The 54,749-nt window shown below is 36.8% G+C and overlaps 2 protein-coding genes across 4 annotated transcripts; one reads left to right on the top strand and one right to left on the bottom strand.

The window, feature by feature from the left end:
- The first annotated feature begins 22,434 nt into the window (after window positions 1–22,434).
- On the top strand, window positions 22,435–31,604 carry bcl6ab (BCL6A transcription repressor b). Of its 3 annotated transcripts, none has more exons than XM_073848998.1 (9): window positions 22,435–22,507; window positions 24,453–24,620; window positions 24,710–24,931; window positions 27,026–27,718; window positions 27,804–27,895; window positions 29,326–29,484; window positions 29,567–29,697; window positions 30,692–30,829; window positions 30,924–31,604. In XM_073848998.1, exons 2-9 carry the CDS (start codon window positions 24,460–24,462, stop codon window positions 31,065–31,067), a joined length of 1,740 nt encoding a protein of 579 aa, XP_073705099.1. In that variant the 5' UTR covers window positions 22,435–22,507; window positions 24,453–24,459; the 3' UTR covers window positions 31,068–31,604. The 3 variants fall into 3 exon arrangements, with proteins under 3 accessions (XP_073705099.1, XP_073705102.1, XP_073705100.1); XM_073849001.1 differs by having other exon boundaries at window positions 24,710–24,916; XM_073848999.1 differs by lacking the exon at window positions 22,435–22,507 and adding an exon at window positions 22,599–24,312.
- A 12,210-nt stretch (window positions 31,605–43,814) lies between these two features.
- On the bottom strand, window positions 43,815–51,543 carry cmpk (cytidylate kinase). The gene is made up of 6 exons (XM_073849279.1): window positions 51,289–51,543; window positions 48,822–48,968; window positions 48,342–48,494; window positions 46,549–46,625; window positions 46,258–46,354; window positions 43,815–44,725 (listed from the first exon to the last, which is right to left on the bottom strand). Exons 1-6 carry the CDS (start codon window positions 51,430–51,432, stop codon window positions 44,684–44,686), a joined length of 660 nt encoding a protein of 219 aa, XP_073705380.1. The 5' UTR covers window positions 51,433–51,543; the 3' UTR covers window positions 43,815–44,683.
- Between the last annotated feature and the right edge of the window lie 3,206 nt (window positions 51,544–54,749).

Raw genomic sequence — 54,749 nt, forward strand, 5'->3', positions numbered from 1 at the left:
GTATTGGACCTTTACCTCATATTATTATTTAAAGGAAATAATGAGAAATAATTAGACTGTAAACTTTGAATAACCTCAAAAAGGTGATCTGCTTAAGCTTATACTGGTGTTTTTCTGCAAGAGGAAGTAGTGATATATGGTGTAACAGACTGGCCAATGATAAGCTGTTTACTCTAAGTATGGAAGTGTCAGAGCTAAAGATAGCTGAAGTGGACACTCGCAGAAGCAACAAGTGCTGAGCGTATCACTTCTGAGACTTACGTTCAATGCTGAAGGGCTGTAGATGTCTTACGTTGATATCACTTTTATGAATGATACTATTAGCACATAATGATAACATCGCCACACCTTATTTTTGCTGCAAGAGCATTTGTAAAGTTTATAAGTCTAGCTTATGGTCACATCTGCATCCAGTTATTTTTAGTTGTGCAAAACAGTTAATTTTGCTGCTTGATATTGCAGTTGGGTGTGTCTTAGCAAATTATTTTAATGTGTTATCATTATTATGAACACACTGGTTTATGCAAACAGTTTTACCGTTACTGCACGTTGTTGTTCTTCTCGTTATTGCTCTATAGCAGCTAATAAACCAGAGGTCTCGCCCATAGGCTTACTTCTGCATTGAATAATAAGGTGGATACTTAATGCAGAGTCACATTGTTATAAATGTCAAATAACTGTCATTCAATTATTATTTATGTTTTTACATGCAAGTCATTCAATAATGTTTCTTAGTGACTTTGTAATTAAATTATTAGGTAACACTTTACAATAGGGTCCTATTAGTTGACGCTGGGTGCATTTGTTTGTAAATTATATTAAAATATATATATGGGAACAGATTTGGATAAAATTGGCATTACATTAAAAAAAGACAGCTGCATGTTTGTAAGGAACAAATCTATATAATGATGCTTTCTCTAATGAAAAAGTTGTCTCGTCTGAATCAGGAGAGAAATATGCACAGATGAATCAGCAAAACTGACTTTATAACTCACAATTGTTAATATATGAGAAAACAAAAGTCAGAATTGCGAGATACAAACTTGTATTTACAAATCTTGTAATTCTGACTTTATTTTTCACAATTTTTAAGTTTATATCATGCAATTCTGAGAAAAAAATCTAAATTGTGAGTTTAAATCTCGCAATTCTGACTTTATAACTTGCAATTATGAGTTGATGTCTCATAGTTCTGAGAAAAAGTCACAATTGCATGTTTGTATCATGCCATTCTGAGAAAAAAATCGAAACTGCAAGTTTATATCTCACAATTCTGACTTTATAACTCACAATTGTGAGTTTATATCTCACAATTCAAAGACAAAATGTCAGAATTGTGACTGTATTATGCATTTCTGAGAGAAAAAAAGTCAGAATTGCAAGATATAAACTCGTATTTGCGAAGATTATATCATGCAAGTCTGAGAAAAAAATCTATATTGTGAGTTTGTGTCTCGCAATTCTGACTTTATAACTCGCAATTGCAAGTTTTCTTTTTACAAGAAAAAAAGTCATAATTGGGAGATAAAAACTTTTTGCAATTCTGACTATTTCTCACAATTGCAAGTTTGCAGAATAGCAAGTTTGTATTACGCAATTCTGAGAACAAAGTCAGAATTGCGAGACAAACTCGTATTTGTGAACCTTGCAATTCTGACATTATTTCTCACAATTGTAAGTTTATATCATGCAATTCTGAGAAAAAAATCTAAATTGCGAGTTTTTATCTTACAATTCTGACTTTATAACTCTCAATTTCAAGTTTATATCTCACAATTTGGAGAAAAAGTCACAATTGCAAGTTTATATCAATTCTGAGAAAAAAATCCAAATTGCCAGTTTTCATTTTACAATTCTGACTTTATAACTTTATATCTCACAATTCAGAGAAAAAAAAGTCAGAATTGCCAGATACAAACTCATATTTGCAAATCTTGCAATTCTGATATTTCTCACAACTGCAAGTTTATATCAAGCAATTTTGACTTCGCAATTGCATGTTTATATGTCACAATTCAGAGAAAAAAAAGTCAGAATTGCAATTCTGAGAAAAAAAACTTAATTGAGAGTCTATATCTCACAATTCTGACATTATAACTCACAATTCGAGGAAAAAGTCAGAATTGCTAGTTTGTATTACGGAGTTCTGAGAAAAAAGTTAGAATTATGAGATACAAAGTTGTATTTGCGAATCTTGCAATTCTGACTTTACTACTCGCAATTGCAAGTATATATCTTACAATTGAAAAAAAAAAAGTCAGACCTGCACATTTATATCATATAATTCTGAGAAAAAAATCTAAATTGTTATTTCTAAAGAAGACAAAAAGTCAGAATTGTGAGTTTGTATGACGCAATTCAGAGAAAAAAGTCAGAATTGCGAGATACAAACTCGTATTTCCGAACCTTGCCATTTTGAATGTTTCTCACAAATGCAAGATTATATCATGCATTTCTGAGAAAAAAAATCTAAATTGCGAGTTTGTATTACGCAAATCTGAGAAAACAGTTAGAATTGTGAGATACAAACTTGTATTTGTGAATCTTGCAATTCTGACTTTATTTCTTAAGAATGCAAGTTTATATCATGTAATTCTGAGAATGAAAATCTAAATTGCAAGTTTGTATTACGAAATTCAGAGAAAAAAGTCTGAATTGCAAGATACAAACTCAAATTTCCGAATCTTGCAATTTTGACTGTTTCTCACAATTGCAAGTTTATATCATGCAATTCTGAGAAAAAAAAAGCAAGTTTATATCTAACAATTCTGACTTTATAACTCACAATTGCAAGTTTATCTCGTAAGTCTGAGAAAAAAAAGTCAGAATTGTGAGATAAAATCTAGCAATTACTTTTTTTTCTACTTTTTTAACATGACAACTTTTTCCTTAGAGAAAGCCGTATTATGGATGTAGGAATCTTTTGAAATTAAAAGCATCGTTATGATGGATTTGTTTCTTACAAACACAGATCGGTCACTGTTTACAAGCGATAAATAGTTCAAAACAGTTCTAAAAATTTTGGATTTTGATATGAGAGGACAACAGTGGATGGACTTTGTCACTGGAGAAAGTATTATTACGAATTATGGACTCTGGCCAGAAGCAATAGAATAAAGATTAAAGATCGACTGGAGTGGTGTGGATTATGATGATGTTTCTATCAGCTGTTTGACGGCACCCATTCACTGCAGAGGATCCATTGGTGAGCAAGTGACGTAATTGTCATGATCGGGGCTGTGGGGTTTCCCTCAGCCTCCTGAGGTCGCTATTCACACTGCACTTCTAATAGCATTCACCTGTCCTTGTCGTTAACACTGATTCACTCACAGCTGTTCACCATTTGGACTTTTGTATAAGAACTCTCATTTCTCACTCCTGCTTCATGTCTGCATTGTCTTCTGTCTCGTGTGTTATTTTGTGTTCCTGATATTCCTGACCGTGTTCTTGATTTTGTTATTTTGTGTTTCAGTTTATGTTCAGTTTGTGCCGTGTTGGCCTTTTGGTTTATGTTTATTTTGTTTGTTTAATTAAAAACCCTCTTCCTGCACTTGGACCCAGATTTCCTCTATCTCAACGTGACAGAATGCAGACATCCATGATGGGTCCAGCGGGGAGAATTTTTTTTGAGGGGGCAGCAACCACCTGCTCGGTTCCGGACACTGAGGGGATGTCCTTTGAGGCGGCGTCGGCAGCTCGGTTCGAGTTCATCTACGCCTGCCTGGCGGCGATGGACACCCGCAGTGCCGAGACGGCGTGGAAGCGCCCCTGCTTTGGAGAGGAGGTGGCGACAACCGCCATCTCTGTTTCTGGCGCTGGGACGGCCGCGCGCTCTGTTCCGGACGCGGCGGTGGCCGCTCTCGCTGTTCCAGACGCGGCGGTGACCGCTCTCGCTGTGCCTGACGCGGCGGTGACCGCTCTCGCTGTGCCTGACGCGGCGGTGACCGCTCTCGCTGTGCCTGACGCGGCGGTGACCGCTCTCGCTGTTCCGGACGCGGCGGTGACCGCTCTCGCTGTTCCTGACGCGGCGGTGACCGCTCTCGCTGTGCCTGACGCGGCGGTGACCGCTCTCGCTGTGCCTGACGCGGCGGTGACCGCTCTCGCTGTGCCTGACGCGGCGGTGACCGCTCTCGCTGTTCCGGACGCGGCGGTGACCGCTCTCGCTGTTCCTGACGCGGCGGTGACCGCTCTCGCTGTGCCTGACGCGGCGGTGACCGCTCTCGCTGTGCCTGACGCGGCGGTGACCGCTCTCGCTGTGCCTGACGCGGCGGTGACCGCTCTCGCTGTGCCTGACGCGGCGGTGACCGCTCTCGCTGTGCCTGACGCGGCGGTGACCGCTCTCGCTGTGCCTGACGCGGCGGTGACCGCTCTCGCTGTTCCGGACGCGGCGGTGACCGCTCTCGCTGTTCCGGACGCGGCGGTGACCGCTCTCGCTGTTCCTGACGCGGCGGTGACCGCTCTCGCTGTTCCGGACGCGGCGGTGACCGCTCTCGCTGTGCCTGACGCGGCGGTGACCGCTCTCGCTGTGCCTGACGCGGCGGTGACCGCTCTCGCTGTTCCTGACGCGGCGGCGTCCGCTGAGGCTCCGCTGGTGACAAGGCCTGCTCGCGTGACTCCGCTGCACGGCCCTGGCCCGCCATCCCTCCCCCTGACTTGCCTTCCTCCGTACCTCCTCCCTCCAGACTTTGGGAACGTCTGGAAGCCGTTCCGTAGGGAGGGGGTACTGTCATGATCGGGGCTGTGGGGTTTCCCTCAGCCTCCTGAGGTCGCTATTCACACTGCACTTCTAATAGCATTCACCTGTCCTTGTCGTTAACACTGATTCACTCACAGCTGTTCACCATTTGGACTTTTGTATAAGAACTCTCATTTCTCACTCCTGCTTCATGTCTGCATTGTCTTCTGTCTCGTGTGTTATTTTGTGTTCCTGATATTCCTGACCGTGTTCTTGATTTTGTTATTTTGTGTTTCAGTTTATGTTCAGTTTGTGCCGTGTTGGCCTTTTGGTTTATGTTTATTTTGTTTGTTTAATTAAAAACCCTCTTCCTGCACTTGGACCCAGATTTCCTCTATCTCAACGTGACAGTAATGCTTTCTCCGAAATCTGTTCTGATTTTGAATGACCTGAGAGTGAATTTTAAGCAAATTTTCATTTTTGAGTGAACTATTTCTTTAACTAAAATTAATAATTGCTTTCGAAGTATTTTTCATTGTTATCTAATGCTAACAAATGTAATCGCTATATTAAATAGTAATAGTGGTGTTGTGTTTAGAATGCATGTATACAGGGAAACATATTCTATTGTGTGTGATAACAGTATATTTAGGCTGGTCTAAAGTTTAGGACGTGCTTGAGGTGTTTTCCATGCGTTTAACCTGGGAGTGTATATCATATCATCTTTGCATCAGCCATGTCGAGGTCAGGGTCTGTGAAACGGTTCAAGCGCAAACAAACTGATATGTGGCCATCAGCTCTATCATTAATGTATGTAAACAGACAATAAGACGGTAAAAAAGCGATTAGATTTTATGTAATCACAGTATATGGAACATTTTGTGACTTTACATAAAAACACAGTATTCACCCCAGATGTTGTCCCGACAGAACAGAGCTGTCTGAACAAACAGTTCCCTATTGAACAATGCGGCTGGTTTGTTTACAAGCTCCCAGCGTGCATTGCAGCATGAATCAATTATGCCATTACACTTAGAAGATCAATGTTTTGATGTTTTCTGGCTTTATTAATGCTGTTGTTGTTGTTGACAATGTTAGTCGTTTGTTATAAAATGACTTCTAGAGCAGCAAATCAGCACATTAGAATGATTTCTGATCATGTGACAATGAAGACTGGAGTAATGATGCTGAAAATTCAGCTTTGAATCACAGGAATAAATTACATTTTAATATATATTTAAACTAAAAAAATTGTAATGACATTTTTTGTGTTTTTACTGTATTTCTGATCAAATGTGCAGCCTTGGTAAACATGAGACTTTTTTAAAAAACAATAAAATTAACTAGATAAAAAAAGTTAGTCAAGAGTTTAAATTGTAGAAATTGTGTGGTTTTCAGTCAAAAAATAATTGACGTTTAAAGTAGTTTTAGAGCTTAAAGCTTGAATGTTTTAAAGGCAATACAGTCAGAGTGATGGATAAATGGATAGATAGCATGTTTTAGCATGTTGTTAGCATGTTTCTAACTTATTTAACATTTAGCTAGCATGATTAGCAAGTTACTATCATGTTACTAGCATGTTTCTAGCATGATTAGCATGTTGTTAGCATGTTTCTAGCATTTTTGTAACAATGTAAATAGAGTGTTGCTAGCATGTTTCTAACATAATTAGCAAGGCACTAACATGTAGCTAGCATGATTAGAATGTTGCTAGCATGATGTTAGCATTACTAGCATGATTAGCAGGTTACTAGCATAATTAACATGTTGTTGACATGTTTCTAGCATGATTAGCCTGTTAGTAGCATATTGCTAGCATTATTAGAATGTCGCTAACATGATGTTTCCGTAACTAACCTGTTGTTAGCATGATTAGCAAGTTGCTAGCCTGTTTCTAACATGATGAGCATGTAGCTAGCATACTTAGAATGTCGCTAGCATAAGGTTAGCATTACTAGCATGATTAGCAAGTTACTAACATGATTAACATGTTAACAATTCTATCATGATTAGCATGTTACTAGCATGTTGCTAGCATAATTATAATGTCGTTAGCATGATGTTTCCATTAGCCTGTTTCTAGCATGATTAGCATGTTGTTAGCATGCTTTTAGCATAATTAGCATTTTATTAGCATGGAATTAGCATGATTAGAATGTCACTAGCATAAGGTTAGCATTACAAGCATGATTAGCAAGTTAGTAGCATGATTAACATGTTAATATTTCTAGCCTGATTAGCATGTTGTTAGCATGTTTCTAGCATGATTAGCCTGTTACTAGCATGTTTCTAACATAATTATAATGTCGCTAGCATGATGTTTCCATTAGCCTGTTTCTAGCATGATTAACATGTTGTTAGCATGTTAGCATGTTTCTAGCCTAATTAACATGTTGTTAGCATGTTTCTAACATGATTAGCATGTTACTAGCATGTAGCTAGCATTCGAATGTTTCTAGCATGTTGTTAGCATTACTGGCATGATGAGCAAGTTACTAGCATGATTAACATGTTGTTAGCATGTTGCTAGCATGATTAGCATGTTACTAGCATGTAGCTAGCATGTGAATGTTGCTAGCATGATATTAGCATTACTGGCATGATGAGCAAGTTACTAGCATGATTAACAAGTTGTTAGCATGTTTTTAACATGATTAGCATTTTACTAGCATGTAGCTAGCATTCGAATTTTGCTCGCATGATGTTAGCATTACTGTCACGATAGAGATGAGGTCAGGGTCCAAAATGCAGGGAAGGTAATTTTAATTAAACAATAAACAAACAAACAAAAGGCCAACACGGCACAACACGACTTGAAAATACAAAGTAAACAGAACTAAAACATGAGCAAGGAAAACAGAGATCAGGAGCGTGAGAAACAGACATACGAAGACAATGCAGACACAATGATGAGTGGGAAATGAGAGTTTCTTATAGTCTGAGTAATTGTGAACAGGTGTGAGATAATGAGCTGCTAATGACACGACAGGAGTGAACGATCAGGGAAGTGCAGTGCAAGGGAAGGGAACAGCGCTCTCAGGTGGCTGAGGGGAACCCCACAGCCTAGATCATGACAGTACCCCCTCCCCACGGAACGGCTCCCAGAAGTTCCACAAGTCTGGAGGGAGGAGGAACGGGGGAAGGCGAATCAGGGGGAGGGATGGCGGGCCAGGCCCGTGCAGCGGAGTCACGTGAACTGGCCTCGCCGCCAGAGGAATGTGAGCCAGCCTCGCCGCCAGGGGAACGTCAGCGGACGCCGCCGCTCCGGGAACAGAGATAGCGGTCGCCGCCGCATCGGGACCAGAGACAGCGGTCACCGCCGCACCAGGAACAGAGATAGCGGTCTCCGCCGCATCAGGAACGGAGATGGCGTTCACTGCCGCGTCAGGAACAGAGATTGCGGTCACTTGCGCGTCAGGAACGGAGATAGCGGACGCCGCCGCCTCAGGAACAGAGATAGCGGTCTCCGCCGCATCAGGAACGGAGATGGCGTTCACTGTCGCGTCAGGAACAGAGATTGCGGTCACTTGCGCGTCAGGAACGGAGATAGCGGACGCCGCCGCCTCAGGAACAGAGATAGCGGTCTCCGCCGCATCAGGAACGGAGATGGCGTTCACTGTCGCTTCAGGAACAGAGATTGCGGTCACTTGCGCGTCAGGAACAGAGATAGCGTTTACCGCCGTGTCAGGAACAGAGATAGCGGTCACGGTCGCGTCAGGAACAGAGATAGCGGTCTCCGCCGCATCAGGAACGGAGATGGCGTTCACTGTCGCGTCAGGAACAGAGATTGCGGTCACTTGCGCGTCAGGAACGGAGATAGCGGACGCCGCCGCCTCAGGAACAGAGATAGCGGTCTCCGCCGCATCAGGAACGGAGATGGCGTTCACTGTCGCGTCAGGAACAGAGATTGCGGTCACTTGCGCGTCAGGAACAGAGATAGCGTTTACCGCCGTGTCAGGATCAGAGATAGCGGTCACCGCCGCGTCCGGAACAGAGAGCGCGGTCACGGCCGCCCCGGGAACCGCCGCCAGACGAGCGTCCTCCGCTGCCCAACGAGCGTAGATGGCCGCCATCCACTCGGGCACAGCCGCCTCAACGACCGCCGCGTCCGGAACAGAGATAGCGGTCACCGCTGTGTCCGGAACAGAGAGCGCGTTCACGGCCGCGTCAGGAACAGAGATAGCGGTCACCGCCGCGTCCGGAACAGAGAGAGCGGTCACGGCCGCCCCGGGAACCACCGCCAGACGAGCGTCCTCCGCTGCCCAACGAGCGTAGATGGCCGCCATCCACTCGGGCACAGCCGCCTCAACGACCGCCGCGTCCGGAACAGAGAGCGTGGTCACGGCCGCGTCAGAAACAGAGATAGCGGTCACCGCCACGTCCGGAACAGAGAGCGCGGTCACGGCCGCATCAGGAACAGAGATAGTGGTCACCGCCGCGTCCGGAACAGAGAGCACGGTCACGGCCGCGTCAGGAACAGAGATAGCGGTCACCGCCGCGTCCGGAACAGAGAGCGCGGTCACGGCCACGTCAGGAACAGAGATAGCGGTCACCGCCGCGTCCAGAACAGAGAGCGCGGTCACGGCCGCGTCAGGAAAAGAGATAGCGGTCACGGCCGCGTCAGGAACAGAGATAGCGGTCACAGCCGCGTCCGGAACAGAGAGCGCGGTCACGGCCGCGTCAGGAACAGAGATAGCGGTCACGGCCGCGTCCGGAACAGAGAGCGCGGTCACGGCCGCGTCAGGAACAGAGATAGCGGTCATGGCCGCGTCAGAAACAGAGATAGCGGTCACCGCCACGTCCGGAACAGAGAGCGCGGTCACGGCCGCATCAGGAACAGAGATAGCGGTCACCGCTGCGTCCGGAACAGAGAGCGCGGTCACGGGCGCGTCAGGAACAGAGATAGCGGTCACCGCCGCGTCCGGAACAGAGAGCGCGGTCACGGCCGCGTCAGGAACAGAGATAGCGGTCACCGCCGCGTCCAGAACAGAGAGCGCGGTCACGGCCGCGTCAGGAACAGAGATAGCGTTTACCGCCGTGTCAGGATCAGAGATAGCGGTCACCGCCGCGTCCGGAACAGAGAGCGCGGTCACGGCCGCCCCGGGAACCGCCGCCAGACGAGCGTCCTCCGCTGCCCAACGAGCGTAGATGGCCGCCATCCACTCGGGCACAGCCGCCTCAACGACCGCCGCGTCCGGAACAGAGATAGCGGTCACCGCTGTGTCCGGAACAGAGAGCGCGTTCACGGCCGCGTCAGGAACAGAGATAGCGGTCACCGCCGCGTCCGGAACAGAGAGAGCGGTCACGGCCGCCCCGGGAACCACCGCCAGACGAGCGTCCTCCGCTGCCCAACGAGCGTAGATGGCCGCCATCCACTCGGGCACAGCCGCCTCAACGACCGCCGCGTCCGGAACAGAGAGCGTGGTCACGGCCGCGTCAGAAACAGAGATAGCGGTCACCGCCACGTCCGGAACAGAGAGCGCGGTCACGGCCGCATCAGGAACAGAGATAGTGGTCACCGCCGCGTCCGGAACAGAGAGCACGGTCATGGCCGCGTCAGGAACAGAGATAGCGGTCACCGCCGCGTCCGGAACAGAGAGCGCGGTCACGGCCGCGTCAGGAACAGAGATAGCGGTCACCGCCGCGTCCAGAACAGAGAGCGCGGTCACGGCCGCGTCAGGAAAAGAGATAGCGGTCACGGCCGCGTCAGGAACAGAGATAGCGGTCACAGCCGCGTCCGGAACAGAGAGCGCGGTCACGGCCGCGTCAGGAACAGAGATAGCGGTCACGGCCGCGTCCGGAACAGAGAGCGCGGTCACGGCCGCGTCAGGAACAGAGATAGCGGTCATGGCCGCGCCAGGAACAGAGATAGCGGTCACGGCCGCGTCCGGAACAGAGATAGCGGTCACGGCCGCGTCCGGAACAGAGATAGCGGTCACGGCCGCGTCAGGAACAGAGATAGCGGTCACGGCCGCGTCCGGAACAGAGAGCGCGGTCACGGCCGCGTCAGGAACAGAGATAGTGGTCACGGCCGCGTCAGGAACAGAGATAGTGGTCACGGCCGCGTCAGGAACAGAGATAGTGGTCACGGCCGTGTCAGGAACAGAGATATCGGTCACGGCCGCGTCAGGAACAGAGATAGTGGTCACGGCCGCGTCAGGAACAGAGATAGTGGTCACGGCCGCGTCAGGAACAGAGATAGCGGTCACGGCCGCGTCTGGAACAGAGAGCGCGGTCACGGCCGCGTCAGGAACAGAGATAGTGGTCGCCGCTGCACGGGGGTCCTCCGCTGCCCAACGAGCGTAGATGGCCGCCATCCACTCGGGCACAGCCGCCTCAAGCACAGAGCGGGCGGGCGCCGCCCCCAAGCGGGCGTACGCCGCCGCCAATCGAGGGGATGCCGCCTCCTCGAAAAAATTCTTCTCTGCTGGACCCATCCTTGGTGTCTGCATTCTGTCACGATAGAGATGAGGTCAGGGTCCAAAATGCAAGGAAGGTAATTTTAATTAAACAATAAACAAACAAACAAAAGGCCAACACGGCACAACACGACTTGAAAATACAAAGTAAACAGAACTAAAACATGAGCAAGGAAAACAGAGATCAGGAGCGTGAGAAACAGACATACGAAGACAATGCAGACACAATGATGAGTGAGAAATGAGAGTTTCTAGTCTGAGTAATTGTGAACAGGTGTGAGATAATGAGCTGCTAATGACACGACAGGAGTGAACGATCAGGGAAGTGCAGTGCAAGGGAAGGGAACAGCGCTCTCAGGTGGCTGAGGGGAACCCCACAGCCCAGATCATGACAATTACTAGCATGATTAACATGTTGTTAACATGTTTCTAGACTAATTAGCATGTTGTTAGCATGTTTCTAGTCTAATTAGCATGTTGTTAGCATGTTTCTAGCATGCTAGTAACATGATTATCATGTTTCTAGCATAATTAGCATTTTAGCATGTTTCTAGCCTAATTAGCATGTTGTTAACATGTTTCTAGACTAATTAGCATGTTGTTAACATGTTTAACATGATTAGCATGTTAGCATGTTTCTAGTCTAATTAGCATGTTGTTAACATGTTTCTAGCATGCTAGTAACATGATTATCATGTTTCTAGCATAATTAGCATTTTAGCATGTTTCTAGCCTAATTAGCATGTTGTTAACATGTTTCTAGACTAATTAGCATGTTGTTAACATGTTTAACATGATTAGCATGTTAGCATGTTTCTAGTCTAATTAGCATGTTGTTAGCATGTTTCTAGCATGCTAGTAACATGTTTATCATGTTTCTAGCATAATTAGCATTTTAGCATGTTTCTAGCCTAATTAGCATGTTGTTAACATGTTTCTAGACTAATTAGCATGTTGTTAACATGTTTAACATGATTAGCATGTTAGCATGTTTCTAGTCTAATTAGCATGTTGTTAGCATGTTTCTAGCATGCTAGTAACATGATTATCATGTTACTAGCCTGTAGCTAGCATGATTAGAATTTCACTAGCATTATGTTAGCATTACTAGCATGATTAACAAGTTACTGGCATTATTAACATGTTGTTAACATTTTCTAGCATGATTAGCATTTTATTAGCATGTAGTTAGCATGATTAGAATGTCACTAGCATGATGTTAGCCTTACTAACATGATTAGCAAGTTACTAGCTAGTTACTAGCATGATTAGATTGTCGCTAGCATTATGTTAGCATTAGTAGCCTGTTGTTAGTATGATTAGCAAGTTACTAGCATGTTGTAACATGTTTCTAGCTTGATTAGCATCTCACTAACATGATTCTAGTTGCTAGGCTTGGTTAGATAATAACTGTAAGTTTAAATAGCATTTCAGTAAATTGGCTTTCAAAAGCCAAGTTAATTAAACCAACCCAAGTTTTGAAAGGTAACTATTTTTACTATTTCAAACTAGTAAAAAAAGATTCAGAGAATCTTCATGTGGACAGTTTGCAAATACACCTCTCATGCTTTCACATACTGTGCTTTGAAACCCACAGCCTCACACAATACGACCTGACCCCATTTTAACAAGGGTAACTAACCGATTTAGCTGACTGTTACAAGTTGTTGCAAATCTTTGCTAAGCTGCATTGGACCTGCATCATTAAACTGTTTAGGCCTTCAGTGGAGAAACGTCACACCAGTGTAAGGTGAGGTAACTGGATAAGGCAGCGCTGGATGGAAGAGAAAGTTAAGTAATCAGATCAGATGTTGAAACAAGAGAATCACAGAAAGGGGGAAGGATGAGGGATAAAACTAGAAATCAGTGAAATCTATTTTGACGTATGATTTGGCCTATGATTCATCAAAAAAAAAAAAAATCAGGATGATTTATATGCCAAAGTTTAATACTTAGGGATTTGGGGAAAATCCCTGTAAGAATGAGCAATAGCGGCGCTTCAGACTAATAGCTAAAGACTAATAATAATGAGGTAACACAGTACTTTTTGTCCAAAAATATTTATGAATCCCCTTTGTGTCAAAAACATGACATGTTTTGAAAAACCTGTCAAGGGACATTCCCTCAAAAATGAAAACTCATATCGCTGTTAGACTTTCAGTCATCCTTGAAAACAATGATTAATTAAATTCTAAAAGATTTCTGACAGTCAGTTGAAAGTAAAATTCACCAAAATGATGACGCTTCAGAAAGTTCAAGATATTGTAAAAAATAATCCAAATGAATTGAGCCGTTTCTAAAGAGTCTTCCAAGTCTTCTGAAGAGACACAATCACTTCTGTTGACCATATTTGATGTTCACAATGTACATTTGAAGACAAAATGATTAGCCCTCTACACTCTTAAAAATAAAGGTTCTTTAAAAGGTTGCCATAGAAGAACCATTTTTGGATCCACAAAGAACCATTCGGTCAAAGGTTCTTTGAAGAACCATTTCTTTTTTACCTTTTTATAATCTGAAGAACCTTCTTTCCCCACAAAGATCCTTTTGTGAAATAGAAAGGTTCTCCAGATGTTTTAGGTTCTTTATAAAACCATTTACACACAAAAAAAGGTTCTTCTATGGCATTGTGAAGCACCTTTGTTTTTAAGAGTGTATAAATTTCAATTCTTTTTCAGATATTTCCCAAGTGATGTTTAACAGAGCAAGGAAATTTTAACACAGTATTATATTTTTCATATGGAGGAAGCCTTATTTATTTCAATTTGCCTGGAATAAAATAATTATTTAAAAACATAAAAAACTGCTAAGGTCAATATTATTAGCCCCCTTATAAACTGATCTGTTTGATTGGCTATGGGACAAACCTAAACTAGCCTAACTCGCCTAATTAAACAAATTAACCCTTTAAGCCTTAAATTGCACTGTAAGCTGAGGATTATTATCTTGCAAACAACTAGTGAAATAATATGCACTGTCATCATGGCAAAGACAAAACAATTAATTTAGACTTGAGCAAAAGGATTGTTAATGCTCACTATATACACATTTAACTAAGATTTTTCGAGTGTCAAGGATTGGTGTGAGAAGTATTATCAAGAAGTTTGAAGAGACCCACAGAGTGAAGAACTGAGGCAGAAAGCGCTAGATTGAAAGAAGACCAAAGAACAACTGCTAAGACACTAGTGAATGCTTTAGCTAAGTCTGGGATAAAGACGGTCACTAGAGGCCCGCACACAAATGGACTCTTTGTCCGTGACTCTTTGTTCTTGGTCCGACGTTGTCGACCATGAAAAACTCCACTTCTGAAGAAGAGACACCTTCAAGCTAGACTGTCGATTAAAGGGGTCATCGGATGCCCATTTTCCACAAATTCATATGATTCTTTAGGGTCTTAATGAAAAGTCTGTAATATACTTCTCAATAGTAAATAAAATTCTCAATAGTAGTGTAATAAAACACCCTTTCACCTTGTCAAAATCAGCTCTGCAAAAAATCAACTCATTATAAATACAAATGAGCTCTGCTCACCCCGCCCCTCTCTGCTGTTTAATTTGGTTTAGTCTGTGTATTTTTTTTTTTTACTCTCAAAGATTTGGTGCCCATTGACTGCCATTATATGACTAACGGACTGCAGTGGTTTGAGTTAAAAATCTTCGTTTGTGTTCTACTGAAGAAACAATGCCACCCTGGGGATAAGCAGATAAACATTCCATGTTCATTTTTGGGTAAACTATCCCTTTAAGAGATTTGTTAAGGAGGAACTCCTGAAACATGTCTGAAATGTGTTGAGAACTACAACAAACGAAAAAGCCTGTTATCAAGCAAAAGGGATACAGCATTAACTATTAACTTCAGAGGGCTAATAATTTTATTCTTAAGGTGAGACACTGCAAGTGAATAGGGTAAAAAAAACAATAGTTAACACTTTACTTCGTTGATTGATTACATTGATAACTGCAAACATTTTTTGTATTACACATTTTTGCAAATGAGGCATTATTATTTAGTTACTTCATAATTTAGAAAATACTTAGAACAGGCAGACAATTATATAAAAAACACAAAATGTTGTATAAAATTAAAGGAAAATAAAAAGGAAATCAAATGTGACCCTGGACCACAAAACCAGTCATAAGGTTAAATTTTACAAAACTGAGATATATACATCATATGAAAGCTCAATAAATAAGCTTTCTATTGATGTATAGTTTGTTAGGATAGGACAATATTTGGCCGAGATACATCTATTTGAAAATCTGGAATCTAAGGGTGCAAAAAAATCAAAATACTGAGAAAATCACCTTTAAAGTTGTACACATTAAGCTCTTAACAATGCATATTACTAATCAAAAATTACATTTTGATAGGTTTACAGTAGGAATTTTACAAAAAATCTTAATGTAACATGATCTTTACTTAATTTCCTAATGATTTTTGACATAAAAGAAAAATCAATAATTTTGACCCATACAATGTATTTTTGGCTATTGCTACAAATATACCCCAGCGACTTAAGACTGGTTTTGTGGTCCAGGGTCACAAATATGAACAAATCCATTTGTAAAAACCTTCATGATATAGACAGGAATAAAAATGTAAATTTTGGTGTGTGTGTAAGTGCCACTGAAATAGAGATTTATTGTTCAGCCGTTTGAGAAAACGGCTTTTAAAAATATATATTGTAATTGAGATCTATTGACATAAATTGAAAAAATAGTGTCTTTTGGGTGTTTTCTTTGCACTAATCTGAAAAAACATTTTATGAAACACCAAAAAGCCCAAAATCTCAAACTTGACAGGTGCATGAAAAAATAGTGTCTGTGTCTCCCCGAAAATTTTGTTTCTATTTGTATTACAAACACTCCAATCTTCCTGAATAAACTATTATGTGAAGAAATGCAGTGTTGAAAAAAAATCGTATCTCTGTTAAACAACACTTTGGAATTATTTGAAAAACAATGAAATATTTCATAGGAGGCTAATAATTTTGTCCTCAACTGTATGTGTGTTGATTGATGAACCCTTTTACCACTATAAAGAACCTTTTGTGCAATGAAAGTTTCCATTAATGTTAAATGTTCTATATGGATCCATCAATGCCAATAATAACCTTTATTTTTAAAGGGAGACGTTTACTTCTAGAATAAACATTTCATGATAATTAACTCACCCCTATGTCATCAAAGATGTTCATGTCTTTCTTTCTTCATTAAAAAATGAAGTAAGTTTTTTGAGGAAAACATTCCAGGATTTTTCTCCATATAGTGGACTTCAATGGGGATCAGCGGGTTGAAGGTCCAAATTGCAGTTTTAATACATCTTCAAAGGCCTCTACAAAAAAAAAAGAAAGAAATTCTATATTTTTAACCACAAATGTAATGGACATGAGTTGGACAGACAGAAATCTCAGAATTTTCATTTTTGAATCAACTATTATTAATCAACTATTAAATTTAGCCTCATATCGACTGTGACTTCAATGATCAGTGGTTTAAGTTTCTCATGCATACATTCTGTACTGTTGGACTGAGGCTAAGGTCACCACACTCAATGGAAGATCAATGGACTTCTGGATCTGTTTGGTTAAGTAGTTTTCCACAGCAAAGCGAGACTTATGTTTCCAGTGCGAGGTCATGTGTGCTGAATCGATCCTGACCTGAGAAAACCGACACATGTGTTTTGAAAGTACAGGCAGGTACAAAGTGCAATGAATGTCTGCACTGGATCCAAGACTTACAGCTTTGAGACCCAGTGAAAGCATGTGTCCTGCATGCTAATATGTTCAAACATCTTTCTATTGAAACAGGAACATATTGAAGGGTTTATCGTAAGTAGGCTTTAGGTATGGATTTGCTACGTGTTTGTTGGTTACAGATGGTAAACAAATTCTCGCTCCGGAAAGTATCTGTTTAGTTCTTTATTTTCTCCTCAGAAGAGAAAGGTTGTCATTTTTTAAATAAATTATGTCTAATTAGTGTCAGCATTTAGCACATAACCTCAAAGCACAGTTATAAAATGACTTTTAGAACTGTCGTGACTTTGATTTCATGGCAAATTTAATGGATGTTTTGTGTGCAGGAATGATCCCATGCTGAGGTACATGTCATGCACTATTTTACAGAACAGTGAAAAGTTCAAATGAGGCCAGTCTGATGTTGCTAATGATAAATATGGCCACTAATACAACCTATTAAAACAAGCTTGATCATTTTTTATAGAAAATACTTTTCAGCTGGAGGTACGTTTACCCATTAAATCACTGGATGAAAGATTCCATCAAAAAATGTATATCCTGTCATAATTTTCTCATCCTCATATTGTTCCAAACCTCAATGACTTTCCTTTTTTCTGTGGAACACAAAAGAAGATATTTTGAAGAATGCTGATAACCAAGCAGTTTTGGTTCCCATTTACTTCCACTGTATGGACAAAACAATGAAGGAATGTGATGGGAACCAAAACCATTTCCAAATGTTAATTTCTATTCCAAAGAAGGAAAGTCATATAGGTTTGAAACAACATGAGGGTGAGTAAAAATGACAGGATTTTCATTTTTGGGAATATACAGTTTAGTGATAGTTGTTCATGAGTCCCTTGTTTGTCCTAAACAGCTAAACTGTTTAGGGCAAACAAATTCTTTGGCTTTTCAGGATTTTTGTGTATTTGAATCCTTTCCAACAATGACTGTATGATTTTGAGATCCATATTTTCACACTGAGGACAACTGAGAGACTCATATGCAACTATTACAGAAGGTTCAAACGCTCACTGATGCTTCAGAAAAAAAAAACGATGCATCAAGAGCCAGGGGGTGAAAACTTTTGAACAGACTGAAGATGTGTACATTTTTCTTATTTTGCCTAAATATCAGATGTTTTTCATTTAGTATTGCCCTTGAGAGCCTACTTACATTTCCCAGAAGACAACATTTATTTTAAAAGTTTATTAACCCTGATCTACAAATTCAAAAAGTTTTTACCCCCGGTGCTCAATGCGTCATTTTTCCTTCTGAAGCATCAGTGAGCATTTGAACCTTATGTAATAGTTGCATATGAGTCCCTCAGTTGTCCTCAGTGTGAACAGATCGATCGCAAATCACACAGTCGTTGCTGGAAAGTGTTCAAATACACAAAAATGCTGGAAAACCAAAGAAATTGTGGGACCTGAAGGATTTTTCTGAAGAACAGCAGGCAGTTTAACTGTTCAAAACAAACAAGGAACTCTAAACAAAACTAAACAAAAACAAAAACAAAACACAGCTGTGGATCATTCAGGTAACAACACAGTAATAAGAATCAAGTGTATGTAAACTTTTGCACAGGGTTATTTTTATAAATTCAACTAATATTTTCTTTTGTGGACTATATGTAAACATCTTTCATGTGAAATATCTTATTCAGGTCCGTACTAAATAAAAAATAGCATGCATTTTGTATGATCCATTCTATTTTAGTAAAATAATTAACATTTTGCAGATTCTGCAAGGTGTATGTAAAGTTTTGACCACAACTGTATATTGTCATTAATGTCTAGGAGTACACTAGCATATATGCTAAGCTAATAGCAAACCACACAGTTTGACACAACTGGCAACTCTCAAAAATGAACGTCAAAAAAGGCAAAGAAACACTTTCACACATACTTCAAAACTTTTTTTCTAAAACTAGAGAGGCGAGGGTCTGTGTGTTTGTAAATTAATGGTGTCTTCATTACAACTTTTGTACACCTCTGTAGATGCAACCTTGCAGATCACTACAAAACCGTGATAACCACACTAGATGACAGCCGCTGAGTCATCTATGGCCTGTATACGAATGCTTTTCTTGGAACAGCCTCTAAACTTTCTGAACTATGTCTTTGATGTGTGATTGTTATGAGTGAAAATGATCCAGCATTGTTGCCATTGACAAGTATATCGATACGTGTGACTGATATGTGTTTGTGAAATGCATTCATGAATTCATCTTAATTTAGCATTCAAACGAGTGTTACAAAACAGTCTTTTTAAAGAAATTTGATAAACAGACTTCACTCCAGCTCAAAGGTGGGCCAAAGATTTTTCAAGGCGAGTCGTACAAACATTATATCACCTTGGGTGGGGTGAGCTAGGCCTGCCAATAAATCTGTAATAAATAATGTTTCTGAAGAAAAGGATGGCCTTCACTTTCAACGTGACCAGTACAGAAATCCTATTAAATTTCTCCAGAAAAAGTCATCGTCAATCTCAGAGTGAAAGATCTGTGACGGCGTTTTATTTCCAACAGGGCACTTTCCTCTTCTGAAGAAAGAGGAAGCGTGTACTTGGATGTGTGAGAGGTGGGGGCAGTTTCACAATGAGGTTTAAGAGATATGACATGTTGCCAACCTTTCACAATGAAAGAACTTCAAAAATGATTTCCCATACAGGACCAATACAGAACTTCACTTAACTGTCAGGAAGATGCGGAATATAAAAGCTCTACACTGTTATGATTGTCTCAGCATTGCAGACATTTCTAGGCCAGTCGTTCAGTAGTTCATTTACTTTTTTAACTACTCTCTAAAATGTTGTAATTTCTCCTCATGCACATTCAATAGCAGTTTAATGCCTACAAATTATAGGCCTATATATACATACAGTTGAGGTCAAAAGTTTACATACACCTTGCAGAATCTGCCGAATGTTAATTATTTAATCCAAATAAGATGAATCATACAAAATGCAGGCTATTTTTATTTACTACTGACCTGAATATTTAATATAAAAGATGTTTACATATAGTTCACAAAAGAAAATAATAGTTCAGAAGCTTACATCCTCTTGATTCTTAATACCGTGTTGTTACATGAATGATCCACAGCTGGGTTCTGCATTTTTGTGTATTTGAACCTTTTCCAACAATGATTGTATGATTTTGAGATCCATCTTTTCACACTGAGGACAACTGAGGGACTCATATGCAACTATTACAGAAGGTTCAAACACAGGAGAAAACACACATTAAGAGCAGAGGGGTGAATTAAAACTTTTAATTCAAGAATTAGGGTAGATGTAACTTATTTTGTCTTCTGGGAAACATGTAAGTATCTTATACAGCTTCTGAAGGGCAGTACTAAATGAAAAAATACGATATTTTGGCAAAATAAGAAAATCTTTGTTCCGTTCAAAAGTTTTCACCCCTCTCTCGTGAACTATATGTAAACATCTTTTATGTGAAATATCTTATTCAGGTCAGTACTACATATAAAATAACATGCATTTTGTATGATTCCTATTATTTTGCTAAAATAATTAACATTTTGCAGATTCCGCAAGGTGTATGTAAACTTTTGACCTCGACTGTATATATTGTTTTGACGTTATTATAATTTTTTTTTTTTATGTAATTTGACATCTCACCTCTAATATTTTTAAAAAGGGATAGTTCATCCACAAATGAAAATTAATTACTCACCCTCATATCGTTTCAATCCTGTAACACAAATGAATATAAAATTCTGGAATTGTTGAATAAAGTTTTCTTTGCTCACAAAAAGTATTCTTAAAGCCACGGATGTCACATGGACTATTTTAACAATGTCCTTACTACATTTCTAGGCCTAAAACATGGTAGTTGCATTGCTGTCTATGCAGGGTCAGAAAGCTCTCTGATTTCATCAAAAATATCTTAATTTGTGTTCCGAATATGAACGAAGGTCTTATAAGTTTGGAATAACATGAGGCTGAGCAATTATTGACAGAATTTTCATTTTTGGGTGAACTGGCCCTTTAAGAAAATCCACGATCGTCTGTTTTGTTAATTTTATGGTTCGTTCTTGGAGTACCTGAACCACAATGTGTTAGACGAGAGTTTTCTCTGCACAACCAAATGTGCATGTTTCCAGTACCTCTATGGGAATGATATATAAATAGTGTTGAGAGCTGTGTGCACTGCGTTATGGTCCTGAATAGCTGCTTTGTTGAGTGTTAAGTTACAGTACACTGCTGAAGCAGTCATGAGTCTGTGTGTGTGTGTGTGTGTGTGTATGTGTGTCAGAGACCTTATTTGCCTCAGATGCCATCTTAATTCTATGCTGTAATCAATCTGTGACCTCCCGGATCTTGTGATGTTACTTTAGAGAGCATGTAATTAGAAGAGGGGAATGTTAAAGGGGAAAATGCTGTCAAAACTGAAAATTCCGACAGTAAGAAATAACACCTGCTTAAATTATCAAAAAACATTGTTTGCCATATTACACAATGTTTTGTCTTTAAACTTGTATAGGCCTTTTATACTGCCACATATGCTGACTCATTAAATGTATGTGAATACAGATAACATTTTTCTTGTTTGTGTTTCATTTTTATTCATTTAGCAGATGTGCAAATAAGCAAACGAAAGTGGTTTGAGCTTTTTATCTAGTAAAAACTGAGCAAAACCACAGTCAGTACAAACGTATTAATTTGGAGGAAATATCTCAAGCCTTTATGGAATAGATAACTCGCAAAATGTTAAATAATAATAATTACAACAGTGTAATAATAATATATGACCCTGGACCAATCAAAAGTTGAATAAATAAGCTTTCCATTGATGAAAAATATTTGGCTGAGATACAGTTATCTGGAATCTGAAATCTAAATATTGAGAAAATCGCCTTTAAAGTTCTCAGCAATGCATATTACTAATCAAAAAAATATTTTTTGATATATTTACAGTAGGAAATGTACTAAATATCTTCATGGTACATGATCTTTACTTAACTTCCTAATGATCATTTTGACCCTTATTGCCAAAAATGCTACCCTACTTAAGAATGGTTTTGTGGTCCAGGGCCACATCTAATAATATTGTGCTATTATAGTAAACCTAAGTCATCACTATTACATATTTGACATTAAAAAAAGACTTGTCAACATACATCCATGTGATTAACTTTGTAAATCAAAGTGATTTATCTTCATAAGACCTGAATGTAGTTTATGACGACAATGGCTGTGAATAGGAGTTGATTCAACATGACATAGGCTACTATACATATTATAATGGAGGGGTCACATCGGGAGGAACCATTTCTCTATGATCTGTACAGTAGTGAAAGGGTGGGAGGAGGAGTGACGTAGATTATGACCGCGTCTCTGGTGCAAACCAAAACATACAGAGACGCGGAGTGTGATTACCCCAACAGTGTTAATAAATAAGTTGCTAAAAGCAATAACCTCAAGCTTAAATGTTAAGTTTACAGACTTTAGAATAACCAATGTGATATTTCTGTTAAGCGACAATTTAGAACTATAGAACCGTGAGGACTGAAAGTCCGGATGTCCCCTCTTGTGTGTCAATGGTACGGTCCCCTGGTAAAATTCCGAGAATTGCGAACTGCGTCTTCTCAGAAGAGTTCTTCCAAGAACTGTCTTCGGTGGACACTTCCAAGAAAAATATACCAGGTGATTTTCTTCTATCTAGCAAAAAGTCTAGACTAAACACGAGCCGCTCTAATAGAAACGAGATATTTCTATAGATAATTTTGTTTTTGTTTTAAACCGAACTACTTTGTTGTATTGAGAGCTGTGTGGTGTTAATTACGCAACTCGACTTTTGTTGGCCTAATTACGCGAATTACTAATCTTATTCGTCTCATATGTCAGTTTCACTCCGTAAGGAGTTGCTTTTGATTCAGTGAGGTTAAGATGATTTAGGAAGTTCAGGATTGTATAATAAAGACAGATTTATGCAACTTTTTATGTGTGGGGAAACTAAGTTTATTGCGTTACCTGTAATAGACACCCTGCGTGGTCATAAACCAAGTATAGGTCGTATGCATTTAACATTTTAAATGTTAAAATTGCTGTATTTTTAGTTTGTCATGTAGCCATGCGTATGTATTAGCCTATACGCTCGCGAACTTGATCAATTTTATTGAAAATGTAATACATGGTTAATAAATTATTCATACAAACATATTTCATGTCCTTTTACGAATGCGTCAGCATTAAAGCTTATTTAATGTCGTGAGATTATTTTTATGCGCACCGTAGTCTCTATTTCACTACCGTTTTCGAATCGAAACACCTGTAATAGAGTCTCTCATGTGACTTTTATTCATAAACCTCTCGTTAATATAACACAAGGGTTGATATATCAACATAAAGCTTCGCTGTTCAACAAGTGGCATTCACAGGAAAGACTTAACGCTTGCATCACAAGTGTCTTAAATCATTTAACGTTAGCCTACTACTCCCTAGTGGTCTTTGTCTAAATGCAAAGAAATGCATTTTTTGTTTTGTTTTTAGAGCAAAGTTGATGCAGTTTCTGAAAATAATACCAAAAGTGTAACACGTCGTAATGGAGATCTGATTCATTTATGACCCTGAACCACAAAACCAGTCATAAGGGTCATTTTATGTTTATTTGAAATGGAGATTTATACATTAAGCCTACCTGAAAGTTGAAATAAATAAGCTTTCCATTGATGTATGCTTTACAGCTATTTGAAAAGGGTGCAAAAAATCTAAATATTGAGAATTTTGAAGTTGTCGAAATTAAGTTTTTAGCAATGCATATCACTGATCAAAAATTAAGTTTTGATATATTTATTATAGAAAATGTGCAAGATATCTTTATAGAACATGATCTTAACTTTATCCTAATGATTTTTCATTTTGATCATTTTGACCTGTGCAGTGTATTTTTGGCTATTGCTACAAATATACCTGTGCTACTTAAGACTGGTTTTGTGGTCTAGGGTCACATTTGATGACTCAGTGTCTGAAACCTAGTGCACTGCCTACTTAGACGGCATTTTTGTGGTGTCACATCTCTGATATAAAAGCTTAAATAATGCAATTTAAAATTGGTTGCACTTGTGATGGCCAAAAATGTTGTCTAGGTAGACAGCTCTCTGTGTTTGTCGACACAAATGCAATTAGTAAATATGAAAATTGTTTTAATATAGCAGGTATGGTGGATTTTAAAGATGTGAAAGAATGTATAACTTGTGTTTATGTGTGTAACATTAATTAGATACACTTTTTGTACTAACTAACCAAAATAAAATAAAATGAGCAAACTAACACATAAGACATGATTATAAAAGGATTGTGTATTTTCTCAAAGAATATGTAATACAAAATATTCACAGGCCTAATGTAAAAGCCAGTCATGTTTTCAGTTTGCAGCACTGTAGCATTGTGGACATCTAGTGTTCATTGGAGTAAACTTGCATGCTTCAGTTTTGACATGAAGATTTTAGGTTCGTAATAATATTGCAATAACATACCGATTAAAAACAAAATATGTGATTTAGTGTTTTTTTGATATCTAAGTGTTGTTGTTGTTTTTTTTTTTTTGCATGTGTAATTTTGTATTCAATTTTGAATTACTTCCGTGCAGGTGAACAATGTCAAGTGCAGCAGACGGCTGCATCAAGTTCACTCACCATGCTGGTGATGTGCTGTTCAACTTCAACCGCCTCCGCAGCAGAAACATCCTGACCGATGTAACCATTGTGGTTGGTGGGCAGCAGTTCCGGGCCCATAAGACTGTTCTCATGGCATGCAGGTAGTGCTATGTTTTTTGCATTTTGCAAAATGCTGAATACGTGACATGCACAGTTGGTGACATTTCTATTTCATCTTGTGTTTCCCCAGTGGCCTCTTCTACTCCATGTTTGCAGATGCTTATAAAAGCTCCTTGAGTCTCATAAGTTTAGATCCAAAGGTGGACCCAGATGGCTTCGCCATATTGTTGGAGTTCATGTATACGTCCTGCCTCACGCTTAAAGATAGCTTCATTGTTGCCACCCTCAACACAGCCACATACTTACAGATGGAGCATGTGATGGATACATGCCAGAGGTACATAGACTCCAGGTGAGTCATTTAAAAGGCACATTCACACACAGACATGTGATTTGTAACATTCTAATTAAAAACATATGATTTGATTTATAAATTAAATACATGAAAAATGGAATTCACTTATATTATATAATTGGAATTTATATTATATTTATATTATTTGTTATAATATTTATTATATTATATTATTTATTTATTTATTTAATATAATTTATTTTTTATTATATACATATTTTTTGTCATTTAATTTTTATTTATTTAATTTGTACACAAAGTATAAGAAAAATGATACATTTTCATCTGCTTATGTGTTCTCTCTATATATAATTTATTTATTCAATATTATTTATTTTTTATGATATGTTATAATTTTTTGTCATTTAAATATTGAGAAATTGTTTTTACGTGATAATTGTACTTTTTGACACATTTTTCTGTTAATTTACATTATAAAATGTCATGTGCTCAAATGCCATAATAAATATAATATTCTTAAATATGTATGTATGTAATGATATTAAATACAATGGTATAATATAAATTATATAACATAAATTATATATATATAAAATACAATTTATTTATTTTTGTATTATATATTATAATTTTTTAATCACATTTTATTTATTTATTTGAGAAATTTAATTTAATTTAATTTAAATTTTTTGACAATTTTTTTTTACAGTATAAAATGTCATATGCTTTAGGGCCCCAAAATATAATTATTAATGATATTCCTAAATATGTATATATTTAATTTTTTTAATTTTAAAATACAATGGTAATATATATATATATATATATATATATATATATATATATATATAGATAAATTATAAATTCTTTAATATATTTTATTAGATATTATAACATTTTAAAAATTCATCTAATTTATCTATTTAACACACACAAACACACACACACACACACATATATATATATGTAGTAATTTTTTAGTCCTTTAAAAAATTTTTAAAGAAATGTAATTTTTATTCATTCAAGATGTAAGAAAAATATGTTATGTGATATTTTTTATGTGATAATTACTTTTTTTTACATTATAAAATGTCATATGCTTTAAGGCCCCAAACCATAATAGTTGATATTCTTAAATATGTATTTTTTAAATTTTAAAATACCATGATAGAATATACATTATATATATATTAATTTTAATTATTAAAATTGCGATTAATTGAACATGCTTACGTTTTGCCATAGGTCTGTTCTAAAGACATTTTGTCCTACCTTTACTAGGCAGGGCTCAAAATTGTGAACGTATTGGTCGCATATGCTCCCAAAATTTAATCTGCGTGACCTGAAATTATATTTGGGAGCATTCGTGCGAGTGCGAGAAACTGTTGTGGTCTGACTTGGTTTCATTTCTTTACAAAACTTTCGCTAGCCTAACTACTGCACAGACTGCTGTGAGCTGATACAGTGACAGGTTCGCCATTCTCTCTTTCGATTGTGAAAAATAAAAGCTCTCCACAAACTGCTTTTGAAGAAATATAATATATTTCGTGCTATAGCGTACATTCTGTCAGATACAATTCTGGCGCTTCCGTGTCCATATACGTTACTGAACAACACGGCATTCATCCACATCAGATGATAACTCAGCGGCAGAGAACCACTCACACAGGGGCGTAATTTTCACTGGGGACATGCTTTTCAAAATCCTGTTTGTGTCCCCTCATATTTCAAATTGTTTTGTTAAAATAATCTCTTTTATTGTAGAATGCACGCTCAGCGCCTTTGAGAGTCTCGCAAGATCGTTAAAAAGAAACCAAAAGTAAAACGCGGACGTGCATTCAAAAGCAATTTTAATATCCCGCGTTTAGAGAACGACTCCTCAATGCGCGCAAATTAGGCTACATAAAATATCTAGGCAGTTATTAGTATGTGATGTGATTTTTTTATGCGATTACACCATATCATATGTTTGAAGTCAGTCATAAAATCGAAAATGGTATAAATGTTTTTAAAACCATACAGAAACCCCAATTACAATACTTGCCACATGTTCTAACCTAGATTTCCTTTTCTTTATCTTGGAAATTGTTATATCACTGACTCATCATCATCTGCTGGTTTTTCTTAAAGGGGCTTGTGTGTAAAGCAGAGCAGAGCAGAGATGCTGGTTAATCACGGCCGTTTATCTTCAGAAGCTCCCTTTATCCTCAGCGATGGCCTGAACGCCCAATCCAGCGTGAACTTCAGCACTTACGGTCCTCCCAGCCTGCACTATGCAGTCAGCACTTCCACCGAAAGCCCTTCTCGCTTCTACAGACATCTACCTCTCCCTCTAGACAGCTCCAACACCACAAACCCCCTCTGGCAGATCCCAAAGACCGGCGTAATAGCCCGTCAGCAGCACTCCCCGCCAGACAGCGGAGTCTCAGCTCGGACCGTGACTAACGGAGGAGCCACGGAAGCCAAAGAAGAGAGGAACCGTCCATCTGTGCTCTTTCGCTCAGCTCGAGCTGAGGCAGACAGGAAGACTCCGGTTCTGGAGGTGGAGACCATCGAACCGTGTCACATCGGCGGGCCCAAGAGCCCTCTCAGATCAGACTGCCAACCCAACTCACCCGCAGAGTCCAGCAGCTGCAGTCGAGGAGCGGCGTCTCCTCCCAGCTCCATCAATCACCCAAAGGCCCGCAACTGGAAGAAGTACAAGTTCATCGTGCTGAACTCCACGGATGGAGCGAATAACAATAGCTCACCAACTCCATCCCACATGGTCACAGAGTCCACCAACAAAAGCAATGAAGCCAGAGGACTTGTTATGGATAGCAGGTCAGTGTAGCTACATTTTAAGGATGGCAATGCAAGTATTAGCATTCAGCGGAGAATTTGTAAACATGGTTTTATGTGTTTCTAGCTCTACTGATGAATGCATCAAAACAGAGGAGCGTGACTGTTCATTTTCCAACACTTTGACAGAGGAGAGCAACACAGGACCCACAAGATCAGGTGAACACAATTTCTTCAAAATGTCAAAATGGTTTTTAGACCAAGTTTCAGTCAGAATAGTCAGAGAAACCTTTTTTCCCCATAATTTGAGATACACGATTTTTTTTAAAGGCATGTAAGATTTTACTGGCCCTAATCTTTTTCTGTGACCCATTTTTGGGAAATAATAGTAATTATTTTTAAAGGTAATAAAAAATAATGATATTTATTAGTATTTGGGTATTATATTATGCATAATGTAATGAAATACCTAAATTTTATTAAATGGTAATAATAAATGTTAAAATAATTTATGAAATAAATAATGAAAAAGTCATGATAATAATAAAACTCACTTAAATATCAAAATATTTTAGTATTTCGTATTGTAATTAGTCGATAATAATATTTATTTGTCAATAATAACAGTTAATTATTACACAGTATTAATAGTAATTTTCTTTTTATAAAATATAATAATAATTCTAGTGATAATTATTAATATTTAGGTATTATATTGGATATAATGTAATGCAATACCTAAATTGTATTTAATATTATTAATAACTATTAAAAAAAACTCATAACTCATAATAGCAATACTAAGGTGTGTTCACTTAAATATTTACTATTTTAATTAGTCAATAATAATAACATTTATTTGTCAATAATAATAATATTTAGTTATGACATAATAATAAATAATAAAAATAAAAATCTAGGCCCCAGTCAGTTTTATAAAAGTGTTTTAATGTTTAGTAGTTATTAATTATTATTACTATCATATTATTATTATTATTAAAAATGTTTAGTTATTACGTTTTATATATGTGTTTTATATATAAGTGATGTATGTTTAATAACCTCTTTAAATATTAAAATACTAGTAATATACATAGTAAACATTTTAATAGTTATAGACATATAACAGTCATATTTAATCATATTTAGGAATTACATTGTGTGTGCGTGTGTGTGTGTGTGTGTGTGTGTGTGTGTGTGTGTTATATATTTATTTGATGTACATGTAATACCTGTTTAAACAATATATAAATGTTTTAATAGTTAATATTAGTAATATTTTAACAATATTTAGCTATTACATTACATATTTTACGTGAATATACCTGAGTTTTATTTTTGTTAATTATTTAGCTGTCTCTTTGGGGCCCTCTACTGGTCACAGTATTAACATCTGAAACATGTGCATGAATGTGAAAAATAAAGCCAAGTTTTCCCACAAAGTCTGCTTCTCTACTGTTGCAGATAATAGTCCTTTGACATCTTATTGTTATTATATCAATGTTATCATAACCAATGTAGATACATCAGATATTGAAGACAATCTGAACAAACAAATCTGATTTTATCACTCACAGTCAGTCCTACAGATCTGAAATGTGTCCAGTCAGTGTGAACGAAGCCTAATCTCTGTTCTGTTGTCTTGCCAGAGGGATACAGACTCTACTGCAACGACTGCGAGTCCAAGAGCGAATCTGACGCAGAGAAGCCGCGGTGGCTGCAAGACGGAAAACCATACAAATGTGACCGCTGTCAAGTCATGTTCTGCTATAATGGAAATCTAGCGAGCCACAAATCCATCCACACAGGTAAAGGTGCAGTTTTTTTGGGACTGTGCATGCCATGCTCTGCATTGCAGTTTTACATTTTTATGCTGGTTTATTATAACAGGAGAAAAACCGTATCGCTGCAACATATGTGGAGCTCAGTTCAACAGACCTGCCAATCTGAAAACACACTCGCGGATCCACTCAGGAGAAAAACCATACAAATGTGAAACCTGCAGCTCACGCTTCGTGCAGGTAAAATCAAACCCTCAACACGTTTAAAGAAAATTTCACTTTCAGAACGAAAATTTACAGATAATTTACTCACTCCCTTGTCATCCAAGATGTTCATGTCTTTCTTTCTTCAGTCGTAAAGAAATTATGTTTTTTGAGGAAAACATTTCAGGATTTCTCTTCATATAGTGGACTTCTATGGTGCCCTTGAGTTTGAACTTCCAAAATCCAGTTTAAATGCAGCTTCAAAGGGCTCTAAATGATCCCAGCTGAGGAAAAAAAGGTATTATCTAGAGAAACAATTGGTTATTTTCTAAAAAAATTTTTAAAATTGATATACTTCTTAACCTCAAGCGCTCATCTTGTCTAGCTCTGCATCAACTGTGCATTCTGGTTCAAGACAGTTAGGGTATGTCGAAAAACTCCAATCTCATTCACTTCTCCAAATTTAAAATCATTCTACATCGCTGCAGAAGTACCGACCCAGTGTTTACAAAGTTAACGTGCAAAGAAGATTAAACATCCTTTACAAAAAAGGTAAAACAGTGATGTAGGGCGATTTTGTAGGTGTAGGAGAAAATGAGATGCCCTAACAGTCTTGAACCGCAATACGCAGAGTTGATGCAGAGTTAGACAAGATGAGCATTTGAGGTTAAAAAGCATATAAATTGAATTTTTTTTTAGAAAATAACCAATCATTTCACTACATAAGACCCTTCTTCCATGGCTGGGATCGTTTAGAGCCATTTGAATCTCCATTTAAACTGCATTTTGGAAGTTCTAACTCAAGGGCACCATAGAAGTCCACTATATGGAGAGAAATCCTGAAATGTTTTCCTCAAAAAACATTTCTGTACGACTGAAGAAAGAAAGACATGAACATCTTGTATGATAAGGAGGTGAGTAAATTATCTGTAAATTTTAGTTCTGGAAGTGAAATTCTTCTTTAACAGTTAACAGTACAGTTTTGATGCAAAACAAATGCACTTCATGTTCTACTTTTATAATTTTTCAGGTGGCTCATTTGAGGGCACACGTACTGATCCACACTGGAGAGAAACCATACCCGTGTGACATCTGCGGCACGCGCTTTCGCCACCTTCAGACGCTGAAGAGTCACTTACGAATACACACAGGAGAGAAACCTTATCATGTGAGCATTAACGTCACATTTCTTCACATCTCAGTGTTAAATTGTAGAATTAAAGAAGCCCTTAACATGAACTGTTCTTGGTTTCTCATTTCAGTGTGAGAATTGTGACTTGCACTTCCGCCACAAGAGTCAGCTGCGTCTGCATTTGCGACAAAAGCACGGAGCCATCACCAACACCAAGGTCCAGTACCGCGGAAGCAGAACAGACCTGCCTGCCGGCTCCCTCGTGACCTCTTGAAACAACACAAAGCTCTTTAGAGACTTGACAGAAACATTTTAGTTCCTTCAGTGGTACGGCCACAGAAAAAAAGCCATACGAAAATACAGATTGTTATGATAGTGACTGTGTTTACTCATATTATTTCTTAAGCATGGAATGATTTCACCCGAATATCATGATTGTTTAAGATTTTAATAATAATATGAACACTGACTTCCAAGCATTGTACGTCAAGTTCTCGAAACTAGTCCTAGTGGAAGATTGAATATATGAGAACATAATTTTATCTCTAGTATTTATTTTTTATTAAGAAGAATGGTATTTCACTCCCTCTCCAGTCAAACTATGCACTGTATATATAATATACAACGGGAAATATTGGTACAAAATAATTATGCAATTGCAGTGTAAATGTTTTATCAGTGTGGTACATTTAAAGAAGCTCTCTGCTCTGCTCTGTCTGACAGTTCTGTTGTATTTCCATGTATTTGTACAGCTGTTTTTGGTACTAGAGGGCCGAAGGTCCTTGCAATTAAAAATTTCATACCAAACAAATGAGTGCAGTTTTAGTTTTTTCGCCATATTTGTGACCCTGGACCACAAATCCAGTCTTAAGTAGCACAGGTATATTTGTAGCAATAGCAAAAAATACATTATTTGGGTCATAATTACAGATTTTTATTTTACGCCAAAACTCATTAAGATGTTAAGATCATGTTCCATGAAGATATTTTGTACATTTCCTAGGACTGGGCGATAATTCGATAACAATAATTATCACAATATAGTTTTTTTTTTTTTTCTCGATAAAACGATAATGACAGTTCGATAAGCGCTCGATAATGTTTACTCACTATGCGTAACGCTGCGCAGGCATTTTGCAGCCTGCACTTCCGGATGCCGCACGCAGTATTTAGTTTACAGCCACAGGGCTCTACAGTGCGAACATTTCACTCGCATTTGCAACTGACTGTAAAGCGGAGCTTCAAAGGTTTCTACGTGTTTTTACAATGTTGACTAATGTATCACAGACACATCTCACGAATCCTTTCATCAATAAAGTGTAGAGAGAGTGTAAATAAGAGACTGACTGCAGTAAAGAGAGCGTCGTTGATTATAATAGAGCTTTGTGAAATCGCGAACTAAGATGAGTGACAGCCTTTAATCATTTTTTAGGGAGTTTGTAAATGAGACATTGATCAGTTAAATAGACAAGAAGTTATTATTAACTGACTTACATTGACTGACTACAACACTTTAGCCTGATTTTGCTCTATTTTGTCATCAAAAGTAGTCTGAAACAAGTCACAACTGCGCGCATCTCCATTCAAACACAGCGGTGTTTCGTTTATGAATGAAACGTGCTTTTTTAAACGAATCTAGTGAAATGATTCAATTTCCCATTCATAAAGACAGTCGCTTGGTTTATTGCCGAATGAACCACTCGTTCGAATGAATCAAAAGAATGATATGATTCAGTAATTAAATCAGTCTCTTGGCGCCACCTGCTGGCAGATCTGTTCAGTTATTTAAATCTTTAATATTTCTGTATTCAAATTTTTTTATTTAAAACATTAAACTCAACATAAATTTATGATTTTTTCATTGCACTCATGTCACCCCTGAGCCTCATTAAACACATGAAAAGGTAAAAACAAAGGTAAAAAACTTAATTCAAATATCACCTCATAATAGGAAGGCAATTTTTTTTTTATCAGAGTATTGATTATTGTTTAGAATGTGCTCCTAAATCATTTAAGTTAGGAGCACAAGTACTCCTAGCAAGAAAAGTAAGCGTAGAGCCCTGAGCCATTATTTTTTTTATTTATATTGTCAAACAGCTAAAACATTTTACAAAATGTTTTAAATCAGCTGCACAAAGGAATTGCATGCTGAAAAGATTTGTCTATTCCACTGATTCTTGAAAATTTGGCAAAAACATGTCCCAACAAGAAAAGTGCTCATTCTGTTGGAAATGAAGAACATTTTCATAAATCAAAAGAATCAAGATTATAATCAGAGGGTCAGTTGCACATATGTAAGGTTCTTTTATAGTTTTCTTTTAATTTTGTATTAATTTAATTATCAAATCTGGCCCATTGCCTACAAAATCACTTGTCCTCAGATAGGAGATAATCATTTCAGCTTGATTAAAAAAGCAAAAAGTAATCATTTAATTGAATAATAATTTTACTATATGAAAGAGTACATTGTAATATGTATCACAAATTACAAACACTGTGTTTGAATAATATTTACAATTATTTTTGGTTGCACAAAATGTGTCCCACATATGCGTCACCACCGTCAGATATTTATAAAAAAGCAATAAAATCAGGCAACTACAAGGTCAACTGCATTCCTGAGGACCACATTATCAAATCTTCAGCTCTACTGTATGCTTCAAGATCAGCCAAGCTCCTGTAAATTTGCTATTTTCTCTTAAAATTGTTCATATTTTTGGACACTGCTACTGTGGCAACCATAACATGTCAACACCGTCTCTTTTGTATAAATAATATTAGATTTGATTATGACATAAATGTATACTTTTTAAAAACAAGTCTGAAGTAGCTAGCAACAGAGTGAAAACAAGATGGCTATTGTGAACAACTAATGCATATCATGGGAAATAGTAGGTTTTTGTCACCACCGTCAGATGTCACCACCGTCAGGTTTTCTGTCTGACGATGTTGAAATATTTGAAAAATGTTTTATCAGAGTGCTCAGGATTGTTATTTGTTGGACCAAATAGTTAAATAAAGTTATTAAACAAGAAGCCGTTGACTTGAGTGGTATACAATTTGGAATTTTATGTTGTAATGAGGCCACTGTCACCACCGTCAGATTAGTGTCACCACCGTCAGAGGGAGTTTTAATTTTTTTAAATAAATATGCATAGGGGCCTACAATATATTTTGTCAGTGCTGCTGAGTTAATAAAGTAATAGTCTCTTTTAATACAAAAATACATTTGTTAAATAAAAAACATTTTTTGTTTGATTTAAGCAAAAAGTAAACGTTGTAAAACACTAAAAAGTAAAACGCCTATTTTATGAAAAAAATACAAAATGGGGAGGTGACACCAGTACATTGCTGAAAAGCTAAGACCTTGGTCTATAATAATATACATTCAGATGGTGTAATTAAACACATTTTTTTTTTGGAAAATTAAAACCTGTTTTATCCAAATTCTCAAGAATCACTGATTCTTATATTTGTTGAATGATAAACATACTTAAAAATCACTTTGCAAACTCTGCATTTACAGTCAGAGCCATGTTACAAGTGCTGTATCATATTACAGTTCTTATTTTTTTTATAAACGTTTTATATATTCTATAATTAGTAATAATATTGTATTCTATTGATGTTGATTTTACTAGTAATATTCTAATCTGTATTCTACCTCAATTGATCATTGTTTGGAAAGTATTTGTCATGTTCTGACAATAAACCATAAATAATAATTAACTGTCTGTTTTTTCTTTCATTCAGGAGTAAAAATCTGCCTTTAAAATTGATAGATATAAAGATTTGACATTTATAGTGATAATTATCAATATCGACTGATATGAAAAAAATTATCGTGATATTTTTTTTTGCCATATCGCCCAGCCCTAACATTTCCTAATGTAAATATATTAGAATTTAATTTGGACAACTTTAAAGGCGATTTTCACAATATTTTGGTTTTGTTTTGCACCCTCAGATTACAGATATTCAAATAGTTGTATCTCAGCCAAATGTTGTCCTATACTAACAAACCATTGATCAATGGAAAGATTTTTCAGCTTTCAGATGATGTATAAATCTCAGTTTTTAAAAAAACTTACCCTTATGACTGGTTTTGTGGTCCAGGGTGACATTTAAGAATATTTAATAGTTCACTCAAACATTTTTAATATCTGTCATTACTCACCCTCATTTCGTTCCAAACCAGTAAGACCTTCTTCGTTCATCTTCAGAACACAAATGAAGTTATTTTTGATGAAATCTGAGAGCCTCCATAGACATTCACGGCCCAGAAAGGAAGTAGGGACATCGTTAAAATAGTCTATGTGACATTAGTGGTTCAACCGTAATGTTATGAAGCTACGAGAATACTTTTTGTGCGCAAAGAAAACAATATTAACGACTTCATCATATTTCTTCTCTTCTGTGTCGGTTGACGCCGCGCGTTCACGACAGTAATGTACCACGATGCTGTAGCCATACTGAACCGTTGGAAATTCATTTAAAGGGGCAATTTTCTGAAATTTAAACTCGCGACTGACACCTGTGGCCAAAAACGGAACTGCTCTTCCTTTCTGCTCGCTCTCGCAGCGCGCGCTCCTACGTGCAAACTTCACAAGTCATCCGCTGCCTGCAAAGAAGTCAACATTATGTTTACAGAGGTAAGAACAGTCAAATACATATATTGTTTGAGAAACTAAGTTTGTTTGCAATAATAGGCTAATTGCTGACTAGCAGTGGTGGCAGCAGAGTGATCTGAAACGTTTAACATGAACGCGCTTGACGTCAGATCAGCAGACAGCGAGCGAAAAATCCGACCCGACAGAAAATACTAGGAAAAATATGATACAGGCTTATAGGTGCACCACTGTGAGCTGACAAGGTGTCAGTATGCTCATCAGGAGATGTTTGAGTCATAAATGGTCAAATAAAAAGGCTATTGTTACGTTTATTTTGGGGAAAAAGTTGCACATAGCCCCTTTAATCAATGCTAATAATAATAAGACTAGTTATAGGACATAAATATACACTTCTCTTTCAAAATATGTATCAATTTTGACCCAAAATATTGATTAAAAAAAGACGTGAACATGTCAAACTAGTCGTTTTGTTCAGGCATATTATTGTTACACACATTGTCCAAAAACCACAGAACCTAATCATTCAACATATTTCCACATTGTTTGTCTAACACTAGATGGTGGAAGTGTCACACTGATTCATTCACTTAAGTACTGAGGTCTATTATAAGGCTCTTATTAAGCTCATAGTTCTTTCACACACACACACACACACACACACACAAAAACTGCATAAGCGTAGCTTTGTCCAAAGGGTGATTGTTGTGCAGAAACATGAGAGGTCCTTTCACACAGCTTTATACCTCTAGTGCATTTAAAGGTCCTGGACTATTAGTAATAGTCCATTATTTTCCTCCAATGAACACGAATAAATGTCAAACAATGTGTGGACATGCTTTTGTAGTTGAGAAACTCGATATTTGAATATTTTCTATTGTAATTGTGTGAAAGAACGTTCAGAAATTCCCAAGTTGGTCATATCCTGTTTGAAGCCCTTTAGGCTGCTGTGTTGATAACATCACATTTTAACGGGGTATGAGTAAAACATTTGTAGTAATGTTTCAATTTAGTAAATTATCCAAGTTTATCTTTAATTAAAATTCAAATGATTCCTTAAGTGATTTTACTATGTTGTGTTTCACTAAGAGGTAATGCCAATGTGCAAGACTTCTGGTTCATTGGTTGATGTAGCGAAATAGCGAGAAGAATAACGAAGTGCGGTAAATGGTAAAACTCATTGTACCCTACTACAAACCACTGTGTTCATAATTAAAAGAATACATCAAAACTACATGGTAAGACAACACTTTGCAATATCATCAGAAAATAGAGCTTTTTTACAGCTAAAAATAGCTGGAAGCAGATGAGACCAGACGCCTCGCACAAGAAGCACATAAAATTTACAAATGGCCACGCCCCAGGGTTTCCATGTTTTCCAGGTTTTCAAAACAAAACCTGCCCACTTGCTACTCAAAACGAGCCCAGTTGGAATTCGAGGAGGGTCCCGTTCAGTGTTGCCATATTGGAAATGTCCAAGTATCGTCCCAAAATTCCCCTGCTGATTTTGTACATTTGCCCACTGACACAGAAATGATCAGTCTGGTTTATTTTAACAGTGAGAGACAGAACAAGAACAACAACAACAACAAAAAATCCAGAAAAACGCATTTTAAAAAGTTATAATTGATTTGCATCTTAATGCGAGAAACAAGTATTTGTTCCCCTGTCAATCAACACGATTTCTGGCTCCCAGGTGTCTTTTATACAGTTAACGAGCTGAGATTATAGGAGCACTCTCTTAAAGGGACTGCTCCTAATCTCAGTTTGTTACCTGTATAAAAGACACCTGTCCACATAAGCAATCAATCAATAAAGATTCCAAACTCTCCACCATGGCCAAGACCAAAGAGCTGTTCAAGAATGTCAGGGACAAGATTGTAGACCTACACAAGGCTGGAATGGGCTACAAGACCGTTGCCAAGCAGCTTGGTGAGAATGTAGGGTTCAACGCCCAACCAATAAAAAATAAAAAAGTTAATAGTTATTTCTTAGCCACATTTTAACTAATGTGTCAAAAGCCAAATATCACTGTATATTTCCTTAAATACAATTGACAATTTAAAAAAAAATTATAATTGTGATGTAACTAAATTTATGCACAACAGTACGTCCAGGTTGATGGTCCCAGATCAGCAGTTAACTATACATAAATGGAGGACTCCTATTTATGGAATGTCGTTGCAAAGAATAAAATGAAACAATATTAGTAAACAGAGTGTTATTAAGCAGAATTTATGTTAAAAGTTTTGTTTTTACGGTGGTCGTCCATGATTTTTTTTTTTACATTTGTTTTTACCTTTTCATATGTTTAATTAGGCTCAGAGGTGCCATGAGTGCAATCAAATTCATAAATTCATGTTATAAAATGTTGAATACAGAGATCTGCCAGCAGGTGGCGGCAAGAGACTGATTTAATTACTGAATCATATTATTCATTTGATTCGTTCAATGGATGGTTCATTCGGGAATAAAGCTAGTGACTGTCTTTATGAATGGGAAATTGAATCAATTCACTAGATTAGTTTAAAAACGCACGTTCATTCATAAACGAAACACCGCTGTGTTTGAATGGAGGTGCGCAGCGGCTCAGTTGTGTCTTGTTTCAGACTACTTTTGATGACGAAACGGAGCAAAATCAGGCAATAGTGTTATAGTCAGACAATGTAAGTCACTTAATAATAACTTCTTGTTTATTTAACTGTTGTATTAAATCAGTACCTCATTTACAAACTCAAAAATTATTAAAAGTTGTCACTCATCTTAGTTTGCGATATCACAATGCTCTATTATAATCAAAGTCCCTTTAAGGCAAGTCATGTCACTCGGCGGCCATCTTTGAAACGCCTCTCGGGCATACAAGTGCAGCTCCTATCTGTTTGAATGGGGAAACATCAAATTCTCCAAAACTGTTCACCAAGCTTACGATTAAATTTCATATTTTAAATCTTCAAAGAAATCCAACAAGAACTGGCTCATAAATATGGTTCCTTGCACTCCAATAGCGTGAAAAAACGCTTATTTTTCCGGCTAGATGAGCCAGTGCGCATGCGCAGTACTGAGCACACGTCTTAGAGCGCCGATTGTTTCTATAGCAACCGGGACTTCTAACGGCAGCTGCAGTGACGCGCTGACTTTTCTAATCAACTATTGGCTCTTTCACTAAGAAGGCGGGGCTTCGCGGCCATAATGAGCGTTGCATTTTTCCCCATTCAAAACTACACGAGTGACATGTCTTGGGTATTCTCAGAGCCATATAAAAAGAAAATCTTTTTATATGGCTCTGGGTATTCTATAAGGATCGCTAATGTGTCGTCATCATGACGTATTCTCAGTGGGGAACGCAAAGCATTTTGGGAATCCGCGGCACAAACATTAGGCGCCAGACTTGATTGCATGGAGGGAAGAGTTCAAGATGCCGTCTACCTGCTGTGTTATATACTGCAATAGTCATTCTCACCATAGAAGTGGCTTAAAGCTTAAGAACGGAATACTTTTATCGTTTTCCAGCGTGGAAAAATAATTGTACAAGCCATGTTTTAGAGGTGACAAAAATGCGACGAATGGCATGGATAGCCGCAGTAAGGAGACCCAATTTGTTTCTGTGATCAAAGCTGAATTTTCAGCATCATTACTCCAGTCTTCAGTGTCACATGATCCTTAAGAAATCACTCTAATATGACGATCAAGAAACATTTATGATTATCAGTGTTGAAATGAACATCTTTGATGAATAGAAAGTTCAAAAGAACGTCATTTATTTTAAATCTAAAGCTTTGTAACATTAAACACTACTGGTCAAAAGTTTGGGGTCAGTAAGAATTTTATTTTATTTTTGGGGGAAAGAAATAAAATAAATCAATACTTTTATTCATCAAGTTAAACTGATTAAAAGTTACAGTAAAGACATTTATAATGTTAGAAAATATTCTATTTTAAATAAATGCTGTTCTTTTGAACTTTCTATTCATCAAAGAATTTTAAGAAAATTTTGTACACAACAGTTTTCAACATTTATAATAATCATAAATGTTTCTTGAGCATCAAATCGTCATATTAAACTGATTTCTGAAAGATCATGTGACACTGAAGACTGGAGTAATGATGCTGAAAATTCTGCTTTGATCACAGAAATAAATTAAACTTTACTATATATTCACATAGAAAACAGCCGTTTTAAATTGGAATAATATTTCACAATATTACTGTTTTTTAAATTGTTTTCATCAAATAAATGCAGCCTTGGTGAGCAGAAGATACTTCTTTTAAAAACATTAAAGACTTTGCTGGATAAAATTGTGGTTGTGTGCTGTGCTTTGACCAATATGTGTCCAAGTATTGTTGTGAAGCCATCGTGTTAGAATTATACACCATGCTCACATCTAATATGTAAAAAAAATTTGTTTTCCAAAAGATTTTGTAATGTCTCTTCTCACATGTAACGTTAATGATTTTTAGCCATCTCTGTAAATAAAATACATTAAGACTGAATGAAATTCTGTCTCAATTACAAACTCAATCACAGAACTTGAATAGTAGTAACAACCAACTTAATTTCAGTTTCTTTACATATTTAACATGTTAATACATTTAGATCAAAACATTTACATTATAAAGAATCCATAGAAAAGAACTGGAAATGTATGAGGGTAGGTTGTGGGTGATAAGTTACAGACATGTGCAAGCATCGCACTGCCATGACTCTTCTCTGGCTGGTGCGCTGCTGAGTCCCACGCAACCTAAATGGAACCACTAATAAGGACAGTTCTGATTATCGCAACTTCGTGTGTGTATGCACTAACACTTAATATCATATAGTTGTATATATATGGGTGCTGGAAGTTGGGCAACAGTTTGACGTCCCTTGACCAGTCGCTCTGCTCGTAAGGATCCAGTCCTTTGATTCCCTTTATTTTCTCGTCATATCTCGTTTTTGCATAAGGATTTAGTTTTAGGCGGTATGGTCCGACAATGTTTTCTTTAGCTCGCTGCATTTTGTAGGATTATATTCTGTTTTTCACGTTAATTTTTCATTTTTTTCATGCCAGATTACTAGCCTGCTATGCCAGCCGGGCCAAACATACCCATAATTCTTTGCGTTCTGAAGAGGTTGCCGCCCATTTGGTCACATGTCTTAGCGATCTCTATAGTCTTTGATTATAATCAACGGCGCTCTGTATTACTTACTGAAAAATCAATCTCTTATTTACACTCTCTCTACACTTTGTTTATGAAAGGATTCGTGAGAAATGTCTGTGATACATTACTCAACGTTGCAAAAACACGTAGAAACCTTTGAAGCTCCACTGAGCGCAAATACAAATATGCTGATGGGGTCAGTCGCACATGGTGCTCCTAAATATTTTTGTTCACAGTCACACGTAGTAATTTTTAGTCGCAAATGCGAGTTAGAAACAGACGTTTTCTTTTTAGCTTCATAATTTGATGTTGCCGCCATGTTGCCATCTCTTCGCTGTACTGGTTGTTACCAGGTTACGGAAAAAAACAGTGCTCACAACATCCAATCAGATAAGAGGAACCGAAAAGCAATACGGTGTTCACAACATCACAGAGAAGGTAGCATTTAAAGGCTTAAAAGCACAAGCTGTTTCTCGATTCTAAGACTGTATTTGCACGAATTTGACAAACAGTCGCAGGCAAATTAAACTTTAGTGACAAGTCAGATCCTGTCTACTGTCCCGAGCGTCTCGCACGCTGGCCCCAGGCCATCGGGCAGTCCTTATTGTCGAGCCCTGGATTGTGACAACAGTTCTAACAGAACTACACAGGAGGATCTTGTCAATGATCTCAAGGCAGCTCGGACCATACTCACTGTGAAGGACTGAAATCCTGCAGCGCCCGCAAGGTCCCCTGCTCAAGAAAGCACATGTACAGGCCCGTCTGAAGTTTGCCAATGAACATCTGAATGATTCAGAGGAGAACTGGGTGAAAGTATTGTGGTCAGATAAGACCAATCTCAAGCTCTTTGGCATCGCTGTTTGGAGTAGGAGGAATGCTGCCTATGAACCCAAGAACACCATCCCCACCGTCAAACATCGAGGTGGAAACATGCTTTGGGGGTGTTTCTCTGCTAAGGGGACAGGACAACTGCACCGCATCAAAGAGACGATGGACGGGGCCATTGAGAACCTCCTTCCCTCAGCCAGGGCATTGAAAATGGGTCATAGATGGGCAACAAAGGAGTGGGTCAAGAAGAAGCACATTACGGTCCTGGGGCCTCATTTATAAAACTTTCTTACGCACTGATTTGTTCTTAGAGTGTTCGTACGATCAAATCCACGTCAAAGTACAGATTTATAAAAACCGTCTTTGACGTGGAAAAGTACTTATCTCCACGTCAGATTCCAGCTTGGCGTACGACCGTTTCCTTGTGGTAATGCCTGGTATTGCAGATAGTTCAGCCTCACTATAATTTGATTTCTTGCGCTCCTTTTTACTTGCCATTGTCACAGAGTTTTTGCTTTAGGAATGAGCTCATTTCATATGTTAATTAATTAAGCAGGGGCGTTTCGACGGCGGAACATTCAGCTGCACACAATTCCACGATCATTTGTGATTTATAACCGAATGACTGGCGTTCACATGGATTTCGTGGTACGTTCGTTTCTCTGAATCGCTCTTACGATCAAATCAGAAAAGTTCTTAGATAAAATCAAGGATGGTTTCTACGCAAGTCTTTATAAATGAGGCCCCTGGAGTGGTTAGCCAGTCTCCAGACCTTAATCACATAGAAAATCTGTGAAGGGAGCAGAAGGTTTGAGTTGCCAAACGTCAGCCTCGAAACCTTAATGACTGTGGGACAAAATCTCTCCAGAGATGTGTGTAAACCTGGTGGCCAACTACAAGAAATGTCTGACCTCTGTGATTGCCAACAAGGGTTTTGCTAAGTCATGTTTTGCAAAGGGGTCAAATACTTATTTAACTCAGTAAAATGCAAATCATTTTATAACTTTTTTTAAATGTTTTTCTGGATTTTTTTGTTGCTATTCTGTCTCTCAATGTTCAAATAAACCTATCATTAAAATTATAGACCGATCATTTCTTTGTCAGTGGGCAAGCGTACAAAATCAGCACTAGGCGTACTTTAGTAGGAAGGTCCAAACTCCACCTCTAAGTGGCTGTCATCAGAAGTCTGCATGTTGCCAGATGTTGAGTGGGTACAGATTTGATGCCGTTATTGACCGCAACATAGCGCTTGTTGGCTTAAAAGCATGGGCACGGTAGATATATGGATCCACACCTAAATTAATTAGTATGGAAGCCCTATGATTACAACAATCATTATTTAAAGTGTCAAAAAATTAAAGGGTCAAAATTATCGCTCAAATGCGATAATTATCATACGTCTGGCAACAATGGTCCTGTTAAAAATCACGTTCCGTGGGGTAAAATATATGTTTTTTTTTTATGGGGTAATTCACATTCCAGGAGCTAAACATCATTATTGAGTCGCGTCAACCCGGGGGAACAGTGTTAAAGTAGCCCAATTCCACAGGAAAACTGCAGACTTGGCAACACTGCCGGGCCCGCTCTTACGGGGAAAATAAGGTAGATAATGTTGGCATTTTTACCAACTTAACATAACTATAGACACATAAACATTGGTACTTCATTATATACACACTTATATTAAAGTTCAAAAGTTCCACTTTTTAAAACAATAAGAATGGTATTTTTTAAGAAAGCTTTTAGAATATTGACTGGAACTACTGTAACTTACTGTCTAAACTCAAAAATGTGTGGTCAGTGATTTTTTTCAATATTAAGTCCCTTACACTGCATTTATTCAATTAAAAATACAGTAAAAACAGTAATGTTGTGAAGTATTATTACAATTTAAAATAACTGTTTTCTTTTGTAATATAGGTTAAAATGTAATACATTCCTGTGATGTTAATCTAAATTTTCAGCATCATTACTCCAGTCTTCAGTGTCACATGATCTTTTAGAAATCATTCTAATATTATGATTTGCTGCTCAAGAAACATTTTTGATGATTATTGTTGAAAAGTTGTGCTGCATCGAATTTTTTAAACTTATTTAAAATATAAAAATCTTCAAAAAATAAAATACATACTGATCTCAGACTATTGCTCTTAGAAATACAAGTTCAAAAGTCTAAATTGAAGAATCAGTCATTGAAAAGTCCTGAAAAAAATGCTGTTGTTAAAAGAGACAATAATCCTGGTGCTTTTTTTACATTTTCAGTTTATTTCATGAGAAAAAAAAAATGGTAATGCATATAATAGTGCCTGCCATATATTTGTGAAACTAGCTTTGAAGGCTTTATTGTTCTCATGTAGTGCAGAGTTTTGAATTATTGATGTAAGAATGTTACAAAACTCAAACTGAGCACCAGATTGGAGTCAGAAGACATTCAATATCAGCATGTTTATTTTTTTTTTCCAGAGGGTTCTGTCGTCCTTGATATTTCATATATTGTTTTGTGTTGTTTACGGAACCGTCACCATCATCCATATGACATATTCAGTTTATTCATGAACAACCCCAAAAAAGCTGAGACAACCAAATAAAAGCATGAGCCCCCATTCCCCACATCTTAAAATCTACTGCCTGAGCAAAGACGGCACGTGTTTGGAATACAGCAGCCACAATATGATAAAAGAAAAACATACAGCTAAAACTCAGCTCTCTATTGGGTGGCCAGCAAACAGTCCTCAGAACCTGCTGTGGATTACTATACAAAACAAATGAGAAACATGTCACCAAATAGAACACAAACAGGTCTGGAAATCTACTCAAATACTCTTACTTGCTGTTGGTCATTTATAATCAATCGTTAGCTAAGAGAATGAAACGGTTAAGTGCAGGAACTGTTCTTGGCTTATTTCTAATTGTGTTTTATACACTGAATGGCAGAGGTTTCTAAACATCTCTCACACATATGACACGGAAGATTATCCTGAAGTTAAGCGGAAGCGTGCGTGTTCTGTTCCTATACAATTGCCCTGAACATTATTGCTCAAGCTTGCTTAATTCTCTACTGAAATATTGTTCCTCTTCAGTGTAATATTGAGCAAGTAGACATTGCTTGCTCAACAAAAGTGTTTTCCTTTCAGACTTACAAACATGGATATATGCACACTCTCTCACGTCTATAAAACCCTATTTTACTGTTGAATGAGTAAAAATTTAGATATGGATACATGAAGGCATAGCACTGCCGACAATAAACAGACACCATGATTTTCAAGATTTTGGATTTTTTGCTTTGACATGTTTAGCCTTCTTTCTCCAGAATGTTTTTCACATCCGCAAACACCTGAAATGGCAAAAGAAAGCAAAATGAATCTCAAAGGGATGAACACTTATTGCACTATGGCACAGTAAAGAGGAGTGTCTTTTTTTATATATTTCCATTTAGCTTTAATATATTTTGATCATTTAAGTACTTAAACTTCAAATTTACTTAGTTGGCAAGCCAAATAAATTTAATTTATTTGTTTATTAAAGCTTAAGTTTTTCTATTTATATGCACAATAGAATAACATTGTTATATGAGCCACTACATATTACAGTGGAAAAATACATCTTAATCAGTAATTAATCTAATAAAATTGGGATTTTAATAAAAAAAATAAAAATAAATGCGTTCTTAAAGGGATAGGTCACCCAAAAATGAAAATTTGATGTTTATCTGCTTACCCCCAGGACATCCAAGATATAGGTGACTTTGTGTCTTCATATTCTATCGTTTCGTGTCTTTGGACATCAATGTATCTTCACGAGCCGCAAGGTTTAATTTGGATTTGTCTGTGCATGTTTTTTTTACTCTCAAAGGTTTGGTGCCCATTCACTCCCATTATATGACTAACAGACTGCAACGGTTGAGGTTAAAAATCTTTGTTTGTGATCTACTGAAGAAACAAAGTCACCTAGATCTTGGATGCCCTGGGGGCAAGCAGATAAACATCGAATTTAAATTTCTGGGTAAACTATCCCTTTAAAGGAAAGGTTGAGGCAAAAATGAAAATCTGATGAAAATGTTCTCACTCTCAGGCCATCCAACATGTAGATGAAACTGTTTCTTCATTAGGACAAAGATAAATTTTGCATTACATCACTTGCTCACCAATGGATCCTCTGCAGTGAATGGGTGCCGTCAGAATGAGAGTCCAAACAGCTGATAAAAACATAATCCACAAGTAATCCACACCAGTCCATTAATTAACATCTTGTGAAGTGAAAAGCTGTTTGTAAATGGGAAAGGTCCTCTAACATCAAAATCCAGACATATTTGCTTAGAATGGTTTCAAAATGTTTTCATTTCTCAACAGTACTTGATTTCTCTCCTGATTCAGACAAGCAGGTTTTTTTACACTGGAGAAAGTATTATGATGGAGATTATTATTTATATTTTAGCTTTAAGCAACAGTTTTAAGTTAAAATGTCTTAATGATGAATTTGTTTCTTACAAACATATGGGTTTTGGCTTTACAAGATGTTAATTGATGGAAAGGAGTGGTGTGGATTATTGTGATGTTTTTATCAGCTGTTTGGTCTCTCATTCTGATGGCACCCATTCAATGCAGAGGATCCATTAGTGAGCAATGATGTAATGCTACATTTCTCCAAATCTGTTCTGATGAACAAACCAACTCATCTACATCTTGGATGGACTGGGGGTGGGGGGGGGACATTTCCAGCAAAGTAATTTTTTTATTAATGTGTATTGATTCCCTTTAAAAAACTTACAGTGAAATAAAAAAAGCAAAAAATAACTTATTTAATGCAAATTTGCATTAAAATTTTTTTTTACTGAATTTACTGAACTGAAACTAAAAACACTCATACCTCATCCACTGATCGGGAGGCATCAACCTTGTGCACCTTCCCATGCTTCTCATACTGCTCTATAATGGGCCGTGTTGACTGGAGATACGTCTGGATCCTGAAAATGAAACAAAAATGTTTAGGAAAACTTAAAGCAAATCAAAAGTGCAACAAAAGTACCTGTAAACGGCGAGACCGTAGTCCATCCATTACAATATCTTGCTAATTTCTGAGGTCTGCTAACATTACAATAGTCATACTACATGCACATAGCCTAATAGATCTGATACCGTTATAATAGGGAGGAAGTACCTTTTCTCTAGACTTTCTCTGTTGTCATCAGTGCGTCCGCTGCTCTTACCCCGCTCTAAACATCTGTCAATGCACACCTGAAATACACAATAGCTGAAAATCACATTCCATGTAGAGAGTATGAATTATCAATGTGATTTTTTTTGTTTTATCATCGTTAAATAAAGGAAAAAAACATGTTCACAAGATTTTATTTAAATATTTTAAATCTTCATTTTCTGAATATGTTCATTTTTATTTTTTTACTACATGTTGTTTACTAGGGGTTTAACATTACACATTTGCACTAAAAATTCAGCATCGGTCTTTAAATTTACTACACATTTGTACAGAGCAAATACTGCATTGTTTTAACCACTACATATTCAGAGCTTAATTTCAGTTTTATATATGTGACCCTGGACCACAAAACCAATCATAAGGGTCAATTTTTTTTTTTTTTAAATTGAGATTTATACATCATCTGAAAGTTGAAATAAATAATGTTGATGTACGGTTTGTTAAGATAGCAAAAAATTAAGTTGATATTTTTACAGTAGGAAATTTAATAAATATCTTCATGGAAAATCATCTTTACTAAATATTCTAATGATTTTGGCATAAAAGAAAAATAGATAATTTTGAGCCACACAAGGTATTTTTGCTTACTGCTACAAATATACCCATGCTACTTAAAAATGGTTTTATGGTCCAGGGTCATATATTGGTACTTTTAATTTAAAAAAAAAAAAAAAAAAAAAAAAAAAAGTGTAATTTTTTTAATTCAATTTTTCAAAAAAATGTAATTAATACAAAACCCATTTTGACACTATTTGATGTGGCATGACAGATTACTTTTGAGTTAGGTGCCTCAGAGCACGAGTGAACTCAATCATCACTTCCTCTTTACTACTATTTATAACACAAAAAAAACTTGAATGAGCATTTCATGTTTCATCTAATCACTCGGTGTTTGCAGAAAGACGTGTCATATAGCATTGTATTTTCCTCAGGCAAGTTTACTTAATTCTTAATTAAGTATTTTTGTTTTAGTGATAGTTGTTCATGAGTCCCTTGTTTGTCCTGAACAGTTAAACTGCCCACTCATCTTCATCGTCACACAAATTCTTTCTTTTTTTTTTTTTTTTTACATTTTTCAGTGTATTTGAACTCTTTCCAACAATGACTGTATGATTTTGAGAACTATCTTTTCACACTGAGGACAACGGGGGGACTCATGCTCACTGATGCTCCTGAAGGAAAAACGATGCATTAAGAGGCAGGGGGTGAAAACTTTTTGAATTCGAAAAGATCAGGGTAAATTTCACTTATTTTGTCTTCTGGAAAACATGTTTTCTGTAGCTTCTAAAGGGCAGTACTAAATGGAAAAAATATGATATTTAGGCAAAATAAGAAAAATATACACATCTTCATGCATAGTTTTTCCTTCTGAAGCATCAGTGAGCGTTTGAACCTTCTGTATTAGTTGCATATGAGTCCCTCAGCTGTGGATCATTCAGGTAACAACAACACAGTATTAAGAATCAAGTGTATGTAAACTTTTGAACAGGGTCATTTTTATAAATTCAACTATTTTCTCTTGTGGACTATATGTAAACATCTTTATGTTAAATATTTTAATCAGGTCAGTACTAAATAAAAAACAACATGCATTTTGTCTGAACCCTCTTATTTTAGTAAAAGTTTAAACGTTTGGCTTCAACTGTATATCAACACTCAGTTGCCACTTCAATCAGCTGTAAAGGTAGTGCAATAAATAAATAAAAACACTTAAAACCTAAGCTGCTCCTCACCTCATTACTGCAGTCAAAGAAAAGAACAAACTTGACATCTGCCTTCCCATCCATGACAGTGTTCCATCCCTGCAGGTTGTCTTGATTTCGTGGGAAACCATCGATGAGAAAACGGAACTTCTTTTCATCTGCTTTCATGGTCTTTTCCATCGCCTGACAAATACAAATGTTTCTCTCAGTAAACATAAATATCCAAAAACAACTATTTTTGCTCAGTAAAGAGCGGGCAATCAGAATTATTATTATGGTATCAGAGTTACGATTTATAATGATGAGACAAGCCTGTCCATTTATGCTCATTATGAGGTGCTCTTTGAACTCTCCACCCCTGATAGTGAAACTCGCATTTGTTATCAAGTTAATATTTCTCAATCTGTTTGAAAACGTAGACCGATAATGTTCCAGTTTCCTTTTACAATCACCATGAGTCAAGGCCTGGAACTCTTTGGCTTGTTAAGCAGGACAGACAAGTGTAACCACCTTTTTCAGCAAGTTGATGGTGATTTCAACGGGAACTATTTTGCCCTCTTTGATGTAGGTGTCAATGAGCTGACCAAACTCGGAGCCCGTGCGACTGCGCTCCTCTCTCAGCAGGTCTCCAGCAGACAGGTGAGTGTAGCTGAAGTTCTGAGCGCAGGACAGAGACGGATAAACAAAAACAACACACATTACGAACATCAGCACAACCTGTAATACTACAAGCTTCTTATAATGAAACATGACAGTTGTTATTTATGAGTGGAAAAAAAGAGGGGTGTGTATGGGATTGGTAACTGAACAGGCAGCTTTATAGCAAAGGCACTACTTTTGACAGATCAAATGCCTTTTAGGATCCAACACAAATTTAGTCAAGCGTGGCTGCTACAGCATGTGGCCATCAGAAGCACACAAAAAAATCTTTTTACAGCCTTCTTCAGATGCCATATGACAAAATGGGAACAGAGACCTTTTTCAATAAAAACATAGTTATAAGAAATGAGTAGTTGACATGAAATGCAGCAGCATGATGCTATTCTTCTAAATGATTAATCATTATTATAATTATTAAAACAATATTCAGATAAAAAATAATCAGAAAAGGCAAAATGTTGTTTCAAAAATTCTAGTTGATGTAAATACATTGTACACTTTCCCATATATACATACAAGACAAGATGCCCTATTTTAGTGTCTGCATCAAATTATATTTACAAAAGTAATTTTATATACACAGAAAGCATATTAAATGCAAGCGTCTACTCTTTCCAATAACTTTTGTGAAAATCAAATGTGAAAATATGGGTGAAACAATGTTCCATTATCAATCAGCATAACACTTATTTATTCAATATTTGAAAATATGCTAATTCTGATTTGTAGTTTTTAAAATGTTTTATATTTTAAATGGGTAGAACCTACACTACCAGTCAAAGATTTTCAATGTTTTTTAAAGAAGTCTCTTCTGCTAACCAAGCCTGCATTTATTTAATCCAAAGTACAGCAAAAACAGTAAAATTCTGAAATATTTTTACAATTCAAAACAATTGCTTTCTATTTGAACATATTTTAAAATGTAATTTATTCCTGATATTAAAGCAGATTTTTAGCATCATTACTCCAGTCTTCAGTGTCACATGATCCTTCAGAAATCATCCTAATATTCTGATTTGCTGCTCAAAAACATTTATTATTATTATTATAAGGGTGAACACAGCTGAGTAGACTTGTTTCAGGTTTCTTTGATTCAGAAGAACAGCATTTATCTGAAATAAAAATCTTTTGTAACATTATAAATGTCTTTATCATCACTTTTGACCAATTTAAAGCATCCTTGCTAAATAAAAAACTAATGACTCCAGACTAATGACTTTTCTGTGCTGATCTTTGGAACTTTCTATTCATTAAAGAATTCTGAAAAAAAATGTACTGTTTTAAATATTGCTAATAATAATAATAATAATAATAAAGCATCTTGAACAGCAAATCAGCATATTAAAATGACTTCTGAAGGATCATGAGACACTGAATGAAGTGATGAAGCTGAAAATTTAGCTTTGATCACAGTAATACATTAAATCTTAAAATATAGTCAAACAGTTATTTTAAATAGTAAAAATATTTCAAAATTGTACTGATTTTGCTGTACTTTGGATCAAATAAATGCAGGCTTGGTGAGCAGAAGAGACTACTGTTCAAAAACATTTGTTGCATTCTGTAAATATTGGTAAAAATGTAGGATCCAGGATAGTGTTTGTTTTTAGCTCAGAAAAATTAAATTAAATTAAACAGGACACATTTGAATGCTTTGAGAAAGCAAAAACAAACGTTAAAGTTGTATTGAACAGTAGTAATGTCAAATATTATTATTACAACTTAATTTTTTTCAATTTCTTATATTCCAAATTGTATTTTATTCCTGCAAATTTTCAGCAACCATTATGTCAGTCTTCACTGCTTTTATGTAATACTTTTTAAATACTGTTTTACTGTATTATCGTGTATAGTCATACCAGTTTTGTGTTTCATACATTTGCCCTTCTACCCAGTGCTGGTGCCAAATCATGACAGCTGAACACTGCACAGACAGAAGGGTGGGACCTGTTTGAACACAGGTCTCGTTTATAACCAGGATATATGAATATGAATGTGGAAACACCCTAGGGAATTAGTACAACTCAATGCATAACTACGAGAAAATTATCTTTCCATCACATGTATTATTCTAACATGTGAGATTAAATATAGAATCGCTGTTAAAGTGACCAAATGGTGGTGGAAAATTACATGTTCCTTATAAAACCTCCTAACATTAGAGGGCATGCGGAAATGAACGATCCATGTAAGCTGCTGCAAATATGAATCCATTAACACACTTCCAGTCCCATAAAACCTCGTTTTCTTACATACAACGCCTAAAGAGTTATTCTCACTCAATATAAAAAGACTTAATGCGCTGCATCTCTCTTACCTCCACGATTTTCACGCATTGTGTCCCTTTCCCCGCGCCAGGCCCGCCCAAAACAAACACAACCTGCGGCTTCATCATCACACTCAGCCTGTGCACAACGCTTGGAAGCTTCTCTGACAGCCTGTGCAGAAAACCCACAATCATAAACCGTAGAGATAAGAGAAAGCCGCACTCAATGAATGACCATCGACCCCTGGGAGTCAGGTACAGAGCTGGTTGAATGACCGGTTGATGCGTGTCCAGGAAGTGCGCCGGGCAGAATCCACTTCCGCCGTACACGTGTCCGACCAATCAGAGATCAGAGGAGTCACGGACGTCACTTAAACGACGCCCATAGCTTCGAACTCTCTCTAGAACGCGCACCCCTCCTGCGCCTGGGGTACGCGCACCAGCATCAGCACCGTGTTGCCACGTCCGCTTTTTATAAACAATGTTTTTTTGGCCTAATGTTTAGAATATATTATGGTAGTTTAGGTTTGCTGATGACTGACCTTCATTATAGCACAAAGTTTTACTAACCATTCAGTATTTCTGCATTTTCTCTGAAAAAAGGCTGTTGAAATATTGTAAGAACGTAATTTAGTGCTATCAAACGATTAATCGCAATTAATCGCATCCAAAATAAGTTTTAGTTTACATAATATATGTGCGTGTGCTTTGCAAATTTACTATGTATAAATAAATACACACATATACAATATATATTTTGTAAATATTTACATGTATATATTAGTGCTTTCAAACAATTAATCGCGATTAATCGCATCCAAAATAAGTTTTTGTTTACATAATATATGTGCGTGTACTGTGTAAATTTACTATGTATATATAAATACACACATATACAATATATATTTAAAAAATATAATGTATATATTAGTGCTTTCAAACAATTAATCATGATTAATCGCGTCCAATATATATATATATATATATTAGTGGTGGGCCGTTATCGGCGTTAACGTGCTGCGTTAACGTGAGACTCTTATCGGGCGATAAAAAAAATATCGCCGTTAATCTATTCTCAAAGTTGGGTTGGGAGCTGGGTCTAAACTATGCAAGATATGATGACTTTTTTTTTTTTTCTATTTTTTTTTAGATATGATGACTTTCACCTTGATATTTTAGCGCGGATGACGTATACCTAGTCGAATTGCACTGTAGGGGGCGAGAACGAGTCTCCAACTTCTGTGAAATTACCACATCAAATGAGACGTGCAAAGTCTGCAATGGATGCAGTTATGAAGCCGCTTCAGGGCAGGTGCGTGCGTTGCTAGACTTTTACTGGGGCACGCGCCCCAGTGAAAATCTGCTGTGCCCCAGTAAAATCTCAAGTTTGAGTTATAATTTACTTTGATAATCCCGAAATAAAGACATTAAACTATATGCAACAACTGAATTGACGCTTCTAAAAGCAACGCAGTTTAACCCAAGACTATGCACGCAGATAGGCTATTCTTTCCCGTGCGCGTCTGTGTATTTAACGGCAACGCGTACGTCGTGCAGCCTTTTGCGCAGAAGTACTTGGTTACACAAGTTTGTATAGGTACTTATGTTGTAAATGCAATTGTCAAGCAGTTTGTGATGCATTTTGGAAACAGGAGATGAGCGCCTGATCTAATGCGCCACCTGGCCCGTTCTCGAAGACTTACTTTTAGTCATTATTTGGGTAGCACACATATTCTGAAAATGCCTTCAGCAGAATTCAAATTAGCCATTTTAATCTAGATTAATCTAGATAAATTCCAAGATTTAATATAGATTAATCTAGATTAAAAAAATTAATCTATGCCCACCCCTAATATATATATATATATGCATATATTAATATGTCATATACTTGTCAAATGTAAGAAATATTTACGTGTAGATATATATATTCATATTTATATGATTTATATTATATAAAAGTATATATTTATATATATATATATATATATATATTTCTTAAATATATGCATGCTTGTGTGTATTTATATACACTTAATAAATATACACAGTGCATTCTTATTATTATTTACGTTAATCATTCGTGATTAATCACATTCAAAATAAAAGTTGTTTACATAATATGTGTGTGTACTGTGTATATTTATAATGTAAAAAAACACACACATACAGTATATATTTAGAAAATATTTACCTGTATTTACATGCATATATTTTAGTGCTGTCAAATCGATTAATAAATATACATATAATATAAATTTAGTCCTGTTAAACGATTAATCATGATTAATCACATCCAAAATAAAAGTTTTTTTATATAAGTGTGTGTACTGTGTATATTTATAATGTATATATAAATACACACACATAGAAAATATATTTAACTTTTTTTTTACATTCTTAAATATATTCGTGCTTGTATTTATATATACATATCTATAAATATACACAGTACACACACATTATGTAGACAAAAACGTTGATTTTGAATGTGATTAATCGCAGCGCATGCAAAATAAAAGTTTTTGTTTAAATAATACATAAATACATAATTTAATACATAATATAATACACGCACTTAAATTATGTAAACAAAAATGTTTATTAAAAAATAAAATACAATTTTAAAGCTGCCAGGTAACAAATTATTTTAAGTTGACTCAACAAATCGTTTCCTACAGTGAGTTAAACTTTAAAAATGTTGCTTATTATGTATTTTAAAGGACTATTTCTTAGTATTGCTTACGTTAAGGTGCATATAATAAAAATTTAGTGCTGTTAAATGATTATTCGAGATTAATCGCATCCAAAATAAACTTTTTTGTTTACATATTATGTGTGTGTGTACTGTGCATATTTATAATGTAGCCTATATATAAATACACAAATAAGCGTGTATATATTTAAGAAAAGTTGTTTATAAATTAAAAATATTCATATGTAATATCAATTATATGAATATAAATTTAGTGCTGTCAAATCAGTTAATCGCATTCAAAAGAAAAGTCTGTTTACATAATATACAGTACAGACCAAAAGTTTGGACACACCTTCTCATTCAGGTGTGTCCAAACTTTTGGTCTGTACTGTAGATATGAATTCAACTGAAAAAACTTGTGAAAAAATATGTTTCAGGTGGTCAAATAGCAAATAGTGGAGCCACCTACTGTTAAAAGTTATTTGTAGTTGTTTTAACAACTTTTGTTTACTTTTAAAACTGGATTTTCCAAAAGATGGGCAAAAATCTTACACTCAACCATGTGAAATTATCCATGTTATCCCCATGAATTAAAGTTAGAAATGTGGGTCTTTTATAAAGTGAATTTTACATTTAAAAAAAAAACAGTTTTTGTATAAAAACCCATTAAAAAAATATTTATTTATTGATTTATATATATTTAAAAAATATCACTAACCCACTGAAAACTGCACAAATGAAGAGTAAAAACTTTAATAAACAGAAAAAATTCAGAAATTCATTTGAATGAGAAGGTGTGTCCAAACTTTTGGTC

Source organism: Garra rufa, chromosome 10, assembly GCF_049309525.1.
Source record: "Garra rufa chromosome 10, GarRuf1.0, whole genome shotgun sequence".
In the NCBI taxonomy this organism is placed as follows: Eukaryota; Metazoa; Chordata; class Actinopteri; order Cypriniformes; family Cyprinidae; genus Garra; species Garra rufa.

Excerpts from the sequence above, each read along its gene's own strand:
- bcl6ab (XM_073848998.1), top strand. The coding sequence starts at position 24,460 with ATGTCAAGTGCAGCAGACGGCTGCATCAAGTTCACTCACCATGCTGGT. Across the intron at positions 24,621-24,709 it reads ACTGTTCTCATGGCATGCAG|TGGCCTCTTCTACTCCATGT; the intron begins GTAGTGCTATGT and ends GTGTTTCCCCAG. Across the intron at positions 29,698-30,691 it reads GCAGCTCACGCTTCGTGCAG|GTGGCTCATTTGAGGGCACA; the intron begins GTAAAATCAAAC and ends ATAATTTTTCAG.
- cmpk (XM_073849279.1), bottom strand. The coding sequence starts at position 51,432 with ATGATTGTGGGTTTTCTGCACAGGCTGTCAGAGAAGCTTCCAAGCGTT. Across the intron at positions 46,626-48,341 it reads TCTTTGACTGCAGTAATGAG|GTGTGCATTGACAGATGTTT; the intron begins GTGAGGAGCAGC and ends TGTGTATTTCAG. Across the intron at positions 44,726-46,257 it reads CCTCCCGATCAGTGGATGAG|GTGTTTGCGGATGTGAAAAA; the intron begins GTATGAGTGTTT and ends TTGCCATTTCAG.